Here is a 72,089-nt window from a genome sequence, read left to right on the forward strand (position 1 = left end):
CAGGACACAAACGGTCATCTCCAGGATGTCTGCTTTCTCCATCTTGGAGTCTGGCTGCTGTTTTAGGAACCCTGGACCCAGGAGAGACTTGAGCTGCTCAATGCTGCTGTTGATTCGCTCTCTGCGCAACTTCTCCACCAGAGGCTTTCATAGCTGCAGAAGGAAGAACAAAGTCATGAATAAACTTAATCTGGAGTATAGTGTTAGCATGAACAGAGACGACGTCTCATTGACAGAATTTCAATCTTCTTGAATCTTCAATTTACCTTGTGGGTCAGAGTCAGATGCTCCTCAGAATTGGTCATTGCTGCACTGATTGTAGGTGCCATGTCTGGATCTCTGTGCTGTAGAGGTCTCTATAGAGGGAATCTGATCTCTGCTGGCTTCATCCCTCCTATTTATAGTCCCACATCTCCATATGAATGTGTGGGTCTTGGTCTGGTTGGAGTTTCTCACAGTCTCAACCAATCAGAGAGCTTGGTGAGACAATAAGGGATGTGGCACGCTTAATGCTGTTCTTGCCTGGGGGACAATGGTTAGATCTCAGTGGAGCAGGTGGAAGACTGGGGGGGTTGAGAGAGAGTCACAGAGCTCTGTATGAATCTGGGAAAGGGGTGACCCTGTAGAGAGCAGATCCTCTGCCTGATGCTGGGATCAATGACTTCGACTGAGCACACGCCCATCATCCCACCACACGTGGGACAGACTCACTATTCATGTCCTCTAGAGTAAAAAGTGCTGCATAACTTGCACACAGCTAAATGAAATAAACAGTGGAATTATATATTTTTTTCTTTCGTGCCATCACCTAAAAATACAGCAAATGCAATCTATAATATTTATCTTCAATTTTTTCTCATAGTTCAGTTACAATTCTCGATTATTGGGATTTTACATGTTTCTTAAATATTTAAAATGAATCAAATAATATATTTCAGAAAGTTATTTCTGTCATGTATTCAAATGACTGTGATGCAAATGATGCGTTTTCAGTTTGCTGTCCAGATGTTTCACAGTCTTCTTGTCTTGTAGTCTTGTGGGTAGAAAGTTGCTCTCAGTTTCCCACACTGGCTCCTTGGATGCTGTGGTCAATGAACAACAAAAGGACTTTGAATGGAGCTTTTGTGACTGATCCTGGATGTGTGTTGTAGTAGAAACAGAGCCTGACATCACCAACCATCTGGAGGGAAAGAACACCATTGGCTGCCTCTGACAGTCTGTAAAGTTTCAAATTCTGATAAAAAGGGTGTAATAAAAAAGGTACTTCAATTGATTTTTCTAATTATTTTTCCACCTTCTAATCGATTAAGTACATTTTGTCCCTCCACTCATAATTGTGCCGTTGTATCATCAACTAGATCAAGGTTTCAGCTCTATAGATGAGGGTGGGAGGTTGAGGCAGCTGCTTCCTGAAGTGTGCCAAATCCCTTTGGAGAATAATCTGCTGCTGCTGGGGTTAAGGATAATGATCATGCTAAACTCTCATCTCCACAGTTTTCACACACTCTATCCATCACAGTAAGCTGTGTGCCTAATTCCAAATGGACCATACCTTTATTTTTTCTTAGTTTTCTTACATTGTACAACTCCAAAACATTTAATTTCAAACATATATAACATCAAAATTGGTTGTATTGGAAATAAGTGCAGAAATCACATATGTCATTTAAATATTCAAAAAAATCCTACATATACTAAGGTCAGTAAGGGATACTGTGGTCATATTCTCTCTAAATATTATGAGGCTGTAAACCTGTAACAAACCAAATATACTATATATCTTAAATTTCCAATCACAATCGTTTTTAAATTTACCTCATTGATATAAAGGTATTGCACAGATTAGCCGGGCAATTCTTTTTTTTATCATGATAAGAAAACAACATTAAAAAGTGTTGTTTGAAAAGCATTTATCTATGATTTAGATTAATTTAGCATATTTGGAGCCAGAGTGTCTTTTAATCTGTATCCCTTCAGGGCAAAGGTCTGGATCTATTGTCCCACATGGCTCTGTGAGTGAGATTCCTCTGGTTTCCCACACTCTGCCTTTTCGCTGGAGGAACAATAGAAGTGTGTCTTATCATGCATCTCATTAGATACACTGTCAGACCTCTTTAAAGAGGGAAAGGATTTACTTAAATGTTTTTACATCAAAATACCTGAAACCGACAGTTTTAACTAAAATCATCTTGCCTCAAAAAATATTTTGAAATGTCCATTTTGTCATTTGGTCTGCTGACTTGACTTAAGGCAAACACGTGACATAATTTCATGAAAAATGTGAAAAAAAGCACAACAGAATTTACTCATTTGATAATATTTTATAATTTGATTCAGAGTACACTGGTGGTTTCTAGAGTTTGAACCTGGTTGGGGCTTTACTGTGTATAGTTTAGCCTACATGTTTGTCCTGTGCCTGGGAGGGTTTTCTCAGGGTGCTCCATATTTAGTCTTAAAACAAGGATAACATGTGTGAATGATTATCTGCCTCTGTGTGTCCGCCCTGTGATTGACTGGAGACCGGTCCAGACTGTACCTGCCTCTTGCAATGTCCGCTGGTAGCAGCACCAGCCCTCACAACTCTCTAAAGGATAAGTGGTAATGGTAATGATAGATGGTGACAAATACTGAGGAGGCTACATTTAATCTTGACGTCTGAATTCAAATGGCAAATTTTTGTTTTGTCAAAATAATCACTTTTTCATCAACATAATGATGGCAGGAAGAGAAAATAACTCAAGAGCAGACATTTTTCATCTTGCAGTGTTTGTTTATTCAACAAGTCACAATGAGCAACATAAAGTATAAAGTTTGAACTAGAGGTGATGATACATCACAACAACAACTTGTAGATTTCTACAAGACACACTGTACTCAGAGAGAGTAAAGGAACAACTGTCTTTGTAAAAGACAAAGGATTTACAGTATGTGAGGACACAGTACTCACTGTACTTTACAATGTTTTTACAAATGGATTCAAACATTTGAACTTAATGAAAAAAACACAAAGTAGTAAAAACTGACCTTACAACAGATCATATTGTTCTTGATAACCACTGAATTCAATCAATTATGAAATGTAAAAAAGACATTGTCACTGGAAAACTGTGACAGTGTGACAATAAACAGACCTTTTACAATGGAAAGATAAACATACTGATCTTAAAACAGATCATTTTTCAATTATCACATAAAGTGAGGGAAAGTCCATTAAGACAAAATGTAAAAAGGACAATTCATATTTTTTATCAATTCAAAATCATCAATAACTATCCAGAGGTAATAACCATCTCCATGCAATATATCGTACGAACACATGACGTGCAGTGAAGCATTAAAGTGTCACAGGAAAATTGTGACATTAACAAAATCTTTTAGAAAAAAAAGATAAACATTTGGATCTAACAACAGATCAGTTTCGAGTAATAAAGATTAAAGTCCATTATGATAATATGTCCAGGAAACAGAACATTGAAAGTTTCTGATCAAAATGATCAATAACATGAGAAAATAACAAATGTTACCAGAGCTTATACCACCAATACATGAAGTACAGTGAGGTATGATAATAATTGCTGATGCAATCAGATTTGGTTCAAAGTTTCTGATCAAAATGATCAATAACAATCAATTCTATAGAGAGAATCTGATCTCTGCTGGCTTCATCCCTCCTATTTATAGTCCCACATCTCCATATGAATGTGTGGGTCTTGGTCTGGTTGGAGTTTCTCACAGTCTCAACCAATCAAAGAGCTTGGTGACACAATAAGGGATGTGGCACACTTAATGCTGTTATTACCTGGGGGACAATGGTTAGATCTCAGGGGAACAGGTGTTGGACTGGGGGGGTGACGGAGAGAGAGTCACAGAGCTCTCCGTGAATCTGGGAAAGTGGTGACCCTGTAGAGAGCAGATCTGCTGCCTGATGCTGGGATTGAGCACACGCCCATCATCCCATCACACGTGTGAGGGAAGAACATTCGTGGTGTTATGTAATTAATGACACGCAGGATGAAACAAAAATAGAAACAACTAAGTTGACTGTTTTGTTTTTAACTAGCACTTTATTTGAGCCAAAAAGTAAAATATAGGAGATGAAATCACTCTCTGTAATTGACATTTTAGTTAATCAAATCTTAAATTTTTCTTCATTAAAAATGCACCATTGTTAAAAACTACATTGTAAGATGTTCTAAAACAGTGTGATGCCCTCGCATGGCACTTGAAATAAAGTAAAGACAATAATCACGCTGGTGTCCAAATGTAGCACAGTCTTTTGACACGTGCCTTGTAGTCAGTGTGAGTAACAAGTGGAGCTCAGTTTCCCACACTGCCTCCCTGTATGGTGTGTTCAATGAAGCACAACGGGATTCCTGTGACAGATGCTGGCTGTGTGTCTGACATCATCAGCCATCTGGAGGGAAAGGATGCCATAGGCTGACTCTGGACAGTTTGTTAAATTCAAAATTTTGGTAAAAAATCTCTTATAAAGTGTCACCAAAATCATCTATCATCTCATTTTCAGTTCCCAATCATCATCATACTAGATGGTGAACCTCCATTCATAATCATGCCTCATTACTGACCAACTGGATCAAAACTTCAGCTCTCATAAGGGTGGGAGGTTTCCTGGGGGGCAGCTGTTCCTGGAGTGTTCCACTTCCCTTTGGAGAATTACTGCTGCTGGTGGGAGGGATGTCTTTCACACTGAACTCTTACCTCCAGCGCTTTCCCACACTCTGTCTATTAGCACTAAATAGGCATGTGCCCTTCCACAAATGGACCTTTGAAGGCCCCTGATAGCAAGCAGCATTTAAGCCAATAGCTGGGACACATAACATTCAATGAATCTAGAGTAGTATATTTCTGAACATAATGAGGTGGAAACACTGGATGTTGAAAATCTCACCAGTGATTTGCCTGAAAGATATGAATGATATAAAAAAGTTGAATGAATTTTAAAATCTCCCAAGTCTCGTGACCTGTTTAATGTTTGAACAATGAAGTATGTAAAATGCTTACTCTTTAAGTAACAACCATACTTGAAACGTTTGGGCTTACAAATGTGAAAATTGGTAATATTCAACTAAAGCAGACAAATAATAATAAATAGAAAATTCCACAAGAAATTGTAACTGTGAGCTTGACTTTTACCTGTTCTGATACTTGGTGCACATCCCTATGCTAAAGTATAAAGTAGTAAATGCTGAAGTTGGCTAGTACTAGTAGAAGTAGTAGTAGTAGTAGTAGGAAAAAGGCTTAAGTATTACATGATAGACCAGAGGTGTCCAATCCTACTCCTGGAGAGCTACTGTCCTGTATATTTTAGGTTTCTCTCTGCTCCAACCCACCTGAGTCTAATGCTCTGCTTGTTATCAAGCATCTGGAGCTTGATAATGAACAAAGAACAGAACAAAACATAGATGTGTTTGTTTATTTATAAGTAAATTCTCCCCTTCGTTCCTTTTCAAGAAAATGATCTGTGACCTTGTTGTACCAACCAGGCATCTTTTACAGGGACTTGACCAGTGTCCTCTCAATGGCCAGCAGAGCTAGGCCCTGGTCCATTGTGTTTCAGGTGTAAGACTTGAGCTGCTTTAAACAGGAGGAGCTCCTCTCTAGACCTGCAAATAGAGCTCAAACCGTTGCTACTAATGACAACAGTTTGTACAGCTGAGGCATTACACTGTCCAAATCCATGTCTTTCAGAAACAGCAAGAAATCACACTGCTTTCCCCTGTTGCCCTGCAAGTGTTGGTTTGAATAAAGGACCTGAAGTACAGACCTCATCCTCCCTGAATCAAAGAACTGGCCATAACTTTTCAGGACACTCTGAAACGCCTCTTCTAGAAACACTTATCTCATATTATCAAATTTCCCTGGATTGACTAATTCTAAGAATCACATGCTTTCCAAATTTGCAAAACTCCAAGGTATGTGCTCTGAAAGATTGTCTAGGATGGTCATGTGCAGTTTTCTGTAGTGCTCCTTGGGATCCTGCAGTTGTGACAGACGGCGCTTTCTCAGGGGCTCAGTTTGTGGGTCTGATGTGAGATCTGCTGCTTTGGCATTGACAGCCTGAAAAGCCCCCCTCTGACCTCTTCTCTTTGACATAAGCAAGAAGAGACCCAATTCTTTTCTTGCAGTAAAGAACATCCATAGACCTCTGCTGGACAATGTCAAACACCACATCAGTCTCAGAGAAGATTTGTTCATACAGTATGTGTACAACATGAACGCAAACTCAAAATCCTCCAGAATCATCAGAAAGCCTTTGGCACAATCTAATGTGTCATCATCCATGGGCTTACCTGCAATGATCTTCACAAAATTCTCCAGGAGGGCATCATAATTGTTTGCCACAGTGCTCCGTGATTCCAATAAGTAGGTGCGTTTCTGGTCAACCTTGAGCAGCCTGCAGACTCATGAAAAGATGTGCTCTTTGAGGATTTTGAGAAAAATGTGGCAAACCCAGAGAAAAAAAAATTCTGCACTCAGATAAGCATTTAGCCCCCTGAAATAGCACGAGATTCAGTCTATGTGCATAGCAATACGCAAACATTGCACTGGGGGCTATTGCTTTAACTTTGGCCTGCAAACCATTGAGAGCTCAAGCCATGACAGCAGGCCCATCCTAGATTTGTGCCACAAGTTTCTCCCTGAAATTATAGCCCTGTATGTTCTCATTCAGGACTTCAAAAACAGACTGAGCATCTCTTCCCCCAGAAACATCAAAAAATCCAATAAAGCGCTCCTGAATTTTACCTGCACTATCCACATAGCGAACAATGTCAGAGAGTTGGGCACAGCAAGCTATAGCAGTTGTCTCACCCACCTGCTGTGCAAAAAAGGGAGCAGCCTGAATTTAATCTTTGACCTCATCAGAAACAGTGGCTGAAAGAGTACTGATCAAGTCGTTTTGGATTGAATGGGACATCCCAGAAAACACAGCTGATGGCTGTAATTGTGTGGCCAGGACAGAGTCATATTTTGCTAATGCTTCTGTAAACTCCCTGTAATTCCCCTTGTTGGATGATTCACCACTCTCGTTATACCCACTAAATGACAGCTCCTGATGGCCAAGCAAGGAAGTCACATCAATAAGGCGGTTTAGAAAAGCCCTGATTTGTTTGACTGTTTCATTATGTTTTGCTTCTTGAATGCAAGCAACTTCATTTATTGCATGTTCAACCCTAACTCTGCCCAGGCAACTTAACCTCTCACATGCACTTACATGTTCATATCTTTTTTTCATGCCTTCTGTATGCCCTATCAAAGTCAGATAGATCCCCAAAACCCACTTTTGACCAGCACTTTCAGTCAGCCAGCTCACCTTGTTATACCAGGACACCTGAAAAAACCTTTTTATATAAATCAATCCTAGGAGTTGATCTGCCCTGCTGTTTAACTCTAACATTCTCTTCGTTAGGAAGACTATCAAATGGCTTTGTGTACAATTGCCAAAATCCGGTCGACAACATTCATATTATCTGCCATGATGTGCAGCTTGCTAATGCTAGAAGCTGGAGCTGCTGCACCAGGGTACTGTAAAGCATGTCGCCTGTGAGTGTGAGTGATCGTGACTTATCGCCTCTGGTGCAGAGCATTTAAAGTTTTTAACATACTGTATTTTAGCCTATGTTACCTGAGTCTAATGTTCCGCTCTATCAAGCAGCTGAAGCTTGATAACGAGCAGAGCATTAGACTCAGGTGTGTTACAGCAGGGAGAAACCTATACTGAAGAGGCTACATTTAATCTTGATGTCTGCATTCAAATGTCAAAAATAATCACTTTTTCATCAACATAATGATGGTAGTTAGGGAAAATAACTCAAGAGCAGACATTTTTCATCTTGCATCTTTGTTTATTCAACAAGTCACAATGAGCCACGTAAAGTTTTGAAGTTTCAACCAGAGGTGATGATACATCACAACAACAACTTGTAGATTTCTACAAGACACACTGTACTCAGAGAGAGTAAAGGAACAACTGTCTTTGTAAAAGACAAAGGATTTACAGTATGAGAGGACTCAGTACTCACTGTACTTTACAATGTTTTTACAAATGGATTCAAAAATTTGAACTTAATGAAGAAAACACAAAGTTGTAAAAACTGACCTTACAACAGGTCATATAATTCTGGATAAGCACTGAACTCAATCAATTATCAAAATGTAAAAATGACATTGTCACTGGAAAACTGTGACATTAAACTAACCTTTTACAATGGAAAGATAAACATATTTTTCAATAATCACATAAAGTGAGGGAAAGACAATTATGACAAAATGCCCATAAAAAGGACAAATTTATTTTTTGATAAATTCAAAATCATCAATACCTATCCAGAGGTAATAACCATCTCCATGCACTATATTGTACCAAAACATGATGTTCAGTGAGGCATTAAAGTGTCACGGGAAAATTGTGACATGAAGAAAATCTTTTAGAAAAAAAAGATAAACATTTGGATCTAACAACAGATCAGTTTTGAGTAATAAAGATTAGTCCATTATGATAACATGTCCATAAAACAGGACAGTGAAAGTCTCTGACCAAAATTATCAATAACATGAGAAGATAACAAATGTTACCAGAGCTTATACCAGCAATACATGAAGTACAGTGAGGTATGATAATAATTGCTGATGCAATCAGATTTGGTTCAAAGTTTCTGATCAAAATGATCAATAACATGAGAAGATAACAAATGTTACCAGAGCTTATACCAGCAATACATGAAGTACAGTGAGGTATGATAATAATTGCTGATGCAATCAGATTTGGTTCAAAGTTTCTGATCAAAATGATCAATCACATGAGAAGATAACAAATGTTACCAGAGTTTATACCACCAATACATGAAGTACAGTGAGGTATGATAATAATTGCTGATGCAATCAGATTTGGTTCATGCAACATGCATGCCAAGATGTTCTCTTTCTCAACTTGAAAGATATTGGTGGCGTCATTTCCTCAGGAAATGTCATCTTACACAAAGAAAACTAACAAAATACCTCCTCAGTGTCAAAGAATTGAGTTTCAGTCATTTTTGACCAATATGGTCATGTCAGTTTGTCTGGTAGTAACTCCAGTGTGTAGGTGTCTACCACGGCCTCCAGAGGGCACTGTTGACTGGACTCTTGTCTTTGGTGATGCTGGTCTGGACTCTGGAGCTCAGAAGAGAGAAGTCAGCCTGTCCCAGGTTGTTATCACAGGAAGACTGCAGCTTGTTGAAGTGGTCCATCAGTCTTCTCTGGGACTGTGTCTTCACCTTTTCTTTGGACAGGAAGTGTGTCACCTCGTGGACACACCTGGAGTAGCCCTGATTGACAGCTGCTGAATGCTGCTGCAGTCGTCTCAGGACACAAACGGTCATCTCCAGGATGTCTGCTTTTTCCATCTTGGAGTCTGGCTGCTGTTTGAGGAACTCTGGACCCAGGAAAGACTTGAGCTGCTCAATGCTGCTGTTGATTCGCTCTCTGCGTAACTTCTCCACCAGAGGCTTTCTGAGCTGCAGAAAGAAGAACAAAGTCATGAATAAACTTATTCTGGAGTATAGTGTTAGCATGAACTGAGACGACGTCTCATTGACAGAATTTCAATCTTCTTGAATCTTCAATTTACCTTGTGGGTCCGAGTCAGATGCTCCTCAGAATTGGTCATTGCTGCAGTGATTGTAGGTGCCAGGTCTGGTCTCTGTGCTGTAGAGGTCTCTGTAGACAGAATCTGATCTCTGCTGGCTTCATCCCTCCTATTTATAGTCCCACATCTCCATATGAATGTGTTGGTCTTGGTCTGGTTGGAGTTTCTCACAGTCTCAACCAATCAGAGAGCTTGGTGAGACAATAAGGGATGCGGCACACTTAATGCTGTTATTGCCTGGGGGACAATGGTTAGATCTCAGGGGAACAGGTATTGGACTGGGGGGGTGATGGAGAGACAGTCACAGAGCTCTGTGTGAATCTGGGAAAGTGGTGACCCTGTAGAGAGAAGATCTGCTACCTGATGCTGGGTTCAATGACTTTGACTTAGCACACGCCCATCATCCCATCAAACACGTGGGACAGACTCACAATTAATTTCCTCTAGAGTAAAAAGTGCTGCATAACTTGCACACAGCTCAATTAAATAAACAGTGGAATTATATATATTTTTTTCTTTTGTGCGATCACCTAAAAATACAGCAAGTGCAATCCATAATATTTATCTTCAATTTTTTCTTCATAATTCAGTTACAATTCTCAACTTTTGTGATTTTACATTTTTCTTAAATATTTAAAATGAATCAAATACTATATTTCAGAAAGTTATTTCTGTCATGTATTCAAATGACTGTGATGCCCATGATGCATTTTAAAAGTATAGTTTTTTAAACTTATGAAGAATAATCAGTTTGCTGTCCAGGTGTTTCACAGTCTTCTTGTCTTGTAGTCTTGTGGGTAGAAAGTTGCTCTCAGTTTCCCACACTGGCTCCTTGGATGCTGTGGTCAATGAACAACAAAAGGACTTTGAATGGAGCTTTTGTGACTGATCCTGGATGTGTGTTGTAGTAGAAACAGAGCCTGACATCACCAACCATCTGGAGGGAAAGAACACCATTGGCTGCCTCTGACAGTCCTTAATGTTTCAAATTCTGATAAAAAAGCTATTATAAAAAGGTACTTCAATTGATTTTTCTAATTCTTTTTCCATTTTCTAATCGATTAAGTACATTTTGTCCCTCCACTCATAATTGTGCCGTTGTATCATCAACTAGATCAAGGTTTCAGCTCTATAGATGAGGGTGGGAGGTTGAGGCAGCTGCTTCCTGAAGTGTGCCAAATCCCTTTGGAGAATAATCTGCTGCTGCTGGGGTTAAGGATGATGATCATGCTAAACTCTCATCTCCAGTTTTCACACACTCTGTCCATTCAAAGAGATGAGTCTGTTGCATATCCAAATAGACCTTCTGAATATTATTATTATTTTTTCTTTACACATGGTGCAATTGTTCCTCTCAACTTTATTCCTTTGTTGACATTGTACAACTCATCAGCATTTCATTTTTAACAATGTAACACCAGAATTGTCTGTGTTGGAAACCAGCGCTGAAATCATGTATGTCATACAAATATTCCAAAACCCTGTATTGTTAATACAACCATGAACACTGAGGTCAACATGTGATACTGTGGTTTAATTCTGTCAGAAAAACACTGACCTGTGTGGCATCGATGCTGATCAATGTTTTCTTTTCCAGTGTCTTGTTTTCAGTCACAAAATATCATCATCATCATCATCATCATCATCATCATCATCATCATCATCATCATCATCATCATCATCATCAACATCATCATTATCAAGCTGGTATCCTGAAACAAATCAAATATTTCAAACTACAAACAGCACTCTAGTTTTAAAATTTAGCTCACTGACAAACTTAAAGAACGACTTTGGCAGGGATGTTTTTCTCAACACAACGAAACATTGACATTAATCTATGATTTGAAAGAAGTTAGGAACTTTACATATTTGGAGCCAGAGTGTCTTTTAATCTGTGTCCCTTCAGGGCAACGGTCTGGATGTATTGTCCCACAGAGCTCTATGAGTGAGATTCCTCTGGTTTCCCACACTCTGCCTTTGCACTGGAGGAACAATAGAAGCGTGTCTTATTATGCATCTCATTAGATACAATGTCTGTCCTGTTTGATGGTTAACTTTAAACTTTTTACATTAAAACACCTGACACAACAGTAATATGAACCTAGTGGTACAGCAAATGTACTTTTTATCATTTGGTTTGATGAACTGACTCACTGCATTGAATAGAGTGACATAAGATTAATAATTCCTCCTGATCAAACACATTTCCTGAACTACATTCCTATGCTTAGTTTTACACTAAACAGATATACAGTATTATGGAATATCAATTTTTGTGTGTGCTGAATTGTATCTTGATGTGTCAGTCAAAGGTAGGAACGATGGAGACCTGTATCAATGAGGTGAAAATGAAAAAACAATATGAGACAAGCAGACATTTTTCATCTTGCAGTGTTTGTTTATTCAACAAGTCAAAATGAGCGACATAAATTATAAAGTATGAACTGGAGGTGATGATACATCACAACAACAACTTGTAGATTTCTACAAGACACACTGTACTCAGAGAGAGTAAAGGGACAACTGTCTTTGTAAAAGACAAAGGATTTACAGTATGTGAGGACACAGTACTCACTGTACTTTAAAATGTTTTTACAAATGGATTCAAACATTTGAACTTAATGAACAAAGCACAAAGTAGTAAAAACTGACCTTACAACAGGTCACATTGTTCTTGATAACCACTGAATTCAATCAATTATCAAAATGTAAAAAAGACATTGTCACTGGAAAACTGTGATAGTGGGACATTAAAAAAACCTTTTACAATGGAAAGATAAACATATTGATCTCAAAACAGATCATTTTTCAATAATCACATAAAGTAAGGGGAAGGTTCATTATGACAAAATGTCCATAAAAAGGACAATTCATATTTTTGATGGATTCAAAATCATCAATAACTATCCAGAGGTAATAACCATCTCCATGCACTATATTGTACCAACACATGACGTGCAGTGAGGCATTAAAGTGTCACAGGAAAATTGTGACATTAACAAAATCTTTTGGAAAAAAAAGATAAACATTTGGATCTAACAACAGATCAGTTTTGAGAAATAAAGATTAAAGTCGATTATGATAACATGTCCATAAAACAGGACAGTGAAAGTTTCTGATCCAAATGATCAATAACATGAGAAGATAACAAATGTTACCAGAGCTTATACCACCAATACATGAAGTACAGTGAGGTATGATAATAATTGCTGATGCAATCAGATTTGGTTCAAAGTTTCTGATCAAAATGATCAATCACATGAGAAGATAACAAATGTTACCAGAGCTTATACCACCAACACATGAAGTAACGTGAGGCATAATAATTGCTGATGCAATCAGATTTGGTTCATGCAACATGCATGTCAAGATGTTCTCTTTCTCAACTTGAAAGATATTGTTGCTCCTCAGTGTCAAAGAATTGAGTTTCAGTCATATTTGACAAATATGGTCATGTCAGTTCGTCTGGTAGTAACTCCAGTGTGTAGGTGTCTACCACGGCCTCCAGAGGTCACTGTTGACTGGACTCTTGTCTTTGGTGATGCTGGTCTGGACTGTGGAGCTCAGAAGAGAGAAGTCAGCCTCTCTTAGGTTGTTATCACAGGAAGACTGCAGATTGTTGAAGTGGTCCATCAGTCTTCTCTGGGACTGTGTCTTCACCTGCTCTTTGGACAGGAATTGTTTCACCTCTTGGACACACCTGGAGTAGCCCTGATTGACAGCTGCTGAGTCCACAGGTGGATGCTGCTGCAGTCGCCTCAGGACACAAACGGTCATCTCCAGGATGTCTGCTTTCTCCATCTTGGAGTCTGGCTGCTGTTTGAGGAACTCTGGACCCAGGAGAGACTTGAGCTGCTCAATGCTGCTGTTGATTCGCTCTCTGCGTAACTTCTCCACCAGAGGCTTTCTGAGCTGCAGAAAGAAGAACAAAGTCATGAATAAACTTAGTCTGGAGTATAGTGTTAGCATGAACTGAGACGACGTCTCATTGACAGAATTTCAATCTTCCTGAATCTTCAATTTACCTTGTGGGTCAGAGTCAGATGCTCCTCAGAATTGGTCATTGCTGCAGTGATTGTAGGTGCCAGGTCTGGATCTCTGTGCTGTAGAGGTCTCTGTAGACAGAATCTGATCTCTGCTGGCTTCATCCCTCCTATTTATAGTCCCACATCTCCATATGAATGTGTGGGTCTTTGTCTGGTTGGAGTTTCTCACAGTCTCAGCCAATCACAGAGCTTGGTGAGACAATAAGGGATGCGGCACACTTAATGCTGTTATCGCCTGGGGGACAATGGTTAGATCTCAGGGGAACAGGTGTTGGACTGGGGGGGTGATGGAGAGAGAGTCACAGAGCTCTGTGTGAATCTGGGAAAGTGGTGACCCTGTAGAGAGAAGATCTGCTGCCTGATGCTGGGTTCAATGACTTTGACTTAGCACACGCCCATCATCCCATCAAACACGTGGGACAGACTCACAATTAATTTCCTCTAGAGTAAAAAGTGCTGCATAACTTGCACACAGCTAAATTAAATAAACAGTGGAATTATATATATTTTTTTTCTTTTGTGCCATCCCCTAAAAATACAGCAAGTGCAATCCATGATATTTATCTTCAATTTTTTCTTCATAATTCGGTTACAATTCTCAACTATTGTGATTTTACATTTTTCTTAAATATTTAAAATGAATCAAATACTATATTTCAGAAAGTTATTTCTGTCATGTATTCAAATTACTGTGATGCCCATGATGCATTTTAAAAGTATAGTTTTTTAAACTTATGAAGAATAATCAGTTTGCTGTCCAGATGTTTCACAGTCTTCTTGTCTTGTAGTCTTGTGGGTAGAAAGTTGCTCTCAGTTTCCCACACTGGCTCCTTGGATGTTGTGGTCAATGAACAACAAAAGGACTTTGAATGGAGCTTTTGTGACTGATCCTGGATGTATGTTGTAGTAGAAACAGAGCCTGTCATCACCAACCATCTGGAGGGAAAGAACACCATTGGCTGCCTCTGACAGTCCTTAATGTTTCAAATTCTGATAAAAAGCTATTATAAAAAGGTACTTCAATTGATTTTTCTAATTCTTTTTCCATTTTCTAATCGATTAAGTACATTTTGTCCCTCCACTCATAATTGTGCAGTTGTATCATCAACTAGATCAAGGTTTCAGCTCTATAGATGAGGGTGGGAGGTTGAGGCAGCTGCTTCCTGAAGTGTGCCAAATCCCTTTGGAGAATAATCTGCTGCTGCTGGGGTTAAGGATGATGATCATGCTAAACTCTCATCTCCAGTTTTCACACACTCTGTCCATTCAAAGAGATGAGTCTGTTGCATATCCAAATAGACCTTCTGAATATTATTATTATATTTCTTTACACATGGTGCAATTGTTCCTCTCAACTTTATTCCTTTGTTGACATTGTACAACTCATCAGCATTTCATTTTTAACAATGTAACACCAGAATTGTCTGTGTTGGAAACCAGCGCTGAAATCAGGTATGTCAACCAAATATTCCAAAACCCTGTATTGTTAATACAACCATGAACACTGAGGTCAACATGTGATACTGTGGTTTAATTCTGTCAGAAAAACACTGACCTGTGTGGCATCGATGCTGATCAATGTTTTCTTTTCCAGTGTCTTGTTTTCAGTCACAAAATATCATCATCATCATCATCATCATCAACATCATCATTATCAAGCTGGTATCCTGAAACAAACCAAATATTTCAAACTACAAACAGCACTCTAGTTTTAAAATTTAGCTCACTGACAAACTTAAAGAACGACTTTGGCAGGGATGTTTTTCTCAAAACAACGAAACATTGACATTAATCTATGATTTGAAAGAAGTTAGGAACTTTACATATTTGTAGCCAGAGTGTCTTTTAATCTGTGTCCCTTCAGGGCAAAGGTCTGGATGTATTGTCCCACAGAGCTCTGTGAGTGAGATTCCTCTGGTTTCCCACACTCTGCCTTTGCACTGGAGGAACAATAGAAGCGTGTCTTATTATGCATCTCATTAGATACAATGTCTGTCCTGTTTGATGGTTAACTTTAAACTTTTTACAATAAAACACCTGACACAACAGTAATATGAACCTAGTGGTACAGCAAATGTACTTTTTATCATTTGGTTTGATGAACTGACTCACTGCATTGAATAGAGTGACATGAGATTAATAATTCCTCCTGATCAAACACATTTCCTGAACTACATTCCTATGCTTAGTTTTACACTAAACAGATATACAGTATTATGGAATATCAATTTTTGTGTGTGCTGAATTGTATCTTGATGTGTCAGTCAAAGGTAGGAACGATGGAGACCTGTATCAATGAGGTGAAAATGAAAAAACAATATGAGACAAGCAGACATTTTTCATCTTGCAGTGTTTGTTTATTCAACAAGTCACAATGAGCGACATAAATTATAAAGTATGAACTAGAGGTGATGATACATCACAACAACAACTTGTAGATTTCTAAAAGACACACTGTACTCAGAGAGAGTAAAGGAACAACTGTCTTTGTAAAAGACAAAGGATTTACAGTATGTGAGGACCCAGTACTCACTGTACTTTAAAATGTTTTTACAAATGGATTCAAACATTTGAACTTAATGAACAAAGCACAAAGTAGTAAAAACTGACCTTACAACAGGTCACATTGTTCTTGATAACCACTGAATTCAATCAATTATCAAAATGTAAAAAAGACATTGTCACTGGAAAACTGTGATAGTGGGACATTAAAAAAACCTTTTACAATGGAAAGATAAACATATTGATCTCAAAACAGATCATTTTTCAATAATCACATAAAGTAAGGGGAAGGTTCATTATGACAAAATGTCCATAAAAAGGACAATTCATATTTCTGATGGATTCAAAATCATCAATAACTATCCAGAGGTAATAACCATCTCCATGCACTATATTGTACCAACACATGACGTGCAGTGAGGCATTAAAGTGTAACAGGAAAATTGTGACATTAACAAAATCTTTTGGAAAAAAAAGATAAACATTTGGATCTAACAACAGATCAGTCTTGAGAAATAAAGATTAAAGTCGATTATGATAACATGTCCATAAAACAGGACAGTGAAAGTTTCTGATCCAAATGATCAATAACATGAGAAGATAACAAATGTTACCAGAGCTTATACCACCAATACATGAAGTACAGTGAGGTATGATAATAATTGCTGATGCAATCAGATTTGGTTCAAAGTTTCTGATCAAAATGATCAATCACATGAGAAGATAACAAATGTTACCAGAGCTTATACCACCAACACATGAAGTAACGTGAGGCATAATAATTGCTGATGCAATCAGATTTGGTTCATGCAACATGCATGTCAAGATGTTCTCTTTCTCAACTTGAAAGATATTGATGCTCCTCAGTGTCAAAGAATTGAGTTTCAGTCATCTTTGACCAATATGGTCATGTCAGTTCGTCTGGTAGTAACTCCAGTGTGTAGGTGTCTACCACGGCCTCCAGAGGTCACTGTTGACTGGACTCTTGTCTTTGGTGATGCTGGTCTGGACTGTGGAGCTCAGAAGAGAGAAGTCAGCCTCTCTTAGGTTGTTATCACAGGAAGACTGCAGATTGTTGAAGTGGTCCATCAGTCTTCTCTGGGACTGTGTCTTCACCTGCTCTTTGGACAGGAATTGTTTCACCTCTTGGACACACCTGGAGTAGCCCTGATTGACAGCTGCTGAGTCCACAGGTGGATGCTGCTGCAGTTGCCTCAGGACACAAACGGTCATCTCCAGGATGTCTGCTTTCTCCATCTTGGAGTCTGGCTGCTGTTTGAGGAACTCTGGACCCAGGAGAGACTTGAGCTGCTCAATGCTGCTGTTGATTCGCTCTCTGCGTAACTTCTCCACCAGAGGCTTTCTGAGCTGCAGAAAGAAGAACAAAGTCATGAATAAACTTAGTCTGGAGTATAGTGTTAGCATGAACTGAGACGACGTCTCATTGACAGAATTTCAATCTTCCTGAATCTTCAATTTACCTTGTGGGTCAGAGTCAGATGCTCCTCAGAATTGGTCATTGCTGCAGTGATTGTAGGTGCCAGGTCTGGATCTCTGTGCTGTAGAGGTCTCTGTAGACAGAATCTGATCTCTGCTGGCTTCATCCCTCCTATTTATAGTCCCACATCTCCATAAGAATGTGTGGGTCTTGGTCTGGTTGGAGTTTCTCACAGTCTCAGCCAATCAGAGAGCTTGGTGAGACAATAAGGGATGCGGCACACTTAATGCTGTTATCGCCTGGGGGACAATGGTTAGATCTCAGGGGAACAGGTGTTGGACTGGGGGGGGGTGATGGAGAGAGAGTCACAGAGCTCTGTGTGAATCTGGGAAAGTGGTGACCCTGTAGAGAGAAGATCTGCTGCCTGATGCTGGGTTCAATGACTTTGACTTAGCACATGCCCATCATCCCATCAAACACGTGGGACAGACTCACAATTAATTTCCTCTAGAGTAAAAAGTGCTGCATAACTTGCAAACAGCTCAATTAAATAAACAGTGGAATTATATATATTTTTTTCTTTTGTGCCATCCCCTAAAAATACAGCAAGTGCAATCCATAATATTTATCTTCAATTTTTTCTTCATAATTCAGTTACAATTCTCAACTATTGTGATTTTACATTTTTCTTAAATATTTAAAATGAATCAAATACTTTATTTCAGAAAGTTATTTCTGTCAGGTATTCAAATTACTGTGATGCCCATGATGCATTTTAAAAGTATATATTTTTTTAAACTTATGAAGAATAATCAGTTTGCTGTCCAGATGTTTCACAGTCTTCTTGTCTTGTAGTCTTGTGGGTAGAAAGTTGCTCTCAGTTTCCCACACTGGCTCCTTGGATGCTGTGGTCAATGAACAACAAAAGGACTTTGAATGGAGCTTTTGTGACTGATCCTGGATGTGTGTTGTAGTAGAAACAGAGCCTGACATCACCAACCATCTGGAGGGAAAGAATACCATTGGCTGCCTCTGACAGTCCTTAATGTTTCAAATTCTGATAAAAAAGCTATTATAAAAAGGTACTTCAATTGATTTTTCTAATTCTTTTTCCATCTTCTAATCGATTAAGTATATTTTGTCCCTCCACTCATAATTGTGCAGTTGTATCATCAACTAGATCAAGGTTTCAGCTCTATAGATGAGGGTGGGAGGTTGAGGCAGCTGCTTCCTGAAGTGTGCCAAATCCCTTTGGAGAATAATCTGCTGCTGCTGGGGTTAAGGATGATAATCATGCTAAACTCTCATCTCCAGTTTTCACACACTCTGTCCATTCAAAGAGATGAGTCTGTTGCATATCCAAATAGACCTTCTGAATATTATTATTATTTTTTCTTTACACATGGTGCAATTGTTCCTCTCATCTTTATTCCTTTGTTGACATTGTACAACTCATCAGCATTTCATTTTTAATACATGTAACACCAGAATTGTCTGTGTTGGAAACCAGCGCTGAAATCATGTATGTCAACCAAATATTCCAAAACCCTGTATTGTTAATACAACCATGAACACTGAGGTCAACATGTGATACTGTGGTTTAATTCTGTCAGAAAAACACTGACCTGTGTGGCATCGATGCTGATCAATGTTTTCTTTTCCAGTGTCTTGTTTTCAGTCACAAAATATCATCATCATCATCATCATCATCATCATCATCATCATCATCATCATCATCATCATCATCATCATCATCATCATCATCATCATCATCATCATCAACATCATCATTATCAAGCTGGTATCCTGAAACAAACCAAATATTTCAAACTACCAACAACAGTCTAGTTTTAAAATTTAGCTCACTGACAAACTTAAAGAACGACTTTGGCAGGGATGTTTTTCTCAACACAACGAAACATTGACATTAATCTATGATTTGAAAGAAGTTAGGAACTTTACATATTTGTAGCCAGAGTGTCTTTTAATCTTTGGCCCTTCAGGGCAAAGGTCTGGATGTATTGTCCCACAGAGCTCTGTGAGTGAGATTCCTCTGGTTTCCCACACTCTGCCTTTTCACTGGAGGAGCAATAGAAGTGTGTCTTATTATGCATCTCATTAGATACAATGTCTGTCCTGTTTGATGGTTAACTTTAAACTTTTTACATTAAAACACCTGACACAACAGTAATATGAACCTAGTGGTACAGCAAATGTACTTTTTATCATTTGGTTTGATGAACTGACTCACTGCATTGAATAGAGTGACATGAGATTAATAATTCCTCCTGATCAAACACATTTCCTGAACTACATTCCTATGCTTAGTTTTACACTAAACAGATAAACAGTATTATGGAATATCAATTTTTGTGTGTGCTGAATTGTATCTTGATGTGTCAGTCAAAGGTAGGAACGATGGAGACCTGTATCAATGAGGTGAAAATGAAAAAACAATATGAGACAAGCAGACATTTTTCATCTTGCAGTGTTTGTTTATTCAACAAGTCACAATGAGCGACATAAATTATAAAGTATGAACTAGAGGTGATGATACATCACAACAACAACTTGTAGATTTCTAAAAGACACACTGTACTCAGAGAGAGTAAAGGAACAACTGCCTTTGTAAAAGACAAAGGATTTACAGTATGTGAGGACACAGTACTCACTGTACTTTAAAATGTTTTTACAAATGGATTCAAACATTTGAACTTAATGAACAAAGCACAAAGTAGTAAAAACTGACCTTACAACAGGTCACATTGTTCTTGATAACCACTGAATTCAATCAATTATCAAAATGTAAAAAAGACATTGTCACTGGAAAACTGTGATAGTGGGACATTAAAAAAACCTTTTACAATGGAAAGATAAACATATTGATCTCAAAACAGATCATTTTTCAATAATCACATAAAGTAAGGGGAAGGTTCATTATGACAAAATGTCCATAAAAAGGACAATTCATATTTCTGATGGATTCAAAATCATCAATAACTATCCAGAGGTAATAACCATCTCCATGCACTATATTGTACCAACACATGACGTGCAGTGAGGCATTAAAGTGTAACAGGAAAATTGTGACATTAACAAAATCTTTTGGAAAAAAAAGATAAACATTTGGATCTAACAACAGATCAGTTTTGAGAAATAAAGATTAAAGTCGATTATGATAACATGTCCATAAAACAGGACAGTGAAAGTTTCTGATCCAAATGATCAATAACATGAGAAGATAACAAATGTTACCAGAGCTTATACCACCAATACATGAAGTACAGTGAGGTATGATAATAATTGCTGATGCAATCAGATTTGGTTCAAGTTTCTGATCAAAATGATCAATCACATGAGAAGATAACAAATGTTACCAGAGCTTATACCACCAACACATGAAGTAACGTGAGGCATAATAATTGCTGATGCAATCAGATTTGGTTCATGCAACATGCATGTCAAGATGTTCTCTTTCTCAACTTGAAAGATATTGTTGCTCCTCAGTGTCAAAGAATTGAGTTTCAGTCATCTTTGACCAATATGGTCATGTCAGTTCGTCTGGTAGTAACTCCAGTGTGTAGGTGTCTACCACGGCCTCCAGAGGTCACTGTTGACTGGACTCTTGTCTTTGGTGATGCTGGTCTGGACTGTGGAGCTCAGAAGAGAGAAGTCAGCCTCTCTTAGGTTGTTATCACAGGAAGACTGCAGATTGTTGAAGTGGTCCATCAGTCTTCTCTGGGACTGTGTCTTCACCTGCTCTTTGGACAGGAATTGTTTCACCTCTTGGACACACCTGGAGTAGCCCTGATTGACAGCTGCTGAGTCCACAGGTGGATGCTGCTGCAGTTGCCTCAGGACACAAACGGTCATCTCCAGGATGTCTGCTTTCTCCATCTTGGAGTCTGGCTGCTGTTTGAGGAACTCTGGACCCAGGAGAGACTTGAGCTGCTCAATGCTGCTGTTGATTCGCTCTCTGCGTAACTTCTCCACCAGAGGCTTTCTGAGCTGCAGAAAGAAGAACAAAGTCATGAATAAACTTAGTCTGGAGTATAGTGTTAGCATGAACTGAGACGACGTCTCATTGACAGAATTTCAATCTTCCTGAATCTTCAATTTACCTTGTGGGTCAGAGTCAGATGCTCCTCAGAATTGGTCATTGCTGCAGTGATTGTAGGTGCCAGGTCTGGATCTCTGTGCTGTAGAGGTCTCTGTAGACAGAATCTGATCTCTGCTGGCTTCATCCCTCCTATTTATAGTCCCAAATCTCCATAAGAATGTGTGGGTCTTGGTCTGGTTGGAGTTTCTCACAGTCTCAGCCAATCAGAGAGCTTGGTGAGACAATAAGGGATGCGGCACACTTAATGCTGTTATCGCCTGGGGGACAATGGTTAGATCTCAGGGGAACAGGTGTTGGACTGGGGGGGGTGATGGAGAGAGAGTCACAGAGCTCTGTGTGAATCTGGGAAAGTGGTGACCCTGTAGAGAGAAGATCTGCTGCCTGATGCTGGGTTCAATGACTTTGACTTAGCACACGCCCATCATCCCATCAAACACGTGGGACAGACTCACAATTAATTTCCTCTAGAGTAAAAAGTGCTGCATAACTTGCAAACAGCTCAATTAAATAAACAGTGGAATTATATATATTTTTTTCTTTTGTGCCATCCCCTAAAAATACAGCAAGTGCAATCCATAATATTTATCTTCAATTTTTTCTTCATAATTCAGTTACAATTCTCAACTATTGTGATTTTACATTTTTCTTAAATATTTAAAATGAATCAAATACTTTATTTCAGAAAGTTATTTCTGTCAGGTATTCAAATTACTGTGATGCCCATGATGCATTTTAAAAGTATATATCTTTTTTTAAACTTATGAAGAATAATCAGTTTGCTGTCCAGATGTTTCACAGTCTTCTTGTCTTGTAGTCTTGTGGGTAGAAAGTTGCTCTCAGTTTCCCACACTGGCTCCTTGGATGCTGTGGTCAATGAACAACAAAAGGACTTTGAATGGAGCTTTTGTGACTGATCCTGGATGTGTGTTGTAGTAGAAACAGAGCCTGACATCACCAACCATCTGGAGGGAAAGAATACCATTGGCTGCCTCTGACAGTCCTTAATGTTTCAAATTCTGATAAAAAAGCTATTATAAAAAGGTACTTCAATTGATTTTTCTAATTCTTTTTCCACCTTCTAATCGATTAAGTATATTTTGTCCCTCCACTCATAATTGTGCAGTTGCATCATCAACTAGATCAAGGTTTCAGCTCTATAGATGAGGGTGGGAGGTTGAGGCAGCTGCTTCCTGAAGTGTGCCAAATCCCTTTGGAGAATAATCTGCTGCTGCTGGGGTTAAGGGTGATAATCATGCTAAACTCTCATCTCCAGTTTTCACACACTCTGTCCATTCAAAGAGATTAGTCTGTTGCATATCCAAATAGACCTTCTGAATATTATTATTATTTTTTCTTTACACATGGTGCAATTGTTCCTCTCATCTTTATTCCTTTGTTGACATTGTACAACTCATCAGCATTTCATTTTTAATACATGTAACACCAGAATTGTCTGTGTTGGAAACCAGCGCTGAAATCATGTATGTCATACAAATATTCCAAAACCCTGTATTGTTAATACAACCATGAACACTGAGGTCAACATGTGATACTGTGGTTTAATTCTGTCAGAAAAACACTGACCTGTGTGGCATCGATGCTGATCAATGTTTTCTTTTCCAGTGTCTTGTTTTCAGTCACAAAATATCATCATCATCATCATCATCATTATCATCATCATCATCATCATCATCAACATCATCATTATCAAGCTGGTATCCTGAAACAAACCAAATATTTCAAACTACCAACAACAGTCTAGTTTTAAAATTTAGCTCACTGACAAACTTAAAGAACGACTTTGGCAGGGATGTTTTTCTCAACACAACGAAACATTGACATTAATCTATGATTTGAAAGAAGTTAGGAACTTTACATATTTGTAGCCAGAGTGTCTTTTAATCTTTGGCCCTTCAGGGCAAAGGTCTGGATGTATTGTCCCACAGAGCTCTGTGAGTGAGATTCCTCTGGTTTCCCACACTCTGCCTTTTCACTGGAGGAGCAATAGAAGTGTGTCTTATTATGCATCTCATTAGATACAATGTCTGTCCTGTTTGATGGTTAACTTTAAACTTTTTACATTAAAACACCTGACACAACAGTAATATGAACCTAGTGGTACAGCAAATGTACTTTTTATCATTTGGTTTGATGAACTGACTCACTGCATTGAATAGAGTGACATGAGATTAATAATTCCTCCTGATCAAACACATTTCCTGAACTACATTCCTATGCTTAGTTTTACACTAAACAGATAAACAGTATTATGGAATATCAATTTTTGTGTGTGCTGAATTGTATCTTGATGTGTCAGTCAAAGGTAGGAACGATGGAGACCTGTATCAATGAGGTGAAAATGAAAAAACAATATGAGACAAGCAGACATTTTTCATCTTGCAGTGTTTGTTTATTCAACAAGTCACAATGAGCGACATAAATTATAAAGTATGAACTAGAGGTGATGATACATCACAACAACAACTTGTAGATTTCTACAAGACACACTGTACTCAGAGAGAGTAAAGGAACAACTGTCTTTGCAAAAGACAAAGGATTTACAGTATGTGAGGACACAGTACTCACTGTACTTTACAATGTTTTTACAAATGGATTCAAACATTTGAACTTAATGAACAAAGCACAAAGTAGTAAAAACTGACCTTACAACAGGTCACATTGTTCTTGATAACCACTGAATTCAATCAATTATCAAAATGTAAAAAAGACATTGTAACTGGAAAACTGTGACAGTGGGACATTAAAAAAACCTTTTACAATGGAAAGATAAACATATTGATCTCAAAACAGATCATTTTTCAATAATCACATAAAGTAAGGGGAAGGTTCATTATGACAAAATGTCCATAAAAAGGACAATTCATATTTCTGATGGATTCAAAATCATCAATAACTATCCAGAGGTAATAACCATCTCCATGCACTATATTGTACCAACACATGACGTGCAGTGAGGCATTAAAGTGTCACAGGAAAATTGTGACATTAACAAAATCTTTTGGAAAAAAAAGATAAACATTTGGATCTAACAACAGATCAGTTTTGAGAAATAAAGATTAAAGTCGATTATGATAACATGTCCATAAAACAGGACAGTGAAAGTTTCTGATCCAAATGATCAATCACATGAGAAGATAACAAATGTTACCAGAGCTTATACCACCAACACATGAAGTAACGTGAGGCATAATAATTGCTGATGCAATCAGATTTGGTTCATGCAACATGCATGTCAAGATGTTCTCTTTCTCAACTTGAAAGATATTGTTGCTCCTCAGTGTCAAAGAATTGAGTTTCAGTCATCTTTGACCAATATGGTCATGTCAGTTCGTCTGGTAGTAACTCCAGTGTGTAGGTGTCTACCACGGCCTCCAGAGGTCACTGTTGACTGGACTCTTGTCTTTGGTGATGCTGGTCTGGACTGTGGAGCTCAGAAGAGAGAAGTCAGCCTCTCTTAGGTTGTTATCACAGGAAGACTGCAGATTGTTGAAGTGGTCCATCAGTCTTCTCTGGGACTGTGTCTTCACCTGCTCTTTGGACAGGAATTGTGTCACCTCTTGGACACACCTGGAGTAGCCCTGATTGACAGCTGCTGAGTCCACAGGTGGATGCTGCTGCAGTCGCCTCAGGACACAAACGGTCATCTCCAGGATGTCTGCTTTCTCCATCTTGGAGTCTGGCTGCTGTTTGAGGAACTCTGGACCCAGGAGAGACTTGAGCTGCTCAATGCTGCTGTTGATTCGCTCTCTGCGTAACTTCTCCACCAGAGGCTTTCTGAGCTGCAGAAAGAAGAACAAAGTCATGAATAAACTTAGTCTGGAGTATAGTGTTAGCATGAACTGAGACAACGTCTCATTGACAGAATTTCAATCTTCCTGAATCTTCAATTTACCTTGTGGGTCAGAGTCAGATGCTCCTCAGAATTGGTCATTGCTGCAGTGATTGTAGGTGCCAGGTCTGGATCTCTGTGCTGTAGAGGTCTCTGTAGACAGAATCTGATCTCTGCTGGCTTCATCCCTCCTATTTATAGTCCCACATCTCCATAAGAATGTGTGGGTCTTGGTCTGGTTGGAGTTTCTCACAGTCTCAGCCAATCAGAGAGCTTGGTGAGACAATAAGGGATGCGGCACACTTAATGCTGTTATCGCCTGGGGGACAATGGTTAGATCTCAGGGGAACAGGTGTTGGACTGGGGGGGTGATGGAGAGAGAGTCACAGAGCTCTGTGTGAATCTGGGAAAGTGGTGACCCTGTAGAGAGAAGATCTGCTGCCTGATGCTGGGTTCAATGACTTTGACTTAGCACACGCCCATCATCCCATCAAACACGTGGGACAGACTCACAATTAATTTCCTCTAGAGTAAAAAGTGCTGCATAACTTGCACACAGCTAAATTAAATAAACAGTGGAATTATATATATTTTTTTCTTTTGTGCCATCCCCTAAAAATACAGCAAGTGCAATCCATAATATTTATCTTCAATTTTTTCTTCATAATTCAGTTACAATTCTCAACTATTGTGATTTTACATTTTTCTTAAATATTTAAAATGAATCAAATACTATATTTCAGAAAGTTATTTCTGTCATGTATTCAAATTACTGTGATGCCCATGATGCATTTTAAAAGTATAGTTTTTTAAACTTATGAAGAATAATCAGTTTGCTGTCCAGATGTTTCACAGTCTTCTTGTCTTGTAGTCTTGTGGGTAGAAAGTTGCTCTCAGTTTCCCACACTGGCTCCTTGGATGCTGTGGTCAATGAACAACAAAAGGACTTTGAATGGAGCTTTTGTGACTGATCCTGGATGTGTGTTGTAGTAGAAACAGAGCCTGACATCACCAACCATCTGGAGGGAAAGAACACCATTGGCTGCCTCTGACAGTCTGTAAAGTTTCAAATTCTGATAAAAAGGGTGTAATAAAAAAGGTACTTCAATTGATTTTTCTAATTATTTTTCCACCTTCTAATCGATTAAGTACATTTTGTCCTTCCACTCATAATTGTGCAGTTGTATCATCAACTAGATCAAGGTTTCAGCTCTATAGATGAGGGTGGGAGGTTGAGGCAGCTGCTTCCTGAAGTGTGCCAAATCCCTTTGGAGAATAATCTGCTGCTGCTGGGGTTAAGGATGATAATCATGCTAAACTCTCATCTCCAGTTTTCACACACTCTGTCCATTCAAAGAGATGAGTCTGTTGCATATCCAAATAGACCTTCTGAATATTATTATCATATTTTCTTTACACATGGTGCAATTGTTCCTCTCATCTTTATTCTTTTGTTGACATTGTACAACTCATCAGCATTTCATTTTTAATACATGTCACACCAGAATTGTCTGTGTTGGAAACCAGCGCTGAAATCATGTATGTCAACCAAATATTCCAAAACCCTGTATTGTTAATACAACCATGAACACTGAGGTCAACATGTGATACTGTGGTTTAATTCTGTCAGAAAAACACTGACCTGTGTGGCATCGATGCTGATCAATGTTTTCTTTTCCAGTGTCTTGTTTTCAGTCACAAAATATCATCATCATCATCATCATCATCATCATCATCATCATCATCATCATCATCATCATCATCATCATCATCATCATCATCATCAACATCATCATTATCAAGCTGGTATCCTGAAACAAACCAAATATTTCAAACTACCAACAACAGTCTAGTTTTAAAATTTAGCTCACTGACAAACTTAAAGAACGACTTTGGCAGGGATGTTTTTCTCAACACAACGAAACATTGACATTAATCTATGATTTGAAAGAAGTTAGGAACTTTACATATTTGTAGCCAGAGTGTCTTTTAATCTTTGGCCCTTCAGGGCAAAGGTCTGGATGTATTGTCCCACAGAGCTCTGTGAGTGAGATTCCTCTGGTTTCCCACACTCTGCCTTTTCACTGGAGGAGCAATAGAAGTGTGTCTTATTATGCATCTCATTAGATACAATGTCTGTCCTGTTTGATGGTTAACTTTAAACTTTTTACATTAAAACACCTGACACAACAGTAATATGAACCTAGTGGTACAGCAAATGTACTTTTTATCATTTGGTTTGATGAACTGACTCACTGCATTGAATAGAGTGACATGAGATTAATAATTCCTCCTGATCAAACACATTTCCTGAACTACATTCCTATGCTTAGTTTTACACTAAACAGATAAACAGTATTATGGAATATCAATTTTTGTGTGTGCTGAATTGTATCTTGATGTGTCAGTCAAAGGTAGGAACGATGGAGACCTGTATCAATGAGGTGAAAATGAAAAAACAATATGAGACAAGCAGACATTTTTCATCTTGCAGTGTTTGTTTATTCAACAAGTCACAATGAGCGACATAAATTATAAAGTATGAACTAGAGGTGATGATACATCACAACAACAACTTGTAGATTTCTAAAAGACACACTGTACTCAGAGAGAGTAAAGGAACAACTGCCTTTGTAAAAGACAAAGGATTTACAGTATGTGAGGACACAGTACTCACTGTACTTTAAAATGTTTTTACAAATGGATTCAAACATTTGAACTTAATGAACAAAGCACAAAGTAGTAAAAACTGACCTTACAACAGGTCACATTGTTCTTGATAACCACTGAATTCAATCAATTATCAAAATGTAAAAAAGACATTGTCACTGGAAAACTGTGATAGTGGGACATTAAAAAAACCTTTTACAATGGAAAGATAAACATATTGATCTCAAAACAGATCATTTTTCAATAATCACATAAAGTAAGGGGAAGGTTCATTATGACAAAATGTCCATAAAAAGGACAATTCATATTTTTGATGGATTCAAAATCATCAATAACTATCCAGAGGTAATAACCATCTCCATGCACTATATTGTACCAACACATGACGTGCAGTGAGGCATTAAAGTGTCACAGGAAAATTGTGACATTAACAAAATCTTTTGGAAAAAAAAGATAAACATTTGGATCTAACAACAGATCAGTTTTGAGAAATAAAGATTAAAGTAAATTATGATGATATATGATATGTCCATAAAACAGGACAGTGAAAGTTTCTGATCCAAATGATCAATAACATGAGAAGATAACAAATGTTACCAGAGCTTATACCACCAATACATGAAGTACAGTGAGGTATGATAATAATTGCTGATGCAATCAGATTTGGTTCAAAGTTTCTGATCAAAATGATCAATAACATGAGAAGATAACAAATGTTACCAGCGCTTATACCACCAATACATGAAGTACAGTGAGGTATGATAATAATTGCTGATGCAATCAGATTTGGTTCAAAGTTTCTGATCAAAATGATCAATCACATTAGAAGATAACAAATGTTACCAGAGCTTATACCACCAACACATGAAGTAACGTGAGGCATAATAATTGCTGATGCAATCAGATTTGGTTCATGCAACATGCATGTCAAGATGTTCTCTTTCTCAACTTGAAAGATATTGTTGCTCCTCAGTGTCAAAGAATTGAGTTTCAGTCATCTTTGACCAATATGTTCATGTCAGTTCGTCTGGTAGTAACTCCAGTCTGTAGGTGTCTACCACGGCCTCCAGAGGTCACTGTTGACTGGACTCTTGTCTTTGGTGATGCTGGTCTGGACTGTGGAGCTCAGAAGAGAGAAGTCAGCCTCTCTTAGGTTGTTATCACAGGAAGACTGCAGATTGTTGAAGTGGTCCATCAGTCTTCTCTGGGACTGTGTCTTCACCTGCTCTTTGGACAGGAATTGTTTCACCTCTTGGACACACCTGGAGTAGCCCTGATTGACCGCTGCTGAGTCCACAGGTGGATGCTGCTGCAGTCGCCTCAGGACACAAACGGTCATCTCCAGGATGTCTGCTTTCTCCATCTTGGAGTCTGGCTGCTGTTTGAGGAACTCTGGACCCAGGAGAGACTTGAGCTGCTCAATGCCGCTGTTGATTCGCTCTCTGCGTAACTTCTCCACCAGAGGCTTTCTCAGCTGCAGAAAGAAGAACAAAGTCATGAATAACTGTATTCTGGAGTATAGCGTTAGCATGACCAGAGAAAAAACGTCTTATTGACAGAATTTCAATCTTCTTGAATCTTCAATTTACCTTGTGGGTCAGAGTCAGATGCGCCTCAGAATTGGTCATTGCAGTGATTGTAGGTGCCATGTCTGGATCTCTGTGCTGTAGAGGTCTCTATAGAGAGAATCTGATCTCTGCTGGCTTCATCCCTCCTATTTATAGTCCCACATCTCCATATGAATGTGTGGGTCATGGTCTGGTTGGAGTTTCTCTCAGTCTCAACCAATCAGAGAGCTTGGTGAGACAATAAGGGATGCGGCACACTTAATGCTGTTATTGCCTGGGGGACAATGGTTGGATCTCAGGGGAACAGGTGTTGAACTGGGGGGGTGATGGAGAGAGAGTCACAGAGCTCTGTGTGAATCTGGGAAAGTGGTGACCCTGTAGAGAGAAGATCTGCTGCCTGATGCTGGGATCAATGACTTCGACTGAGCACAGGCCCATCACACACACACATAGGGGAAGAATAGTCGTTGTGTTATGTAATTAATGACACACAGGATGAAACAAAAATAGAAAAAAACAAGTTGATTGTTTTGTTTTTAAATAGCATTTTATTTGAGACAAAAAGTACTAGACTAAATCACTCTCTGTAATTGACAATTCAGTAAAAAAAAATCTTACATTTTTCGTCATTAAAAAGATTCACCATTTTGTAAAACTACATTGTAAGATGCTCTAAGACAGTGTTATGCCCATGCATGGCACTTGAAATAAAGTCAAGACAATAAATACGCCGGTGTCCAAATTTAGCACAGTCTTTTGACACGTGCCTTGTAGTCAGTGTGAGTAACAAGTGGAGCTCAGTTTCCCACACTGCCTCCCTGTATGGTGTGTTCAATGAAGCACAAAGGGACTCCTGTGACAGATGCTGGCTGTGTGTCTGACATCATCAGCCATCTGGAGGGAAAGGACGCCATAGGCTGACTCTGGACAGTTTGTTAAATTCAAAATTTTGGTAAACAATCTCTTGTAAAGAGTCACCAAAATCATCCATCATCTCATTTTCAGTTCCCAATCATCATCATACTAGATGGTGAACCTCCAGTCATAATCATGCCTCATTGCTGACCAACTGGATCAAAACTTCAGCCCTCATGAGGGTGGGAGGTTTCCTGGGGGGCAGCTGTTCCTGGAGTGTGCCAATTCCCTTTGGAGAATTACTGCTGCTGGTGGGAGGGATGTCTTTCACACTGAACTCTTCCCTCCAGAGTTTTCCCACACTCCGTCTATAAGCACTAAATAGGCATGTGCCCTCCTACAAATGGACCTTTGAAGGGCCCTGTTCACAAGCAGTGTGCACCACCAAGGGTAGGGGGTGAGGCCCTCTCAAAAAAAAAAAAGACCATTAATGCTAATAGCTGGGACACATAACATTCAATGAAACTAGAGAAGTATATTTCTGAACATAATGAGGTGCAACCACTGGATGTTGAAAATCTCACCAGTGATTTGCCTAAAAGATATGAATGATATAAAAAAGTTGAAATGTTTGAGCTGTCAAATGTGGAAATTGTTAATTTTCAACTAAAGCAGCAGAATAATAATAACTAGAAAATTCAGCAAGACATTTTAACTATGGGCTTGACTTTTACCTGTTCTGATACTTGGTGCACATCCCCATGCTAAGGTCAAAAGTAGTAAAAGCTGAAATTGGTTAGTACTAGTGCTAGTTGTAGTAGTAGTAGTAGTAGTAGTAAAGGCAGTGGTAGTTCATGATAGACCAGAGGTGTCCAATCCTGCTCCTGGAGAGCTACTGTTCTGCATATTTTAGGTTTATCTCTGCTCCAACACACCTGAGTCTAATGCTCTGCTTGTTATCAAGCTTCAGCTGCTTGATAACGAGTGTTATAGCAGGGAAAAACCTAAAACATGCAGGAGCAGGATTAGACACCCCCTGTTATAGACTAACAGTTAAGAAATCTTTCCAGACACAGGGTGTCATAGCATTTGTATTACTAAGGCATCATCAACAATACTCTCTTGGCTGAAAATCCAAAAGGTGTAACAAAAAACGTATTTTACTGTGAACAAAAGGAGGCTTTACTGAAAAATGGCTTTAATGTTTACATTAGCCTGATACAATATAAGTCCAAGCAAAAATACAAAGGGCCAATCAGAGATCTTTTGGAAATTTCAAATCAGATTTGTCCCGTTTTCCCAGAAACTGTTAAGTCATTGGGTCACTGTCTCCATCATTCAAAGACTTATGTAGATCAAATTCATTTCATGGAGATTACACCTCTTAAACAAAATCTTTTAATTCAAAAAACATTAGTCCAATGTCCAAAATATGACAATCACCAAGGAGAAGAGACTCTGATGAAGCCTTGATATCATTTTGATGTTTGTGGGGTCAAATATGTGAGCACCAGAGCAGGCTAAAAATCTGGCTGTCTGCTCTTATCCAGACAATTTCTTGTCTCAGTTTGTATCGCAGCACCATGGGCAACTGGTTGGCACTCCTGTCGCTTGGAGGCTCACAGGGTCAGATGTGTAAGCCTGTTTAATCCCACAGTAACATGGGATAGGACATGCGACCAGCACACATTTCTTTATGTTTTGACTTAAATTGATGTAAGAAGAGTGAAAGTTGTCGTAAACGGCCTGAAAATTTAACAAAACAAAACTCTGATTATGTGAAAACTTTGCTTGATATCAAAATGCCAATTGAGCCCAAAGAAATTGCAAATCTCCTAACCCATATAAAATTATAATCAGTTTTTTTATGTTAAAGTATGGCAAATCAGCATGGCCCCAAAGAGGGCTGGTTTTGAGCTTCATCCACGATGATTTCCCCTTTTTTGTGTATTTGAAAATTTGCTGCCTTTTTTTGTGATTTTCGTGAAAGCGGCTTGGAAAATTTTTGACAAAAATAATAGCAAACCATTCTTGATCATTCTGCACATTGTGGTGTATGTTTTGCGCATGTGTTGGCGACAGACTTGAATCAAATCAGAGTTTCAGGCGAAAGAAGGAGAATAAGCTGAACTAGAAAATGCATTTCCTGCGGAAAATGCGTGGAAATGCTATGACTTTTTTCTGAATACTATACTAGTGAGGGAACTTTCTTCTTTTTTTGTCTTTCAGATCAATTTTAAAACAGTTTTACAAATACTTATTGTAGATAGGCAATACAATTTAGCCGGGAAAAAAATTCAGAGGTTTTCTTTTTTTGCTTTAGACTTAGACTTCTCTTTATTAATCCCTTTATGATAACTCCCGCAAGGAAATTGAATTACCAGCAGCTTACAAAAACAGCTTAGGAAGTAATAAAAATACATTATAACCAATAAACTCTTGGCTAAATAAATACAGAAACTTTAAAAAAAAACAATAAACAGTAAACTTTTAGTTAAATATATATTAAGAAGATGTAAGAATACAGGTACAATAAAATTCACGGAAAATGAAATATGATAAATTAAATGTAGAATATTTATGAATGTAAATGACAGAAATGAGCAGTAAGATTAAATTATTGCACTTAAGTGGTGTATTAAATTATTGCACAAAAAAAGAAGATAAGTGTCCAGGTATGTATGAATTGATTAATAATTGCACAATGAGTGGCTCCCACTCCTTCTCTTCTGTCCTCTTTATTTCCTCCTCCCCCCGAGCGAGGAGTTCTAGAGGATGATGGCCTGAGGGACAAAGCAGTTCTCCCTTATTAGAGTGTTAAATGACATAAGGTTGAAAACTGACTCAGGCAAAGTGTTATTTCTGGTCCTGTTGGATCTCAGTGCTGCCTTTGACACTGTGGATTACAGTATACTGCTGAACAGGTTGGAAACCTGGGCAGGACTATTGGTAGTTATCAATCCGAGTGGCGATGACATGTGGAGTTTCTCAGGGGTCAGTCCTTGGACCCCTTCGGTTCAACTTATATATGCTGCCTTTGGGTAAAATTCTGCAGAATTCTAATGTTAACTATAATAGTTATGCAGATGACACACAAATATCTCGCACTGTCTCCAGATGACTGCAGTTCAATAGAGTCATTACGTCAAAAATTGGAAGAACCAAAATTGCCTTCAGTTAAATCAGGAAAAAACTGAGATAATTGTTTTTGGCAATAAAAAGAAGAGGGTTGCGGTCAGTAAACACCTGGGGCCTCATGTATCAATGTTGCGTACGCAGCCCTAGAACGACACACAGCCAGGAGCCAGGGGTTGTCAGTAAATGTTCAAACAATATGTGATGCACAAATGCAGCTCGACAACATCATGGCAAGGTGGCCTGGTTTAACGCATGACTCGTTCATTCTAACCTATAGCATGGTTGGTAACAGGTTGGAGGCTGGCACGGTGCGCGATGGGTGGCTTCTCGGTGAGTGACTAATTTATCTGTTTAATTGCGCCCCAAATTTAAACCAGCACAATGCCCGTTTGGGCACGTGCATTCAAATATCTGTATTTGTTTTTTCCATGGGGAAAATAGAGTGGCAGAGCTATCTAGTAAGCCTTTTTGTCTCCTTCAGTATTTGTCTCAATAAACGCATGCGTAAAGTTGGAAATGTCACACTGGAGTAGCCACGGCGCACCTCGGGCCCGTATCGCTTCGCGGGGTAGGTCGAGGTTGACTCTGCATCTGCATCTGATTTCAACGATGTAAAGAGGCAAGGATTTTTTAATTTACTTTTTAAGTGCATTTATTGCGTGACAAATATCTCCCAGTGCATTAACAATTTGATCTAGACGATCACTGACGCCAAGGATTGCTCTCACTATTTCCTCCTGTGATTCCAGCACAGCTTGTGAAAGGACACGGCCAGTCGGGCGGACATCAGCAACTGGCGTGGAGACGCCGGGATGCGAGGTGCTGGTGGAGGAGCCAGGGTGCGAGGTGCCGGTGGAGACGCCAGGGCCCACGGTGCAGAGGGAGGAGCCCTCTCCTGGTTCATCGTCTATTAGAAATAATAATAAAAGAAATTAAGTAATGAAACATGAGTCAATGCGTTTATATCCTGGCAACTTAACGCACAAGCATGTGTAATGTGAGCAGCCTATTGTAAGGCCAGTATAATGACATTTCTGAGTTTAACACATTTACCTTGAGGATGATCTGTGTGGCCTTCATGGGCCGCCGCTTAGAGCTGTGTCCCCCACAATAGCCGCTACTCTCTGATCAATGGGGGTCAGTTCCTCCACTCCTGCCCCCCGCCCGTTGCGGTGATACTTCAGCGGTGGGCCGAAATCCTCCGCTTAACCTCCACCTTCACGTCTGACCTTTTTTTTTTATTTCAGTGGGTGTGTGCTGTTCCGAACCCCACAGCGTTCACTGCCTCACATACACACTCCCACTCAAATTTATTTTTCTTTGTGTTTATCCCTGAAGAGAGGCTACCAAATAAAACAAATCTTCGGATCTCCACTTCATTTCATAAAATTTAAATTTGCGCTTCTTACTGTTGAGATCAACCTGCAGTTACCTCCCCGGGTCCGTTGATCGGAGGATAGAAGGAGAGATCTTGAGACGATGGCTTGAGATCACACCAATATCTTTATTGGAGCACTTTGCAAAGCGGAGACAAGTTCTGATACAACTCAAACCAGGTCAAACATCAGACGAGTCTTGTTGTGGTAAGGGTAGCGGCTTTAAATACCCTTCTGTCGATGGTAACGCCTTAAAGGTAAAAAAGGCGGCAATGGGCGTTAATCTGCCTGGCAACACATATAACACTAAAAGCTGAGAGAAGGAAATTAGTACATGTCCCTATATGGCTATCTAGAGAGAACAGATGTGTCTGTGTTTACACCACACGAAATTGTTAGTTAATGAGTATGTGTGCGTGTGCCTAAAATGAGGAAATGCGCATTCCTCTGTTCTTTTAGGATCATAACGAGGTGATGTGTGAGAGAGCACGAGATCTCTATCTTGCACACTCTACAGATCTGAACTCTCTTTTCTGTGAGGCTCTGTGATGCAAGTTATTATCTGCTCAACCAGCCAGGACTAGTCTCATTCCAGGGGTTTATGTACCATGACCCCACTGTGCACCAACTTCAGTTTAGCCATTTCAAAGGCCACATGACCGAGCAGCTCATTTCTCTATCTTCCACAATTCCCCCTTTTGAGCTCTCAAAAGAGCTCAACATCAAGCGTTCGCAATTGCAGAAAATCATTGATAGCAAGCACACTGGCTCCAGTGGTACCAAGTGTCGCCTTTCCCCTTCAGTCGGACGGCGTGGGAAGTTCACTCCACCACCTGGTATTGACCTGTCCAGCGACGTTCGGACCACTTCTGCTTGATGACCTTCAGCACCACCCAGTCTGTCTCCGGCGTTGACTGGGCCTCCGCGTTGTCGAGTCGATTGGTCACCTGTTTGGCGAGAGACTTTGCAATTCACGGAAATACTCTCTCTCTGATTCACAGAGCTCCTAACAGACATCAAGGCTAATGGTAGGGCGTCAACCCAATTCATTTTGGTCTGTGCACAGATTTTGGCCAATTTGTTTTTTATAGTCTGATTCATTCTTTCCACTTTCCCTTGTGACTGGGGATGGTAAACTGTACCAAACTTGTGTTTCAAACCCAACATTGATTCAACCTACTGCAAATCCTGATTCTTGAAATGTGTTCCGTTATCTGACCTGATTTTCTCCGGGAACCCATGTCTCCTATCCACAATCCCCCTAGCAGTCATTCATAGCTTGACTGTTATGTTTATCAACATACAGGGATTTACATCATAGATAAATAAAAAGTTACAAAAAAAAGTTAGGTCAATCTTTGGTTATTTCTCACATTCCCCCCTTTTGACACAAAGTGTCAAATAATTTTTTTGAAATAACACAATATCATCAACTAACTCTTTCTTTGACTACACACTACAAACATTAGTAGAGGTTCACTTTTAACTCTCAGAATATAACAAGGAAAAATAAAAAACGAAAAACATTAAAACAAAAACAATTCTATTCACAGCGTATCATCATCTGCTATGGCATCGCCCTGTGAAAACTGAGTTTTTACAGTCAGCGTGAACTCTTTTTAACTGTAAACAGGTAAAAGTGTTGGAGACAAAAGGTTAAGAACAAAAGGGTTTCCTGTAGGAGTGAGAATGCCACAGTTTTTCCCAGAGTCTGCAAGTTATGGACAATATTAAAGCATATTGTGACTCTGACACTGTATCATCTGTTGCGCCTAGAAAGAAAACCACAGATTAATACAAATAACTCTGTCGCCTTAGCCGACGAGTTATTTTGGCAGTTTAGTTCAAAGGCAAACACAGAAAGAGCAGTTAGATGGATTCCTCGCAGAACCATCTATGAAGAAAAACAGAATCATCGTTAAACACTATGTATCAAACAATGCATCCCATGGTTTTGATCCACTGTTAAACATTTCCATCCAAGAATGGTTCTCCATCTTTAGCTGTAGGATCAAAGGCCCAAAAATTAAGACGGTACAGCGCTTCAGGCTGACATAAAACATTAGTGTGACAATGAGTATCATGCAGAACATGCACACTTTGAAAATACAATAGGGTCAGATGTTAGTGTTTGTTAATCGACATAAAACTACTGACATACAACTATCATGCAAAAATTAAAAAGAAACAATCAGAGCTCGATCAGGTAGGTCATTTTAAGTCGGTAGAGGCTGTTTGCCTCAGCAGTCACAGTCTAAAAAGTCAGTCATTGGCCAAGTTTCTTTATACAGGGTTTGGGAGATCTCCACAAAAACATAAAATAATCCATTAGCCATTTATTTTTTTATTTTTTTAAAAACCCATCCAGTTCCTATGGATGCAGTCAGGACCCACTTATTATCATTATTAATAATATTATCCTTATTATTATTGTTATATCTAATGCTTAAATTTGCAAAAACAAGAGCTAAAAAAGATTTTGTCTGAGCAAAGTAATCAAAACCTTAACTTTCTGTGTCTAATGATCAACTCTCACTGCAAAACCCTAATTTTCCCTATTGACACCAATACTTATTCTTTATAAATGTTCCTATATGTATACGCAAGTGTATGTATGTGTTGAACCTTAACATCCTGTTCATTCTAAGTTCAACTAACGGTGTCATCTAGTGTGGATGTTTTTATCTTTAATTTCTAATTTGTGATTTTCAAATGCTCTGACCTTCCTCCGCTGTCTGTATGGCCTGTTCATGGGGGAACCATGAAAAAACCCCAAGCAGAAACACGCAACCAGGACTTCTCTGGATCTTGTCCCAGTCTCCTTCTTTATCTCCTTCTGCTGTTGTCTTGATGAGGCCATCTTTGTCCAGGATTCTGTGCCCCATTCTGCTGGTATAGTGAACCAAATGGCCGGTCGAATGTTGGCCCATCGGAGTTCACACCTCTCCAGTTCCCACCTCCTTGCAATCTTTTAGTCCCTCTGGCTGCCATGTCCTGAACACAAGCTCTTCAGTGTTCAATTCAACTGAACATCTGGTGCCGTGGACATCCATTTCCTTTGCTTCAGGCCAGTAGTCAAAAAGAAGTTGCTGTTTGGAGAGAGAACTTTTCTGGAGAAGCAATGCTAGCTTTTTCCTTGTTTCAGTCTGTTTTCCTCAGTCACTGGTTTTGTGACAACTGACACATCAGATGCAGGTTCAGTCTCCCCTCCCCCTGATTGTCAGAGTCCTTCTCAGAATATGCATATGGGCTTGATGGAGGGGCTGCATGGCTTGGAGACATTAAGAGGAGGCCCTGTCTTTTATCCCTAATCTCTGCCCCTCATCATTCATTCACTTCTCTTTCTTTAATAAACTATAAAATTTGTAGCTGTATCGTAGCTGCTATTGCCACTACTCATCATTGATCATGTTTGCCACCATAATTATTATCATTTTCATATTCTGTCACCTTAGCTGCGCTTGTTACTACTATTCTGTTGTATTAACTGTCTTAACATATACGTTATATTCACATTACTATATAAATATTATAGTTACTGTTAGGCTTTGCTTGCATCTCTGGAAGTGTGTCTGTCTGTCTCTCTCTGTCCATCTGTGTGTCTTTTCTCTCTTTCTCTCTCCTTTTCTTCCTCCCCAACCGATCAAGACAGATGGCCGTCCTCCACAGAGCTGGGTCTGTCCGACGTTCCTGCCTGTTATAGGGAATGTTATAGCCTTAACGGTGTGTCAGTACTTGATTAGAGGATTGCACCCCGGAACCTTAGTGTCGGGTTTTTGTACCCTGTGGGACTGTTATTGCGGTTACTCCCCACTTGTACACATGGATGGCTGGCTACAACAAAGTTTCAGTAAAGTACACCGAACTACTATGAAAGTGTTCGTGCATTATTACCCTCGGGTTACCACACTTTTTGGCGACGAGGATTAAAACCGAGAGCAGCCGATAGTGAAGTTAGAGTCGAAGAAGACGTTCATAATGGCTATGGTCGGCTCGCTTAGTGAATTCGTCGAGACGGACGGAGACTGGATTGAATATGTCGAGAGACTTGAGCACTTTTTCCTGGCGAATGACATTTCTGAAGAGGAAAAGAAAAGGTCAATTCTTCTGAGTGTGTGCGGTGCTAAGACGTATAAGTTGGTACGCAATTTAGCAACGCCGCGGAAGCCAGGTGACTTGAGCTTCAAGGAGTTGGTGACGCTGTTGCAAAATCATCACAGCCCGAAGCCATCGGTGATAGTGCAGCGCTTTAAGTTCCACACTCATTCACGCAAGCCTGGGGTTTCAGTAGCTGCGTTCGTGGCGGAGATGAGACAACTGTCGGAGCACTGTGAGTTCGGGGCTGTACTGGACGACATGCTGCGGGACAGGTTGGTTTGTGGTATAAATGATGACGGCATGCAGCGCCGATTATTAGGAGAAACCACACTTACCTTCAAGAAAGCGCTGGACATTGCTCAGGCATTGGAAACGGCAGTCAACAACACTAAAGACATTCAAAAAGCTAACGGTAGCACACAGCCAAGCGCCGTTCATCACGTGTACAAGGACAACAAAGGCAAGCCATCAAAACCCGTTGAATGTTACCGTTGTGGGGGAGCACATTTTGCCAATGATTGTGGCTTTAAGGACTCTGTGTGTCACAACTGCAAGAAAAAGGGACACATAGCAAAGAAGTGCAGGGGTGCTAAACATAAACAAAACAAAGACTGGGGGAAGATAAGACCCAGGGCAACACACCACCTTCAGAGTGAGGAGCCTGAGGAGCAGTGTTCCTTCAACATGTTCAACCTCAGTGAGCCAAGGGCGGAGCCCATCTATGAAACATTGCAGGTGAATGGAAAAGACCTGAAAATGGAGGTGGACACAGGCGCCTCAGCTTCAGTGATAAGTCAAGCAACCTACTGCAGTTTGTGGTGCTCTGGAGAGGCACCTGTGCTTAAAAAGACTGATATCAGACTGAGACAATATACGGGTGAGTGCATTCCACTTCTTGGGGCTATAGAGGTGGAGGTGCTGTATCAAGGCCAGGAGGCTACAGTGAGACTGCTCGTGGTTAAAGGGGCTGGACCAAGTTTGCTGGGACGTGACCTCCTACAGAAAATCCGCCTGAATTGGAGAGAAATCAGGTATGTGGCAGTGATGGGAGAAATCCTAGAAAAATATGCAGATGTTTTTAAAGACGAACTTGGCACCCTACGTGGCACTACAGTGAAGCTGTGTGTGGACCCCAAAGCGCCACCACGCTTTTTCAAACCACGCACAGTCCCATATGCCATGAAGGCTAAAGTAGAGGCTGAGCTGGACAGGCTGCAGCAGATGGGTGTCATCGAGCCTATTGAGTTCTCAGACTGGGCAGCTCCGATTGTGCCAGTGCTGAAAGGTGATGGTGGGGTACGCATATGTGGTGATTACAAACTAACAATAAACCAAGCCTCACAACTGGACACCTACCCTTTGCCTCGCGTGGAGGATCTGTTTGCCACACTGGCAGGTGGACAAACATTTACCAAGCTGGACATGAGTCATGCATATCAGCAGCTGTTACTGGATGAGGATTCTAAACAATATGTGACCATAAACACCCACAAGGGACTGTTTAAGTACAACCGCCTGGTGTTCGGCGTCGCATCCAGTCCAGCTATCTTCCAACGCACTATAGACAACCTGCTGCAGAATATCCCACACGTGGCAGTCTATTTAGATGACATTTTGGTCACAGGTAAAACAGAAGAGGAGCATCTTAAAAATCTGGACCAGGTGTTAAAAAGACTGGCAGAAGCCGGGCTGCGTTTGAAGAGCAGTAAGTGTGTGTTCCAAGCTCCGAGTGTAACCTACCTGGGCCACCAGATTTCGGCTCAGGGCATATCTCCGGTGGAAGAGAAGGTGAGGGCAATAAAGGAGGCTCCAAGTCCAAAGAATGTAGCAGAGCTCAGGTCATTCTTGGGCTTAGTGAACTATTACGGGAAGTTCTTACCCGAGCTCTCCACGGTGCTCACCCCTCTCTACCAGCTGCTGCACACAGACAGCTCATGGACGTGGCAGCAGGCTCAAGAGAAAGCGTTTGAGCAGGTTAAAAAACTGTTACACTCTGCACCGCTACTTGTGCATTTTGATCCAGACAAAGAAGTCATCTTATCCTGTGACGCATCCCCTTATGGCGTGGGAGCTGTTCTGTCGCATTGCATGAAGGATGGAGATGAACAGCCTGTTGGGTATGTGTCACGCACTCTCACAGCAGCAGAAAAAGGGTATTCGCAGTTAGAGAAGGAAGGGCTAGCTGTAGTTTTTGCTGTAAAACGTTTCCATCAGTACCTGTACGGACGCCCTTTTACTATCTTTACGGACCATAAGCCCCTACTAGGTCTGTTCAGTGAATCAAAAGGCATTCCACCCATGGCTGCAGCAAGAGTGCAACGCTGGGCATTGACTTTGTCAGCGTACCAGTATCACATAGTCTACAAAGCAGGCAGTGATAATGCAAATGCTGATGCTTTCAGCCGTCTTCCTCTCCCAGAGACACCAAGCCAAACGAGCCTACCTCCTGAAACTGTATTTTTGTTGGAAAGACTGTCTAACTCTCCTGTGACGGCAAAACAAATCAAACTGTGGACGGAAAGAGACCCGGTGTTGTCGCAGGTGAAGAGAATGCTGATGCAGGGCTGGCCGGCAATGGTTGAGCATGAGGAGCTCAAACCTTATGCGAAGCGGCAGCAGGAGCTGAGTGTTCTTGATGGATGTATCCTATGGGGATCCAGGGTGGTGGTTCCACCCCAAGGACGAGCCCAGATTGTGGACGAACTGCATGAGGCCCACCCCGGAGTCTCCCGGATGAAAAGCCTCGCCAGGTCATTTGTGTGGTGGCCTGGGATGGACTGCGCCTTAGAGGAAAAGGTAAAAGCATGTTCACAGTGTCAAAGTAATCAAAAGATGCCAGCACCTGCTCCCCTCCACCCATGGGAGTGGCCAAGCCGCCCGTGGTCAAGGCTCCACTTGGATTTTGCCGGTCCATTTATGGGTCATATGTTCCTAGTGCTGGTGGACTCACATTCAAAGTGGATGGATGTACATATCATGACAAACATCACAGCTCCAGTCACCACTGACAGGCTCAGAAGCGTGTTTGCTATACATGGACTGCCAGATGCTGTTGTAACTGACAACGGGCCCACTTTCACTAGTGAGGTTTTCAAGGAGTTCATGGAGAGAAACGGTATACGCCACATCCTCACTGCACCTTATCACCCAGCCTCCAACGGCTTAGCAGAACGTGCGGTGGAGACTCTGAAAGAGGGTCTGGGAAAATGTCAGGGCACTCACTGGAAGCTAAGCTTGCACGTTTCCTGTTCCAGTATCGGCTTACCCCTCACACAACAACGGGTTTGCCGCCAGCAGACATGTTACTGAGGAGAAAACCTAAATCTCATCTGGATCTTCTCCGACCAGACGTGGCAGCAAGAGTGGCTCGATCACAGGAGGAGCAGAAGGTGAGGCGAGACCAACATGCCAAAGAACGGTCCTTTAAGACAGGGGACGCTGTTTATGTAAAGAACTTTGCCAGGGGCCCGCCCTGGTTACCAGGGGTTATTCAACAACGGACAGGTCCGGTGTCTTTTGTGGTGGAGTTAAAGGATAGCAGGCAAGTTCGCCGCCACCAGGATCATGTGCGACTCTGCCTTGATAGGGGTGGGGAGGTTTCACAGGGTGTTTCACACAAGGACAGTGTGAGCGGCTCTATGGACTGTTGGGTGGAGCCTGCATCACCTGAGCACACTGATGGACTGTCTGTTTCATCTGATGGACTGTTAGTTCAAACTCCCCCACCTGCTCTTGTCTCAAACTCTGCTCAGGAAGCACAGGCTGCTCCAGAACCTGTGGACACTACAGCAGGGCTGAGGAAATCAAAGAGGCAGCATAAGCCTCCCGATAGGCTGAACTGTTGAAAAGAAATGCTGTGCAATACAGTAGACAATGTTGTTGTCATTGTATGTGAGCATCAGTTTGTCATTGTGCAATATTCTGTTCTGTTGAATTCTAAAGAGGCAGCTAAATGACTAAGTTCTAGTTAATTGTTTACAATGTAGCCTATACTGGGGACTGTAAGTAAAGGTATGTGGTTTTCATTTGTACCTTATATGTTCTTACTTAAAGGGGGAGAAGTGTTATAGCCTTAACGGTGTGTCAGTACTTGATTAGAGGATTGCACCCCGGAACCTTAGTGTCGGGTTTTTGTACCCTGTGGGACTGTTATTGCGGTTACTCCCCACTTGTACACATGGATGGCTGGCTACAACAAAGTTTCAGTAAAGTACACCGAACTACTATGAAAGTGTTCGTGCATTATTACCCTCGGGTTACCACAGGGAAGGTTTTCGTTGCCACCGTACTCTACAGAGGAATTGTTGGGTCTATGTAAATAATAAATAAGTCATTGAGTGTGGTCTTTACCTACTCTGTAAAGTGTCCTGAGATAACTTTGGTTATGATTCGACACTATAAATAAAATTGAATTGAATTGAATTGAATTTCTGTTACACATACTTATTTCTTTAATTTCTTGTCTTTCTATAACTGAGTTTGCTTTCCTCCTATCTTTCCCTACTCGCTGTCCCTTTCTCTCTCATCACTTTACCCTCTTCACTACATTTGTACCTAAACATGTGCCTAATAAAAAATGAAAAATAAAAAAAATTAAAAAAACTCTTAGTCTAGTAATGCCAAAATGAAAGCTCTCAACCACATTAACCCATTTATCTGCTATAAATTTAGCAGGATCTGTAAAAATTTTAACTTTCCCATTTTGTTTCCCATTTTTCTATTGACTCACTGGAATGTGCTTTTACTTTCAATGGGCTTATTGTTCACTCAGACAGATTTCACACATGCTGATCTTTCCATACGAATATGGTTAGATCTTATCACACATACACTAACTTTGGATAATCTTTCAGCCAGGTGGTTTGTACGACAACGCACCCTTTAATATCCAAACTGAATATTTAGACACTGAAATGAGTTACCACAAAGTTTATTTTTCTTACCACATTCATACGCCCATTTTATTGTAGTTGGGAATCCCTACACTCATGCAAATTATATTTGCATTTAAAAAATTTCTACTCCTTTAAAGAATTTATTGATCATTCATTTTCTCCCTAAATGCTTATGTATTTTCCAAAACACTTCTCTGTTCTCGTCAACAGGGGTCAATGACGGTAATGCCGTTCTAGTAAAGGAAGCTTCTACACAGACTCACGTCTGTGCGCCTTCACTCTCGGGGTTACCCCAGAATGTGCACCACTTTTCCCGTTTCAGATAAAAACAGCTACAGAACTATACCGCCCTCTGTTGTCCCACAGAAATATGTATTCCTCAGAACCTGAGTCTGATGTCAAAGTGGATATACACACGAACCTCCCACACTTCTTTAAACACACATATGAGTCCCAGACTCGACTTATAGCAAAATTGCGATGCAAACACACATATGAGTCCCAGACTCGGCTTATAGCAAAATTGCAATGCATCTACATTTGAGTCCCAGACTCGGCTTATAGCAAAATTGCGATGCCTCTACATATGAGTCCCAGACTCGGCTTATAGCAAAATTGCGATGCAAACACACATGAGTCCCAGACTCGGCTTATAGAATTCGGGGTATCCTCAGTTCCCCGGGCCTCTAACCCACTTATAGAATTCAGGGTATCCTCAGTTCCCCGGGCCTCTAACCCAGTAACCTCCTAGGTTTTGTCTGTATCCTCGTCAGAATAACGGTGGGGTCAACCACGACCCAGGACCATTCTCAGTTTACCATTCTCAGTTTACCATTCTCAGTTTTGCCATTATCTCAATTTAAATAGTTTACTCACTGTGGCGCAGGCAAGACACAATGTTTTAGAATGCCCAATGTGCAGAGTTTTCAATTAAACAGGTTCTGCTTACCTTTACTAATGTGCCGGATTGTGTCTCACACTGTTCCCCGTGAAGAAACCTTTTTGGGTCGAATTTACCTTCTCCTCCTTCCGATCCCGGATGAGCCCCCAAATTGTTGAGATCAACCTGCAGTTACCTCCCCAGGTTCGTTGAACGGAGGATAGAAGGAGAGATCTTGAGACGATGGCTTGAGATCACACCAATATCTTTGTCGGAGCACTTTGCAAAGCGGAGACAAGTTCTGATACAACTCAAACCAGGTCAGGTTTACAAATTACTGAACGGCTTTGGTTCAGAATACATGAATGACATGTTAGTAGAGTATAAGCCCAGTAAAGCTCTGAGATCTATTGACTCAGGTCAGATAGTGGAGCACAGAGTTCAAGATAGACATGGTGAAGCAGCATTCAGCTGTTATGCTGCACACAACTGGAACAAACTACCGGCAGATCTGAAATCAGCCCCAACTGTGAGCACTATTAAATCCAGGTTAAAAAAATTTCTCTTTTCATGTGATTTATAGCTGAGTTCTTTTTTAATAACTTTAAACATTATCTATTTTCTTTTCTTTAACTTTTTTTTTATTCTTCTATGCTCCTGCTTTTAACTGTTTTTTGTTTTTATGCTCTTTTAAAAAATGTTTTGTCTTTGTCTCAAGTGCATTGAGTTGCCTTGGTATGAAATGCGCTATATAAGTGCCCGCCCACTTCTATCGGCAACCTGACGTATCTAAGCTGCTGCTACTGCTAACAACATTAGCTTGGATAATTGGAGGTAGCTAATTTAACTAGTTTACACCACAGAATACTGTTTGTGTACCACTCAGCATTATGTGAGTGTGTTAAGAATTAACGTTTGTACACTCTAAAGTCCTTACAACAGCATTGTTAGTCACAGACATTAACAATTAAAACTAATAAGCCATTGACATGAATCTTTTCTTCTCTGTTTCAGGAATAAAAACAGTGTGACAGTCACAATGGCCTGTAAACCCACTTTATGTGAGTAATACCTTACTTTTCTGTTGCTATTTAATGTAAAACAATTTAAATTTTTGTAACTAAGGTTTTTCCTCTACAGCCTACAATATGATCCATTACAGTTTTTTCTGTCCATCCAGCCAGTGTGTGGATTATAGGACACAGCTTCATCCGGTGATGAGCTGACAGAGCTACAGAGAAAAGGTGGAACAGGAGATCGCAAGGAGGGGGAAGCCGTTCACAGACGGAGAATACGTGAAAGAAGCTTTCCCCTCCAGTTTCATGCTGACATGAATGAAGAGAGACTCAGGGTGCGTCCACATAATTAAAAACAACCTTTTTTTCCCTCAATCGTTGTGTCCACACGGCCGTGGCTCAAGAAATATCTGCGTCTACAGGAAATAGGTGAAACCGACTCAAAATGCTGTAGTACACATTCCAGGCCTGGATGTGGTGCTGTAACTGCCACAGGAATACACCAACATTGGAGAAGAAGAGACGGGGAGACGCTGTGGAGAATCCAAACACCGGAGAGTTTCTCTCCAAATCTGGAGACTTCCTAAATCCTCCTCCATCCTAGAGAGAAATCTGTCCACTGTTTCTGGTGTTATTTGAGACTTTTGTGGTGTTTTGTACTCTGATGCACAAATCACCCTGGAGTCACTTTCTCGCTAGATTTAGCAACTTTTCAGACCATCTAAACAAATGTATTTATAAAAATCTACTAGCGACCAATATACCGACTTATTCAGACCATCAGGGAAAAGGGAGAAATATCTGGTCGGCCTAATTCATTCCCATGCATACTGCTCAGAGTAAAGTTAGATGGACATATAGGGAAGCTACAGGACAACAAAAAAACAACCTTTTACCTTCGGCAGAATAATTCCATTAATTTTCTACTCATTTTGCTGTTGTAGCCCAGACGTAATTATTAATTAGTAGCCTAATCAATAAATTATCTTACTTTAATAAGGCAACAGTTGCCATGGGGCCTTTGTGTCGTACTTGTCAACAAATTTCTCAGGTTTAATTCTCTTAGTAATGTCACTCTCAATGTAGAGAAGCGAAAGAGAGGACAGTCTCTGCTGGGCCATAGTTGTCCTCATCCAGTTGCAAACCAGGTGCATCGCTGAGAATGAATGCTTACATGTCGCCGTCCAACCTGGAAGAGACTTTTGTGAGGTTTGGGTAAAATCCAGTCAAGGCAGCGGCTCTGAGATTGTCCAGAGTGACATCAGGCAAACTCATTTTCACCATGAGTATTTCGGCATGGGCAAGAGCAGCATTGATGGAGAGGGTTGAAGAATATTGCTTTATCAGTCCATCAACCACACATTTTAACACGGCGTCTACACTTTTTGCTATTTGCATTGCTTCCTCTGGGAAGTGTTTGTTACAGTAGAGGCTCCAACAAGTGTGTCAATGACAGGATATAAAAGATGTTTAGCCCATTTGTCCTTGGGGCTCTTTGATGCCGGTGTCTTGAAGAAGGCAACAGGTGTCTGGATCGAGGCCGGTGTCTTGAAGGAGGTGGTAGGTGTCATATAGGAAGGCCCTCCGTAATGCCAGAGCAGCCTGTTACTCATATTTAATAGAGGAGTAACAATAACAATAATAACAATACTAGATTTCTTTTCAGCACTGTAGCCAGGCTGACAGAGAGCCACAGCTCTATTGAGATTCCTATAACCTATAACTTCATGACCTTCTTTAATGATAAAATTATAACTATTAGAGACAAAATCAACTCGTTTGGCACCAATTTTTTCCTCAAACCCAGGAACCTTAGAAATAACTGTACAACCTGATGTGTACTTGGACTGTTTTCTACAATTGACCTTAACAAATTAACCTCTACTATTTCGGCATTAAAGCCTTCTACTTATTTCCTAGACTCTATTCTAACTAGGTTACTTAAGAAAGGGTTACCTTTAGTTAGCCCCCCTGTACTAGATATGATTAATATGTATTTTATCAGCAGGTTATGTAGGTTGTGTAGGTTATGTGTTAGGAACATTGTGTCTCAGAAAGATGCAGAAAAACTAGTCCATGCATTTGTTACTTCTAGGCTGGACTATTGCAACTCCTTATTGTCAGGCTGCTTCAATAAGTCTGTTAAGAATCTCCGGTTGGTCCATAATGCTGCAGATTGTGTACTGACTAAAACAAATTGAAGAGAACATATTTCTCCTGTATTAGCTTCTTTGCACTGACTACCTGTAAAATCTAGAATAGAATTTAAAAGGCTCCGTCGTATCATAAAGAGCTCATAGTACCGTATTACCCAACTAGATCGCTGTGTTTTGAGGATGCAGGGCTACTTGTCGTTCCTAGAGTCTCCAAAAGTAGAATGGGAGGCAGAGCCTTCAGCTACCAAGCTCCTCTCCTCTGGAACCAATTCCCAAGTGTTGTTCAGTAGGCAGACATCGTCCCCATATTTAAGAGTAAACTTAAAACGTTCCTTTTTGCTAAAGCTTACGAGGCCTTCGGTATGTTGTTATTCGCATTCAATTTCTCTTCAACCCTGCATGTACGGGGCCTAAACTGATTTTGTTCTGCTTACTTAATAATGCTGTTATAGGCCTAGTCTGCCGTGGGATAATCCTGTTCCTGATCCTCTGAGCTTCTCTCCTCTCAGTCTCATTCATGTCTCATCACTGCATGTTACTAATTCAACTTCTTTCCCGGAGTTGTTTGTGCTTTGTCGTCTCGCAGGTCTCTGCTGATCGTGGTGGTGCCTGCTGCCGTGGTCTTGCATGGTGCTTCCTGCTGCTATTATTACTTTTACTCATATATACTATCATTAGTTTTATAATTTAAAAATTTGTAGCCATAAGAACACCATCAGTGGTACACCATTACCACTACTCATCATTGATCATATTTACCACTATAATTAGTATCATTGTCATGTTCTGTCACCTTAGCTGTGCTTGTTTCTACTATTCTGCTGTATTAACTGCCATAACATATAAGTCATATTCACATTACTATAGATATTATTATAGTTACTGTTACTTTTGTGGTTGCTTGCATCTCTGGAAGTGTGTCTCTGTCTGTCTGTCTTTGTGTCTGTCTTTGTCTCTCTCTGTCCAATTGTCAGTCTTTTCTCTCTTTTCTATGTCAACTTTATTAAGTGTTGCTATAACTGTGCAATTGATGTCATATTTAATAATTGATGATGTATTTCAAAGATTGTGGTCCTGAATGATGTTGTTACAAGTCATGGATTTCCAGAAACTCAAACCTTTAAGTTAAAATCTTTAAAAAAAAAAAAAAAAAAAGCAAGGCAATCTAATGTATTCAAATGTATCAATATATTTAACAAAAAACAGAGATGGTACATAATCCATCTGCAGTTTAATGTGACTTACAGCACCATTACACTTAGTCAAACTAACTCCATAATTGTCTGGATATCCTTGTTCCTCAAAAATGTAGCTGATAAACATGCAGAGAGCCTCCCTCAGATCCTATTAGATGATTACTTTGCTCCTAAACGTATATAATAGAAAGTGTTGTAGAGAGAACTGGAGGCTTCTTCTAGATGGACCCTCACAGTTTGGGTCGGGGCATGTTTGTGTCCACAGCCTCCACCTGTTCACTGTTCTGGGAGCTGAGAAAGGTGTGCTCCTCATTCAAGTAGGTGGTTATGAATTCTGGAAAATCTCTCTTTAGGACCACCTCCAGGAACATGTTTGCAGCTGTGTGTAACCTCTCTTTATTCCTGACAGAGACAAACACAAGACAGGTATTTTTCAGTGTTAAATACAAAAACATGTTTCCGACAGGAAAAAGAAAGAAAAATATAGTCAAAACATGTCATGGTTCAATGTGTTTTCATGAGCAGGTCTGTACCAAATTCTAAAAAAAAGTTATGCACAGAAATGTGTATGAAAAAACACGCTGACGGCTGCAGGACCAGACAGGAAGTCAGAAGACGCCAAACCGGAAGTGCACCAACACACAAAATAACAACATTACATGACCAATTTAAGTCAACAAAAGGTGATGGTCAGGGTTAGGCATGAAAAACACTCTTTTTGTTTCAATAGTGGTTCAACATGGCCTCGTTCAATTCCCCTCAGCACTTGTCCTCAGGGGAATCCCCACCGCCATTAAAGTGTTGTTCCAATTGTCTGAAAAACTGAAGGTAACTTGGTGAGATCGACGCTCGGAGGGCTGAGTGACCACGTGAACAACGATGGTCACTACAGGGGTGGATATCACGCACAATGCTTTGCAGTTATGGTCATATTTACCACCATAATTATTATCATTGTCATATTCTATCACCTTTTTTACTGTAACTTTTGTGGTTGCTTGGATCTCTGGGACTGTCTGTCCATCTGTCTGTCTGTCTTTGTGTCTGTCTTTCTCTCTCTCTGTCCATCTGTCTGTCTTTTCTCTCTTTCTCTCTCCTTTTCTTCCTCCCCAACCAGTGCAGACAGATGTCCGTCCTCCATAGGGCTGGGTCTGTTCCACGTTCCTGCCTGTTAAAGGCTACTCAAGATTGCTGTTGCTGCTCATGGGGGAATTGTTGGGTCTGTGTAAATCATAAATAAGTCATAGAGTGTGGTCTTTACCTACTCCATATGTAAAGTGTCCTGAGATAACTTTTGTTATGAATTGGCACTGTAAATAAAATTGAATTGTATTATGCATTTGGTGGAAATCATCCTTTTAAGGGTGTACCCGTTATTTGTGTTGTAGTGGAGGAGAGCAGAGATGGAATGTGGAGTCAGAAATATATTTCTAAAACATTATTTGTATTTCAGTCATTTCTTTTTAGATGTGAATCTAAAATGTGAAGTCTAAAAATACATTTGTTCAATTTTGAATAAATTAGGGTATTTTTATTTGGGGGTATAATTCCTGTTTTTCAGTGTTTTCTTCTCCCTGACACTTTGCCATTGCTCTATTAGCTGTTTGGTTGTTTTAACTGTGTACTTTTCTAATGCAGGATGAGGGTGTTCAAAAAAAAAAAAAGAAGGCTCTGTGTTTAGGTCTTCACGTTCCTTTATCCTGTATATATCTGAAATAATAATAAACTTCAACTGTATATACTGTATATTTAAAAAAAAAGTTAAAATCAAGAAAGACTCACCACTTCCCATGATGCTTTGGCAACCCTTAGTGGGGGCCAGGACCTGGATTGGAAACCGGTGGACCACACCATCTAAACCGACCGATGTTAAATGTAGATGAGACGGTAGCTAGAAAGCTAAAGTGACTTTTGGTTCAAAGTCTATGACTGTTTTTGTGTGGCCGTTGGTCAAAGTTAAAGTCATATTATGATACATGGCTACTTTGCGAGTAAGTTTAAAGTGAAATGATTTGATATAACTATAAGCTAAAGTTAAGGTATAGCAATAGTATGACAATTGGCCCTTCACTGGTTGCCTGTGCACAGGAGTTCATTTTAAGATTCTTTTATTTGTTTTTTAATCTTTAAATGGTCTCACCCTGCCTTACCTCTCTGAGCAGCTTCATCCCTACGCTCCTGCTCGGTGCCTCAGGTCAGCTGATCAGCTACTCCTGGAGATACTGAGGGCTACACGGAAGCTCAGAGGGGATAGAGCCTTCTCGATGGCTGCTCGAACATTATGGAACACTCTCCGTTTGCACATTAGACAGGCCCCTTCACTGTCTGGTCTTATTTCCCCGTGCGGGATAAATAAAGTAATTCTTCTTCTTCTTCTTCTTCTTAAACCCGTATTTATTCCTTGGCTTTTGACCCTGCATGAGATTTTGCTTTAGTTTTAGTGTTTTTGTTGTTTTCTGGTTGTAATTATTCATGTACAGCACATTGGTTCAGCAGTGGCTGATTTTAAAGTGCTCTGTAAATAAAGTTGAGTTGAGCTGAGTTAAGAAAACAAAAAATACAAAAACATAGATTTCTCAAAGAGAGCATGCAGATCTTAAGCTATTGTGGGGGACAGATACTATTTCATGTCAATGAAGCCAGTGATCTGCATTGACACATGTCCTCATGATCTCAAATGTGGTGTGTGTGCTTACCTCACAGAGTGGCAGAGACCCCTGAGCTCCAACATAAGCTCCTTGGTGAGGTCAGTCACCAGCCGCCTGTTCACAACCCTGCTGTCATCCTCCAGCTGAGTCTGATGACAGATCCACTGCCACACCTGACACACACGCACACAGACACAGACACACACATGCACAGACACAGACACAGACACGCTATTATGTCAGTCAGGTTATTAATACTTCAGGGGCAACGTAGCTATAGAGTTTATAGAATAGGTTTTATTGTCATTGCACATCCACTGTACAATGATTTTTCAGTGCATCTCCTTCAGTGGTATACAATAAATAGGCAAAGGATAAAAAAAGATTTAAAAGAACAAAACACAATCAACCATTGACTCTCATTTTACCGGCAAGATTAATCAGGTTCACGCTTTGCGAGGTGTACCAACGTATCTATTTCACGCAATGGCATGATACGGGGTTAAAAACCATTCTGAAACATATATAATGCACTTCAGTTTTTGACTCCTGAACTATATAAGCCATTTTTATAGAGTCAAATTCCCTAATTCCCTACAGGGTTGGGTGCTCAAGTTAAACCCACCTGTGATCTAGAAATCTCTGCTGTGGCTGAATCTTCCACCTGTCCTCTGTAGAAAAAATGTCCTTTACCTGAGAAACAGAATATACATAATGAGACTCACTTTACCCTATTTGCTCTTAAAGATGAGGAGAACATCAGTAGGTGAATGTACATACCTGAGAGCCAAGCATTAATAAAGAGGACACCAACTGCAATGTTATGCTTCAAACCATAGAGGGTGACTCCTCCCTGTCGGAAAACAAAATACATCCAGATACACCTCATTATTAGAGATCATAGACTGTATATAAAGATGGATGGCACTTCTCCACTTCCTCGCACTGTACAAAACTGACCACATTATTTTGCAACCAGTCTGCACAGCAGTGATTGGGCGGTATCGAAGTCCTGTCTGTGTGCCCGCCTGACCAATTGTGAGCCAATTATAGCTGTCAATCACCATGATTTTCCACCATGTTTTTATAGCATAAAGTAACTAATCAAAATAAAACTTATGGTTTGGAAGTATGTTCTACAGGCTAGTGCTGAAACAAAACCTGACTAAGACATTTCATGATGGCACATAGGCCTACGCTCTTCTATGTCATCAAGGGGCATGCTCAGCTTAATACAGCTACAACAAAGTATGATGACATTTTCCTCGTTCTTCATTTACTTTACTGTAATTTAGTAATTTTAACTTGTACTCCATAAGATTTGAGATACCTTGTTTCTAGCGGCATCTTTGGCAGTAAGATGTAACTGCAGGTGAGCCTGTTCTTTCAGGGCCTCCATCTTGTCACGTTCATTGTCACTATGTGTGTTGACAATTTTTTAAATTTTTAATTTTTTGCTTTTTTAAAAACTTTAAACACATTCACCTCTCTACTTTCAGTCCGTCCCCTATATGTTACCCTCTTAAATCGATACACACAAATATGTTCCTATTACACTTCTGCTCTTACTACAAGCCTGACTCAAGATTGGAAGTTCACAATTACAAGTGAAGGCAGCATAACCGTTGGTGATGAGTTGGACTAGAAGACCAACCACTGTCAGCAGCGTCACTAAGATGGCAGCTTATTTACATCAAGCCCGGGCATGTCTCCACAGACACAGATATTGGAATACCCGGAAAAGAGGCAACAAGTGCTTTCACTAGTGGGTCATATGATCTATCACCATTGTTTTAACTCACTATTTGACCGATAGAAACTTAAAAGACAATTAAATAGATGAAAATCTTATGGAGTACAACTTTTTCTGTAAATGGGTTTCCTTAAAAGCAGATCAGAGATCTCTAGATGGTGGTAATCAGTGGTGTAGTCTACGTGATACGCAGGTACAAACACTGTATACTCAATTGAAAAGATCAGTGATTTGTGTTTACACAGTGGTTTAGTCTGCGTGATACATCAATATGCCCTAGACTATACTTTTTTCTTCTTCCCATTTATCCACTTGATGCCGAGCATACAGAAGAACATTATTCTGTGACTGCCTTCACACATTGATTTATTCATTAAATTAATCCAGTCTGAGATGACCGTTGGCACAGTGGTTAGAGCAGTCGCCCCGTGTAAAGGGGTCATGGGAAATGTGAGGTCTCTGGGAAATAAGACGAGCTTGCCACGCTGATAAAGGCTCAGAGGGAATATCGTGAGTGCAGTGTGTTGTGTTTCACGGAGACATGGCTTCACTCACACATTCCGGACCACAGCGTGGCGATTCCCGGTTTCAGCACTGTTCGGGCGGACAGGGACGTGAGAAGCAGCGGAAAGAAAAAAGGAGGAGGGATTGCACTGTACGTGAGTGAGAGGTGGTGTAATCCCGGACACGTTCACGTGAAGAAACGTCTCTGTACCCCGGACATTGAACTGTTGACTGTGGGGATGAGGCCTTGTTATTTGCCCCTGGAATTCACGTCTGCCATCATTATCGGTGTGTACGTTCCTCCTTCAGCTGATGCAGCGCTGGCCTGTGATGTCATCCACTCCGCTGTTGCCCAGATACAGACGCTGCATCCTAACATTCCCTCTCTCTATTGTTTTTTGTTGTTGTTGTTTGTTTTGTATATATTATTATTGTTATAGTATAGTTTGCATATTTTGTTGTATATATTATTATTGTTTATTGTTTATACCACACTGTGCACTGTATATATACACTATGTATATATTGGATTCTATTTATGTTATGTACAAAGTTTTTATTTGCTGACCCACTACTGCTGTTACAAAGTAATTTCCCAGTCTGGGATCATTAAAGTCATTCTATTCTATTCTATTCTATTCTAAAGAGGCTGAAGGTCCTCGAGGCAGTGACCGCGGGTTCAACTCCGGCCTGCGGCCCTTTGCTGCATGTCTCCTCCCCTCTCTCTCACCCCATTTCCTGTCTGTCCTATCTAATAAAAGGCTTGGGAAACTGAAGAAAAACCAAGAATAACCAAGTCTGTGTTCACATGATTTTTGGACCTCCGAGGCTTCCGTTGCCTGTGATAGCAGGGGATTGTTGGTATGTTTATTGTAGCGTCCATCAGATGTTTCTCCGGGCTTTATTCGTGAACAGCCAGGCTCCCGTGGGCCGTGACAGACACCAAGACAAGCGAACTAACTTGTGTCTTTGACATGAGCTGACCAGCTTTTAGCTCGGCTCTCTCCCTTGCCGGCCGGCTTACACACAGTTCAAGCCCACTTCCAAACAACCCATTGTCATGGGAACGACAATGATTGATAGGCTTCTCTGCCCCTTAGTGTATGTCACATTTATGAACATCATGGAAATCACAAAACTATGAACGGTTAACGTATACAATATCTATAAGAAAGAGAGCGTGTGTGCGTGTGTGCGTGTGTGTGCGTGCGTGTGTGCATGCTTCTGTCTGTCTGTTTTCCTTCTACCATTTGCAGAAGAATTAGAAAGCCTGATGGCTGTAGGTATGAAGACTGTTCTCTATCTCTCTGCCCTGCAGTGACCATCATGGTCTTATGAAGTTGTTCAGAATGACCTCTAACATCTTGGGTGCTCATCTCTCCACCCCCTCCAAGTTTGTCCAACCAATCACAGAGCCAGCTTTCCTAAAATATTTGTCCAGTCTCATTGCATCCTTGTGGCTGATACTGCCTCTTAACATGTTGATAACATACCCAGTCTTTCAGAATGCTCTCAAGTTGTTTACTGTAGGCTATGCATTAGTGAATGTGATTCAGATGCTGATGTTTTTTATGCATGTATTAAACATCTGAATCTGAATCACATTCACTGTATGCAATGCATAGCCTACAGTAAACATCTTTTGACGGTCCCCTGGAAACCTGGGTATGTTATCAACATGTTAGGATACAGCATCAGCCACAAGGATGGGATGGTACTAATGAGGTGTTGCTCCAAGATGGTTGTTTTTATAAAATGTGTTGTTCTGGGACGGGTGAGTCAGAGTATAGACAGTATACTCACTGCAAAAAACTAGACTACACCACTGGTGGTAATGTACCTTAATGTTGGTTTGCCACCCACCACTGAATAAAAAAAAGAAGAAGAAAAAGCAAACTCTGTGCACTTGTCAGATAGTCAGAAAGCACAGATGGCAGAGAGTTATACTGCCCTACAAAGTCTAAGTGCAGTAACTACAAAACTACTAACAACATGATTTCTGCACAATTTTGGGTCTGAAAGTATGGATGTTAGGATTTATTTGGATAATAATTATTAAATGGCAAAGTAAACCATAATCCATCATCAGTGTGTCAAATATTCATTGTTGGGACAATAAACCAAATTTAAAGACATTTTATTTTATCCTAAATCTTTGCGTAGTTACTGCACTTAGGCTTTGTAGGGCAGTATAGGTGCATGGCAAAGTAGGGAGAATAATGGGCCAGAAACATAAACTGTAGATCTGGGGTGCCCAATTCCGGTCCTTAAGGGTTACTGCCCTGCATGCTGTAGAGTATAGTTAGCTTACGCCAGCCCATGTGTTTCTTATCTTGTGTAAAGTAATTTGACGTTCCCTCCGAATAATATGTGCAGTAAAACAGCACCCTCTTCTTACATGGTCCCTAATAAAGTGTGTAAAGTGCAGTGACTGACCAAAGGCATGGAGAGTAAGTCATCATGAGTAACAGTGACATCATTTCGGAGCTGATGAAGCTGGTTATCACCTTCAGTGTGGAGCTGGAAGAGCTGGAAGAGGCAAATAATTACCATGAGTCATTATCAGCTACTCTGTATGTGTATGGCTCCTGATCCTGTGCTTACTTTCTGCATGGGCTCAATCAAGCTCAGATCATAAACCATGAAACCATCCACACCTGCCTGGATCTCCAGCAGCTTCAGTCTGACGGGAAGAAGACAGTGTAAGAGCAGCAGACAGGTTTTATTGAAAAAATGCAGACATTGTCTTCTCAGCATAGAATACAGAGCAGTGTATATGTATGCTGATGATACTGTATACTATGTGGCTCATTGACATGATGTAGCAATAGTTAAGTCTGATTTATTTTGAATAATGAAATACTTGAACTAACTACCAGCCAATAACAGAGTGCAGGGTGTGCAGCTCATTCTCAGTTCCAGGTCGTCAAATACAGCATACTTCATCTTGCCCCTTGACATCTGATACCAATGCACAAGGCACCCTTAAGCGTTGCGTGGTATTTGAAGACAGGGTTGTTACATTGCTGTCTGTTTTTATGTCCTTCAGTGCTTACCTGCTCGGACACTAGAGACAGTTTAGCAGCGTCATTTCCTGTATCTGTGTCGCATGGGTTTCGCCACCAGCCAACAAATAGTAAGTATGATGACATATATCGTCAAATCAATATAAAAATGTCTATTGTATAGATTTGTCTATATCATTTCCATTGTGATTCTGGAAAAGAACAGCAGCTGAATTAAGTACCTCATTTGGACAATGCTTTACATCCTGATCCATGCATGTTATTTTCATTTTGCACTAAATTTCATAATAAAATTGAAAAATTGATGAGTAGTTTTCATTCGACAATTTTTGAATTCAAACAGGAGTAGGCTTTACCGTGTAGTTATTACAGGCTATATCATGATGTAAATCATTATCGTGTTAGAAAATGGCCTATAGCAAGATAGAAGATTTTAGCACAGATTAGGGCATAGTCACCAAAGTAAATATTGGACCATTTTTTTTAAACGCCCAATATCTTCCAATTATTCTGACAATAAAATGGCATTTTTCAACTCCTAACTCCCTGAAATGGAAATAAGGGACAGGGGACAGAGAGTGCAGGCATTATTATTACACTTACTGTTTCTAAATATATAATATACTTGGTTGTAAGAAGTCCTATTCATACCATATATCTAACTAAGCAAGACATTACCCCTGTTCATTGCTGGCAAAATGTAGTTTGTACTTCACAGCAGGAGGCAATTCAGAATGCTCAAAACATCCAAATGTCCTGCTGCTGGGGAAACACTGCATGTATTTTACACTTGTAGATTCAGATTTAATGAAAATTCATATGATTACAATCTAAAACTTTCACCACTAGATGAGGCCAAATTTCTAGCGCTTTCCAAATTAAGCCTCTTGAAGCATTTTCTTTATTTTCTGAGTTCACTAGATGGAGGTCTCTGTTCAACAAAGGGTTGAAAACACACTGAATCACCATTCATTGAGCCCTTTTTCTTTAAACCAAGAGCTCCATCTAGTGGACTCAACAAATACAACTAATGCTTCATGAAGCTTCTTTTTGACATCACTACAAAATACTGCTACATTACACACTGTACCTGTAATGCCTACCATATCAGCACCGGAGATGCATGTCGAACAAAAGACTTTGGGAGAGCTCCCTGACTCCTCCCAAGCCTATCGTTCCTCTTATGATTCTCTTGTGATCTATGTTGGCTTATATCACTAAGCCAACTGTGACTGATGGAAAATTGTTGGTGGCAGACGTTACAGTTGGTTTTATATTCGTTATCTCCAACATTTTCCAGCCATTCGTTTTCTTTTTGCCGTTCAGCTCTATATTTCTGTAAACTTTTTTATTATAAGGTTGAGAGTCAGCTGTCTTTTTCGAAACTTGCTGTGTCGCTGGAATATCGTAGCAACAATGACAGTGCTTTTCATTGGTAAATAATAATAATAATAAGAGCATTATGCTTCTCAGTGGTTCTGGACAGAGAGAGACAGAAGCAGCAGTCTGTCATCGCTCAGACATTTATTTTTAAAATATGCAACAAAATGCGTCCCTTGTCTGTTTGATAAGGGACACATCTTTTTGTTTCCAAATACGTGACAATGCCGTATTTTAAGGGACGGTTGGAAACCCTATACCTAACTAACCTTTGTTATGCTAAATATGGTTGTGTAGTTATCTATTAGCAAAAGAAAGTATAAATTCAAAATAGTATAGCAGTAAACTCTCCAAGTGTGATTCATTGAGAACGTTTGCATTAAAAATAATGTATAAATGTATTATTTCATCTTTTAAAAGTTAGTCTCACTGTGACATCATCCTACAGTCAAACTTTACATTGTTAGACACTCTACTGATACATTTCAGGACTTATAAACTCATCAGTGCACGTCAATATACTTTTTTTATTCTGGTGTGTGATTAACACTGCATCCTAATAACTGGTTATGTGGCTTTTAGTCATGCTGTCCCATTGCCAAGTAAATATCTTTGAAGTATACCTGGATAACCAGAGACTGTTTCATTTTTCAGTGATGGGGATAATGGCTCTGTGACGGAGTTAATCCTTCAGTGAGTTTACATCTTTGAAAATGTTTGTGAAAAGTGATGTTCCCACCTGGTGACAGTAGCCAGCACTCCCCTGTGAGAGTCACTGAGCGGGTCCTGAGGCAGCAGCAGGGCAGCCATGCCTCCTGTGGCCAGCGTTCCTCTCCGATGACACGTCTGAACCAACAGGTCCATGTAGCTGCGCAGAAAACGCTTCTCCATGTTGACATATTTACTGCGGTCGGGCAGCAGGAAGGCGTGTCGGTGACCTGGAGGAGAAACACAAGCCCTCTTAACTTCAATGAAACATGGTGAATTGCCTTTTTCCCTGTAACTTTTGGTGTTGTTTGTTATAAAAAAGTTATTTATTATAATAAATACACTCCCCCATGCCTATTCTATGAATCTTAAAGTTGTACTCAATAAGATTTTCATCTGTTCGATTGCCATTTAAGTTAATATCCATCAAAAAATGAGTTAAAACACTGTCAGTGTTTTTTTTAACATGGCAGGTCCATTCAACATCGTGGTCAGACAGTTAATAATTTAAAGCCAATCATGTCGTGAAAGACGTCTCAAATATGGGATGAATTTGAAAAGAACAAGGATGAAGGTCACATGCAAACTTTGCAAGAAAAACATCACCCATCATTCGTCCACGACGAACCTGATCTACCACCTTAAAACATGTAAGTAACTTTGGATGAACATGACCCACCACCCTAAACATGTAAGTAATGTTAGACAAACATGACCTACCACGTTAAACGTGTAAGTAAGGTTAGACAAACATGACCTACCACCTTAAACATGTAAGTAATGTTGGACGAACATGACCTACCACCTTAAACATGTAAGTAACGTTAGACAAACATGACCTACCACCTTAAACATGTCAGTAACGTTAGACGAACATGACCTACCACCTTAAACATGTAAGTAACGTTGGACGAACATGACCTACCACCTTAAACATGTAAGTAACGTTAAACGAACATCACCTACCACGTTAAACATGTAAGGTTAGACAAACATGACCTACCACCTTAAACATGTAAGTAACGTTAGACGAACATGACCTACCACCTTAAACATGTATGTAACATTAGACAAACATGACCTACCACCTTAAACATGTAAGTAACGTTAGATGAACATGACCTACCACCTTAAACATGTAAGTAACGTTAGACGAACATGACCTACCACCTTAAAAATGTAAGTTACGTTAGACAAACATGACCTACCACCTTAAACATGTAAGTAATGTTGAACGAACATGACCTAACACCTTAAACATTGAAGTAACATTAGACAAACATGACCTACCACCTTAAACATGTAAGAAATGTTAGACGAGACGAGCTGTCAGGAGCAGGTTAAGTGAAGGTTTAGCTCACCAAACTTATTGACAAAGGAGGCTGAGTAATCCCAGATGCCACAGTTGAGTCCTGCTGAATGTTTTCGCAGCTCGTAGAGAATCTCCTCCATTTCAAATGCTGCTAACACATTTTCAATTAGAACCGTCACCTTGATGCTGCCCAGTGGAAGGCCCAACTGCACACACACACACACACACACACACACACACACACACACACACACACACACACACACACACACACACACACACACGAACACACATGTAGGGCCTCATGAGGAAGTGCTGTTTAAGGAGTTTTTGTGTCTGGTTGTCTGCTCAGTGTCACAGGAAGACAACGGTAGATAAAGACATTTTTATACTGGTTTCGATAGGAAATAACGTCTTTTACAACCTCAAACCCTCCTAGGGTAATTAAAAAAAACCCGAACTCCAGAATGAAGGACCCCTTTTAACCCAAATCTGACCGCAATTCGAACCGGAGGAGCTGTGCTTTGTTGGGAGACAGAGGGACTTTCAGTAATAAAATCTACACTTTGAACTTTGTGTAGAAGTTTGGAAAACAGTTAAAGTTCGATGTTTCATCACAACTGCCTGTTCAAAGACATTCTTGCAAGTGTGTAACAGTATATGCATTATTTGTATCTTGTTGTGATTATGTTTATGTGGTTTCAGAAGTGCAAAGTCTCCATCTAATTCCTGAAATATTTTGTGTTTTAATAATAGGCCCGTCACTCAGTATCTATATCTGTTAAAACGGTCTGCCTAAAGATTTTTAGTTAAATTGGATATCAGAAAGCTTAATAATGGAAAATCAACCAAAGATAGTTTAATCTTAGAATTAGAATTCCGGCATGAAAAGCAGTTGATTCGCTCAGAGCCAAAGGGTTAAGTATAGTCAAACTCCCCCTTTTCGTTCAACTGTGAGATAAAGGAACAGACAGAGGTCCTCTCTCTCACTCTGCAACTTCCCTCTGCACCTCTTCGCACCTCTGACCCCCCTCTGTTACTTCACCTCCTGCACTTATCTCTTCTCCCCTCTTCGTTCCCTTTGTTCTTTTGTCTAACTTTGTTAACCCAAAGTTAGCAAGAGACATTGTTTTCTTACTTAAGAATTTTAGTTTATTAATCAATTTTTACCGCGCAACTTTATACGTTTTTACGACACGTTTTTATTTTTCCTAAGTATAGTAAAACCCCTTGTGTCGTCTTTTCCCTTTTGTCCGGTCGGCAAATTGCATCAAACTCTAGTTCAGAACCGGTCAGAACATTTTTGTCAACCCAAAAACAACCTCCAGAGGCAGGCCACCTGAAGAGCCGGGACGGGACCAGACGAGCCCTGCAGATCCAACCGCGCAGCTGACCCAGTCTACAAACCGAGCCGAGGTCCGCCAAACACATGGACGCGGACCTACAAAACTGCATCGGTTCTGTAAGACGCCAGGGCGACTGTAATATCAACGGCAAAGTAAGGTTGGCCTTTTAATGCAACTCTTGGTTAAACGTTGGTGACAGTTAAATTCTGATCCGAGTTCTGTTGGCCGGCTAATTAGAGCCAGCTTTAAAGTCCGCCAGTAATATTATAAACCAGCCCCGTAGGCCTGAATCACTCTGGTCTTAAGCTTTTATATCCACATTTAACCCTTTTTCACTTGTCTATTCAGTGTTGCACTGTCCTGTATTCTCTTTGTTAGGTAGTCAAATAAATGTTTATAACCTTACGAGTTGTGGGAGTCTGTTGGTCCCTGATAGGGCTGTGGTACGAACTAACGCGTTCAAGACGAGACTGATAAAAATTTAAATAATCAATTACTTTAAATAATTAACAGGTATTAAACCTTCACCAAAGTTTAATAAACATCCTGTCTTATTTTGGTGTGGTGCCCTTACTCCGAGGTAAAATCAATCCTAAATTTTTAACGAGTCAAGTTAATTCATAATTAATTCAGCGACTAATATATTCTAGCCATAATAAAAGCAGGCTTAATCTCCTACACACACACACACACACACACACCATTTAAAAATATGTATTTCTATAATACTACTTGTAATTAGAGATGCTCAATTATTGACTAATTAGCTGGCAGTCATTTCTTTTTTATGAATATCATACACGGAAATACAGTTACAGTGATCTAGTCACTTCAATTCTATGTTTGCAACAGCCGTTAGGGTTTTATATTACAGTTTAAAATATCTGTTTGCAGTGCACTTTGCATGGCAGTGTTATTTATTTATTTTTGCTGCTAATGTACACTTTTTTATTTGTTAATAAATAATATTCAGTACATATATATTTGTGTTAATTTGTTACCTTTTTTTTAACAAGGCTAAATGTTTATGTCAAGCCTGATGCCTTCACTCACATGGCAAGGTACACGGTTCATTCATTCAACAGTGGGATCGGATCAGTTTTGGGTATAGGTCGATGCACTCAGCCTAGGTATCGGTATCTGGTTGGATAAGAAAAAACTGGATCGGTGCATCTCTACTTGTAATTATCAGGTCATTCAGGATGTTGGATGGGCTTGAAATAACTTGGTGGATGTAAAAGCAAGTTGTGAACACCAGCGGAATCTACAGTACATGTTCACTGTGAATAAGTTCAGGTTTCAGGGACATGAAAAATGTATCTGAGATTCTGATAATAATGTTACAAAAGAAAAAAGTCAGCAAATTTTGAGAACACAGATCTAATTTCAAAAGAATAAATAAAAAAATGTAATGTTCTGACAAAAAATATATGAATAGGAATGAACGGTTTCTTCAAAATCAAAATGTTTTACTTTTGTGATAGCTCTGGGATAATGGGTGGGTGTGTGCTTTATCTTTTCACAACTGCTCATCTATTGTACTTGCAAAACACCTGTGTTTGTGTGTTGTTACTGTTGGACCTGTCTTACACTCCCAAACAGGGCTAGATGTCTGTTTATAGAAGTTACTGATATTAATGGTTAAATATGTAGAATCTTTATTTAAAGCTATATTTTAAAAAAAGGCGGTACAGAATTAAAGTGTTGCTATGAATTAGTATTTTAATTTAATTTTAATTTAAGTTGCCAGGGTTGTCTGTTGTTGGGTGCAGCTACTGTAGGCTGGCACTGGGTGAAATGGAGTTTGCCAATCCTGCAGCTGCTTCGGAGCCTCAGTGAAGGGGGCGTTATTTGTCCCAACAGCTGCGTGAGCGGAGACGGGCAAAAACCAGAGTTAATATAGGCCAAGCATTCACTCCATGGGACTGAGAGAAAGGAGTTCAACGGCAATGAAACGCACGCCCAAATGGCTACGTTTCTCCTTGATAGGTAAGCTGATTTAAACTTTACTTAAAAGTTAGCGGCAACGGTATTATGGTGCGATTTAGTGGATGGAAGTGGATGGGTTCAAACAGGCCCATTAATAAAGTATGTCTTCTTCTTCTAACTACGGGAACCCGTGTCCTGTAAACCGTGCAGAACACGGTCTGTTCAGTTACAGTCAGTATTCATAACAAGAAAATCACACATGCACCTTCTGTTGTGTCCAGACAAATATTTTGTTCCATAGTCTGGCCTCAATGAAGCTCTCCACCTGGAAAACACAGAAACATTGTAGAGCTGCACATGTATTTATAATCTGTATGCTTGTGTGTGTGTGTGCGTGTGTGCGCGCGTGCGTGTACGTGTGTTACCTTTGAGAGGTAGAAAAAGGGTCCACTGTCGTTTTCAAAAAGTGTCTGTCCACAGTGAAACATGAGGAGTCCAAAATCAAAGAGAGGACCAGGGGCCTCCTTCCCCTCCACCTCGCAAACACAAACACAATAGAAGTTTTAGCACAAGTAAACATATCACATATCATCATCATTTTTTTCACAAATAATGCAAGTATTTTAGTCCTGTAGACAAGTATGTATATTCTGGGGAAATTTCAACCGAAGAGCCAGGGCTGTAGCTAAGACTTTAGAAACTAGTGATGTCCAGATGAAGTGTCATGAAGCATTTTCTTTATCTTCTGAGCCCTCTAGATGGAGCTCTCTGTTTAACAAAGGGTTGAAAGCACACTGAATTAACATTATATCAGACTTTTTCTTCAAACCAAGAACGCCATCTAGTGGGGTCAAAAGATATAACTTATGGTTCATGAAGCTTTATTTGAACATCACGACTAGATCAAGAGCCCCCCAATTAAACCTCCCCACAACCACAGATCATTAAAGGACACCAAAACAGGGTTTCAAATCATTTTAATTATCTATTTTTAAATATTCTATTTATTATTGTTACTAATTAATTGTTACTTTAAAGTTGTACTCTGAAAGATTTCTACTTCTATTTAATTGCCTTTTAAGTTAATGTCTATCACAGATTGAGTTCAAACAATGGTTATTGATTATATGACCCACTAATGACAGCACTAGTATTTGTCTTTTTTGCTGAGTATTACAATATCCATGGCTGTGGAGACATTCCCTCTGCTGCTGACAGTTATGCTGCGTTCACTTGTAATCGGAAATTCCAACTTCTGAGTGAGGCTTGTAGTAAGGATAGAAGTATAATAGGAACATGTGTGTGTTTATGGATTTAAGAGGGTTACATATAGGGGATGACTGGAAGTAGAGTGAAAGAACAGGCTCGCCTGCAGTTACATCTTACTTCCACAGAGGCTGCTACAAACAAGGTATCTCAAATCTTATGATTTAAATGTTCTTTAAAATACATTTTCTGAAAGCTTCCACAAATAAAACAGAAGTGAAGGACAGAGTATACTGTTTACCATCATGTTGTGCTCTACCATGTTCCAGGCACGAGGACGAAGCATCAACACTGGAGCCTGAGATATGTGTGGGACATCTGTTAACACATGGAGAGAGGTGGATGAATGGTGTGCTACATGACTTTTACACTGTTCAACACCAGAAATATTCACATGTGCAACCACACACATAGTCCTGAAATGTAGCTGTGCTGATACGAGTATCAAAATCAAGTAAACCACCTAATTCAATTCAATTCAATTCAATTTTATTTATAGGGTCAAATCATAACAAAAGTTATCTCAGGACACTTTACAGAGTGGGTAAAGACCACACTCAATGACTTATTTATGATTTACATAGACCCAACAATTCCTCTGTAGAGTACAGTGGCAACGAAAACCTTCCCTATAACAGGCAGGAACGTCAGACAGACCCAGCTCTGTGGAGGACGGCCATCTGTCTTGACCGGTTGGGGAGGAAGAAAAGGAGAGAGAAAGAGAGAAAAGACACACAGATGGACAGAGAGAGACAGACAGGCACACTTCCAGAGATGCAAGCAAAGCCTAACAGTAACTATAATATTTATAGTAATGTGAATATGACGTATATGTTAAGGCAGTTAATACAACAGAATAGTAGAAACAAGCACAGCTAAGGTGACAGAATATGAAAATGATAATAATTATGGTGGCAAACATGATCAATGATGAGTAGTGGCAATAGCAGCTACGATACAGCTACAAATTTTATAGTTTATTAAACTAGTGATAGTATATATGAGTAACAGTGACAATAGCAGCAGGAAGCGTCATGTAGGACCACGGCAGCAAGCACCACCACGATCAGCAGAGACCTGCGAGACGACAAAGCACAAACAGCTCCGGGGAAGAAGCTGAATCAGTAACATGCATTGATGGGACATGAATGATTCAGACAGAGAGGAGAGAAGCTCAGAGTATCAGGAAAAGTATTATCCCCCGGCAGACTAGGCCTATAGCAGCATCATTAAGCAGAATAAAGTCTTATCGTAAGCCCTAGCTGTAAGCTTTATCAAAAAGGAAAGTTTTAAGTTTACTTTTAAATAAGGGGACAGTGTCTGCCTCCCGAATAACATTTGGGAGTTTGTTCCACAGGAGAGGAGCTTGGTAGCTGAAGGCTCTGCCTCCCATTCTACTTTTGGAGACTCTAGGAACGACGAGTAGCCCTGCATTCTCAGAGCGCAGAGATCTAGTTGGGTGATACGGTACTATGAGCTCTTTAAGATACGACGGAGCCTGACCAATAAGAGCTTTGTACGTAAGGAGAAGGATTTTAAATTCTATTCTAGATTTTACAGGTAGCCAGTGAAGAGAAGCTAATACAGGAGAAATATGTTCTCTTCTATTTGTTTTAGTTAGTAAACGAGCTGCAGCATTTTGGACCAACTGGAGACTCTTAACAGACTTATTGGAGCAGCCTGATAATAAGGAATTGCAATAGTCCAGCCTAGAAGTAACAAATGCATGAACAATTTTCTCTGCATCTTTCTGAGACACAATGTTCCTAATTTTTGCAATATTACGCAGGTGAAAATATGCAGTCCTTGTTGTTAGTTTTATGTGAGAATCGAAGGACATATCCTGATCAAAAATAACACCCAGATTCCTTACTGTGGTGCTGGAGGACAACACTACATCATCCAGAGTAACAATGTCTTTAGCTATTGAATTTCGGAGGCCTTTGGGGCCAAGTACAATAATTTCAGTTTTGTCTGAGTTTAACATCAGGAAATTGCAGGTCATCCAGCTTTTTATTTCCTTAATGCACATTTGAAGTTTATCTAACTGATGGGTTTCTTCTGGTTTGATCGACAAATATAATTGTGTATCATCAGCATAACAATGAAAATTTATGGAGTGCTTCCTTATAATAATTCCTAAGGGAAGCATATATAAGGTGAAAAGAATCGGTCCAAGGACAGAACCCTGTGGGACTCCGTGACTAACTTTAGTGTGCATGGAGGATTTGTCATTAACATGTACAAACTGAGATCTATCTGATAAATATGACTTAAACCAGCTCAGTGCGGTTCCTTTAATGCCGATCAGATGCTCTAGTCTGTGTAGCAGGATGTGATGGTCAATAGTGTCGAAGGCAGCACTAAGATCTAGTAAGACAAGTACAGAGACAAGTCCTTTGTCTGAAGCTATTAGAAGGTCGTTAGTAATTTTCACCAGTGCTGTCTCAGTGCTATGATTTGCTCTAAATCCTGACTGGAAATCCTCAAATAACTCATTATTATGTAAAAAGTCACACAACTGATTGGCAACTAATTTCTCGAGGATCTTAGAGAGAAAGGGAAGGTTAGATATAGGTCTATAGTTGGCTAGTACCTCAGGATCAAGACTGGGCTTTTTAAGAAGAGGTTTAATTACAGCTACTTTAAAAGACATTGGTACATAACCTGCTGATAAAGACATGTTAATCATATCTAATACAGGAGTGCTAATTAAAGGTAACACTTCTTTAAGTAACCTAGTTGGAATAGAGTCTAGAAGACAAGTAGAAGGTTTTGATGCTGAAATAGTAGAGTTTAATTTGTTAAGGTCGACTGTAGAAAAGCAGTCCAAGAATATTTCAGGTCGTACAGTTTGTAAGGTTCCTGGGTTTGATGAACAAATAGTGCCAAGCGAGTTGATTTTGTCTCTAATAGTTATAATTTTGTCATTAAAGAAGGTCATGAAGTCGTTACTACTGAGGGTTATAGGAATACATGGCTCAATAGAGCTGTGGCTCTCTGTCAGCCTGGCTACAGTGCTAAAAAGAAATCTAGGATTGTTCTTATTCTCCTCTATTAAAGATGAGTAATAGGCTGCTCTGGCATTACGGAGGTCCTTCCTATAGGTTTTAAGACTTTCTTGCCAAACTAAGTGAGATTCCTCCAGTTTAGTGGAGCGCCATTTACTTTCCAACTTTCGCGATATTTGTTTTAATTCACGGGTTTGTGAGTTATACCACGGAGCTAACTTCCTCTGTTTTATTATCTTCTTTTTTAAAGGAGCAACAGAGTCAAGTGTTGTTCTTAGAGAGCCTGCAACACTTTCAACAAGGTGATCAATTTCAGAGAAACTAACGTTAGTGCAGGAGTCTTGAATATTAGGATGAGGCATTAAAGTAAATGCAGATGGAATCGCTTCCTTAAATTTAGTTATAGCACTATCAGATAAACATCTGGTGTAGACACTTTTACCCAGTGGTGAGTAGTCCTGTAATATGAATTCAAAAGTTATTAAATAATGGTCTGATAAAATAGGATTCTGTGGAAAGACTATTAAGTCATCAATTTCCACACCATAAACCAAAACAAGGTCGAGGGTGTGATTAAAACAGTGAGTAGGTCTATGTATACTCTGACTAAAACCAATCGAATCTAATAGAGAGATAAACGCGATACTGAGACCATTATTATCGCTGTCCACATGAATATTAAAATCACCTACAATTATTACTTTGTCGGATTTAAGGACTAAATTTGACAGAAACTCTGAGAAGTCGGACAGAAATTCAGAGTAGGGACCGGGAGCACGGTACACTATAACAAATATAATTGGCTGCACAGTTTTCCAGGTTGAATGTGAAAGACTAAGAACAAGACTTTCAAATGAATTATAATTTAGTTTAGGTTTAGGGTTTATTAATAGGCCTGAATTATAAATAGCTGCAACGCCTCCTCCTCGACCACTGCCTCGAGAAATATGAGTATTAATATGACTGGGAGGAGTGGATTCATTTAGGCTAACATATTCTTCGGGACGCAGCCAGGTTTCGGTCAGACAGAGTAAATCAATATGGTTGTCTGATATCAGATCGTTTACTAATACAGCTTTAGATGAGAGAGATCTAATGTTTAAAAGTCCACATTTTATTTTCTGATATTGTTGCATTGTCGCAGATTTTGCGTTGATTTGTATCAAGTTTTTCTTTATAGCTCCTCTTCTGTTAATTTTTGATCTGTTTAATTTAAATGATCGTGGGGCAGACAGTGTTTGTATACTAAACTGAGCTGGAAAATGCTCCACGGGGAGCGCAGAGAGGTGTGTAAGACTGCCACTCTGCTTCCTGGGCACCTGCGATAAGGGCAGCGCAGAGAGGTGTATTAAACTGCGACTCTGCTTCCTGATCCCAACACTGGGTTGTCATGGTTTTAGACCCCTAACAACTGCGTCCAGGTTCTTAGATATGAGAGCAGCACCCTCCAAAGTAGGATGAATACCATCTCTCCTAATAAGACCAGGTTTTCCCCAGAAAGACTGCCAATTATCTACGAAGCCCACATTATTTACCGGGCACCATCCAGACAGCCAGCGACGGAATGATGACATGCGGCTATACATGTCATCGCAAGTCAAGTTGGGCAGGGGACCAGAGAAAATTACGGAGTCCGACATAGTTTTTGCATAAGAACACACCGACTGCACATTAATTTTAGTGACCTCCGATTGACGTAATCGGGTGTCATTACCGCCGACGTGAATAACAATCCTACCATATTTACGTTTATCCCTAGCCAGAAGTTTCAAATAGGATTCAATGTCGCCCGCTCTGGCCCCTGGGATGCATTTTACTATTGTCCCTGGTGTCACTAAGTTCACGTTTCTCAAAATGGAGCTGCCAATAACCAGTGTTGTTTTCTCAGCAGGCGTGTCACTGAGTGGAGAAAACTTGTTTGAAACGTGAACGTGCGGATGGTTAACCATGGGCTTCGATTTAGAACTATGCTTTCCTCTCACAGTCACCCAGGAGGACCCTGGCTGCTCAGGGATTGCCGGGGGAGGGCTAGCAGGAGCTAACGCTACACTATGTGGCTTCGCACCGGCTAAAGTTGTAGGTGGCTGGCTAGCTACTGTAGCGTAAGACTGAGCTTCCATGGTGCGGAGCCGTGCCTCTAACTCACTGAGCCTCGCCTCCAGCGCTACAAATACACTACACCTATTACACTTACCATTATCACTAAAGGAGGCAGAGGAGTAGCTAAACATACGACACTCCGAGCAAGAGAGAGCAGGAGAGAGAGCGGGGGAAGCCATCACCAGCCGTGAAGCTAACTGCTAAGCTAAAGTGGCTAACAGCGTGTAACGATTAATTAGCCAGAAAGCGGCTGAAAGAAGGAGAGCTGTGAGTGCTTGAGTAGAACTAGTGGATGTTTAAATGTTAAGCGGTAGTTAGCCGCTGTGGTGAATATTATAGCAAAAACAGTTGAATTTAGCAAGAGCAGCTAACAGTGAAACAACAACGAGTGACCAACACACAAGCACCGGAAATAACGTAATACGTCAACGTAACACGTCAGCACGTCACTTACCAGGGAACTGGTTGTGAACCGCCTTCAAAACATTGTGAATGCCTTTGATCTGGTTGAAATATGTCGGGCAGTTCCCATCATCAAAGTCCACCTGAAACCCAAGAGAGACTTTGACTCTACAGGGACATGACAGAAAAGTTTTCTTCGGCTATGCTAGTGTCTGTGAGGCTGTGCTTATGGACCATGTGCTTTGAGCTAAAGGATACGCTTGTTAACCTGTTAATATAGCTCAATTTGATGATGCTAACATGTTGACACTTTTGTTGTTGTGCAACAGAAAAGATCTAGAGATATATCTTATCATAGATCAATGAGAAAAGATTTTGTGATGTTCAAGCTACTTATCAGATTGTGTGAGGTACAAAGTTTGATGGTTCAAAATATTACTGAGGTCTAATAACTCCTCAGATATTAAAGAGAGAAGACAACAAGGCTTGAAAAAATGCTTAATGTCAGAACAGGGAACTCACATTGACCGCTACTTCTTACAAAGTAGGTCGAGTAAGTCAAGTGAAGTTCAGCAGCAGGACCAAAACCAAAGTCTGCAGAACATCAATCCCCCAGTTCGAGAAGAAGAGGAGTAGCCAAGCATAGCGGTGCCTCACAAGCCCAACCTGTCACAGCCTGCAACCGAGAACAAGATCCAAGGGCGAAAACCACAAATCAGGTGGCCAAAGTCCTGTGAGAAAAAAAAATCAGCAAACTCCTGGGACAACTGAGGGGAACTGCATTTAAGAACCCGGAGAGAATGGGAGACCAGATTCACAACTATGGTGCAGAGTGCTATGGAACTGCAGAAAGGAGGAAGAAGACATCATCCACCCCGTTGATGTCCAGGAGACAGCAGGAGATAAAATGGTTAGTCAAGAGAGAAGGCAGCTGAAAAAACAATGGAGACAAAGCTCCAAGGAGGAGTGGAGTGGCATATACGCTTTATGAGAACACACCAGAGGTGTTTCGCTTTCTTTGGAGGTTGTGGTGTGGAAGAAACCAACAATTCCAACTGCATGGCGTAGGGCAGGAGGCAACTTAATCCCTAAGGAAAAGGACTCCATGGCTATGGAGGTCATTATCCGGGCCTCTCGATGGCTGGTAGGAAGTCAGAGGATTAAATCTGGTCTTCGTTTCCCTCCCATCAGAGCCTATATGGACATTATGGCCATCCTTATCACAACAACAACAACAACTAAGGCGTGTGC

At 40.1% G+C, this 72,089-nt stretch overlaps 5 protein-coding genes and 3 pseudogenes across 8 annotated transcripts in view; all 8 read right to left on the reverse strand.

Annotated features, from left to right (window-relative positions):
* LOC310948369 (transcription factor HES-5-like) overlaps window positions 1–389 on the reverse strand; it is a 656-nt pseudogene extending 267 nt beyond the window's left edge. Inside the window, exons 1-2 of the transcript in view lie at window positions 267–389; window positions 1–153 (exon numbers count right to left, since the gene is read on the reverse strand). The exon at window positions 1–153 is cut by the window's left edge and continues 267 nt beyond it. The product of the transcript in view is annotated as a transcription factor HES-5-like (transcript). The remainder of the gene's footprint in view (window positions 154–266) is intronic.
* Window positions 390–9,107: 8,718 nt separating this feature from the next.
* Window positions 9,108–9,750, reverse strand: LOC310948090 (transcription factor HES-5-like; annotated as a pseudogene). Its single transcript has 2 exons — window positions 9,629–9,750; window positions 9,108–9,515 (listed from the first exon to the last, which is right to left on the reverse strand). The product of its transcript is annotated as a transcription factor HES-5-like (transcript).
* A 3,391-nt stretch (window positions 9,751–13,141) lies between these two features.
* LOC310948089 (transcription factor HES-5-like) lies at window positions 13,142–13,797 on the reverse strand (the record flags this gene model as incomplete). The annotated part of the gene is made up of 2 exons (XM_083915099.1): window positions 13,142–13,561; window positions 13,675–13,797. The coding sequence occupies 2 exons, from the start codon at window positions 13,795–13,797 to the stop codon at window positions 13,142–13,144; spliced, it is 543 nt and encodes a 180-aa protein (XP_083771225.1).
* Window positions 13,798–17,145: 3,348 nt separating this feature from the next.
* LOC310948605 (transcription factor HES-5-like) lies at window positions 17,146–17,801 on the reverse strand (the record flags this gene model as incomplete). Its single annotated transcript, XM_083915792.1, has 2 exons — window positions 17,146–17,565; window positions 17,679–17,801. The coding sequence occupies 2 exons, from the start codon at window positions 17,799–17,801 to the stop codon at window positions 17,146–17,148; spliced, it is 543 nt and encodes a 180-aa protein (XP_083771918.1).
* A 3,422-nt stretch (window positions 17,802–21,223) lies between these two features.
* Window positions 21,224–21,879, reverse strand: LOC310947876 (transcription factor HES-5-like; the record flags this gene model as incomplete). The annotated part of the gene is made up of 2 exons (XM_083914848.1): window positions 21,224–21,643; window positions 21,757–21,879. 2 exons carry the CDS (start codon window positions 21,877–21,879, stop codon window positions 21,224–21,226), a joined length of 543 nt encoding a protein of 180 aa, XP_083770974.1.
* A 3,256-nt stretch (window positions 21,880–25,135) lies between these two features.
* Window positions 25,136–25,791, reverse strand: LOC310947852 (transcription factor HES-5-like; the record flags this gene model as incomplete). The annotated part of the gene is made up of 2 exons (XM_083914822.1): window positions 25,136–25,555; window positions 25,669–25,791. The coding sequence occupies 2 exons, from the start codon at window positions 25,789–25,791 to the stop codon at window positions 25,136–25,138; spliced, it is 543 nt and encodes a 180-aa protein (XP_083770948.1).
* Window positions 25,792–29,329: 3,538 nt separating this feature from the next.
* LOC310948059 (transcription factor HES-5-like) lies at window positions 29,330–29,984 on the reverse strand (annotated as a pseudogene). The gene is made up of 2 exons: window positions 29,865–29,984; window positions 29,330–29,749 (listed from the first exon to the last, which is right to left on the reverse strand). The product of its transcript is annotated as a transcription factor HES-5-like (transcript).
* Window positions 29,985–49,683: 19,699 nt separating this feature from the next.
* ugl (ureidoglycolate lyase) overlaps window positions 49,684–72,089 on the reverse strand; it is a gene marked incomplete at both ends in the record, with an annotated part of 24,731 nt that continues 2,325 nt past the window's right edge. The window contains 12 exons of the mRNA XM_083915462.1: window positions 49,684–49,855; window positions 52,150–52,274; window positions 52,727–52,794; window positions 52,882–52,954; window positions 56,795–56,887; window positions 56,963–57,041; window positions 59,504–59,702; window positions 60,834–60,990; window positions 64,325–64,384; window positions 64,485–64,595; window positions 65,567–65,643; window positions 70,891–70,981. Coding sequence (XP_083771588.1) covers window positions 49,684–49,855; window positions 52,150–52,274; window positions 52,727–52,794; window positions 52,882–52,954; window positions 56,795–56,887; window positions 56,963–57,041; window positions 59,504–59,702; window positions 60,834–60,990; window positions 64,325–64,384; window positions 64,485–64,595; window positions 65,567–65,643; window positions 70,891–70,981 — 1,305 coding nt within the window. The remainder of the gene's footprint in view (window positions 49,856–52,149; window positions 52,275–52,726; window positions 52,795–52,881; window positions 52,955–56,794; window positions 56,888–56,962; window positions 57,042–59,503; window positions 59,703–60,833; window positions 60,991–64,324; window positions 64,385–64,484; window positions 64,596–65,566; window positions 65,644–70,890; window positions 70,982–72,089) is intronic.

The sequence above is a fragment of the Echiichthys vipera genome (assembly GCF_963691815.1).
Source record: "Echiichthys vipera genome assembly, chromosome: 6".
NCBI classification, from domain to species: domain Eukaryota; kingdom Metazoa; phylum Chordata; class Actinopteri; order Perciformes; family Trachinidae; genus Echiichthys; species Echiichthys vipera.